This window comes from Macaca mulatta, chromosome 4, assembly GCF_049350105.2.
Source record: "Macaca mulatta isolate MMU2019108-1 chromosome 4, T2T-MMU8v2.0, whole genome shotgun sequence".
NCBI classification, from domain to species: domain Eukaryota; kingdom Metazoa; phylum Chordata; class Mammalia; order Primates; family Cercopithecidae; genus Macaca; species Macaca mulatta.
In genome coordinates, this window is record NC_133409.1 from 108,812,656 (window position 1) to 108,884,744 (window position 72,089).

Sequence of the window (72,089 nt, forward strand, 5' to 3'; positions counted from 1 at the left end):
AATTTCTTCCAACAGATACTCTAAATCATCTCTTTGAAGTTCAAAGTTCCACAAATCTCTAGGGCAGGGGAAAAATGCCATGAGTCCCTTTGCTAAAACATAACGAGAATCATCTCTCCTCCTGTTCCCAACAAGTTCCTTATCTCCATCTGAGACCACCTGAGCCTGCACATGATTGTTAAAACATCACTACCAGCATTTTTGTCAAAGCCATTCAACAAGTCTCTAGTAAGTTCCAAACTTTCCTACGTTTTCTTGTCTTCTTCTGAGACCTCCAAATTTTTCCAACCTTTTCCTGTTACCCAGTTCCAAAGTCACTTCCACATTTTCAGGTATCTTTTCAGCAACACCCTATTCTACTGGCACCAATTTGCTGCATTAGTCTGTTTTCATACTGCTGGTAAAAACATACCTGAGACTGGGCAATTTACAAAAGAAAGAGGTTTAATAGGACTCACATTTCCACGTGGCTGGGAGGACTCACAATCATGGAGGAAGGCAAGGAGGAGTAAGTCACATCTTACGAGGATGGCAGCAGGCAAAGAGAGAGCTTGTGCAGGGAAATTCACCTATTTTAAAACCACTAGATTTCATGAGACTTATTCACTATTATGAGAACAGCACAAGAAAGACCTCTTCCCATGACTCAATTACTTCCCACCGGGTCCCTCCCCCAACACATGGGAATTCAGGATGAATGGCATTTGGGTGGGGATACAGCCAAACCATATTAGTATAATTTTTTTAAAAAAATTTTGGTTTGAGAATAGCTTTATGGGTGAGTGTGTGGTTGACCTTAGAGTATGTGCCTTGTGAAGATGGGAATAAAGCATATTCTGTAGTTGTTGGGCAAAGTATTCTGTAGATATGTGTTAAGTCCATTTGACCAAGTGTTAATTTACATCTTGAATCTGTTTGCTAGTCCTCTGCCTCAATGTTCTAACACTGTCAGTGTAATATTGAAGTCCAGTACTTTTATTGAGTGTGATTTACCTAAGTTTATTCATAGGTTTCTAAGAACTTGTTTTATGAATCTAGATGCTCCAGTGTTGGATGTAAATATATTTAGGATAGTTAAGTATTCTTGAATTAAACTCTTTATCATCATGTGATGCCCTTCTTTGTCCTTTTGGATCCTTGTTGGTTTAAAATCTGTTTTCTCTTACACAAGCATAGCAACCTCTGCTCTTTTTTGTTTTCTGTTTGCTTAGTATGTCTTTCTCCATTTCTTTACTTTAAGGTCATGGTTTCTATTATATGTAAGATGGATTTCTTGAAGTCAGCATTCAGTTGAGTGCTGCTTCTTTATCCAACTTACCATTCTGTGTCTATAAGTGGGGCATTTAGGCCATTTACATTCAAGGTTAATATTGAAATGTGAGAATTTCATCTTGTCATTGGGTTTTTAGCTGATTACTATGTAGACATGATCATATATTTGCATTATAGTGTCAGTGTGCTATGTACTTACCTGTTAGGTTTTATGGTGACAAGTATTGGTCTTTTGCTTTTATGTTGAACACTCCCTTAATGACATCTTTACCTACCTTACAGTCAGGTCTGGTGATAACAAATTCCCTTAGCAGTTCCTTGCCTGAAAAGTATTTTATTTATCTTTCTTTTATGAAGCTTAATTTGGCTGGATGTGAAATTCTTACTTGTGTTTTTTTGTTTGTTTTTGTTTGTTTGTTTGTTTTGTTTTGTTTTTTGGATGCTAAATAAAAACCACCAATCTCTTGTGCCTTAAATGGTTTCTGCTGAAAGGTCTGCTCTTGGTCTGGATGGGTTCCCTTTGTATGTGACCCCACCTTCCTGCCTTTAAGATTTTTTTCTTTCACATTGACTTTGGAGAATCTGATAACCATATTGCTTTCTACAGTGGTTGAACTAATTTACATTACCACCAACAGTGTATAAGTGTTCCCTTTTCTCAACAAGTTTGCCAGCATCTGCTATTTTTGACATTTTATTAATAGCAATTCTGACTGATGTGAGATGGTATCTCATTCTGGTTTTGATTTACGTCCTTCTAATGGTAAGTGAAATTGAGCTTTTCTTCATATGCTTGTTGGCTGCATGTTTGCCTTCTTTTGAAAAGTGTCTATTCAAGTTCTTTGTCAACTTTTTAATGAGGTTGTTTGTGTTGGTATTGTAAATTTGTTTAAGTTCCTTATAAATGCTGGCTATTAGACCTTTGTCAGATGGATAGATTGCAAATATTTTCTCCCATTCTGTAGGTTGTCTGTTCACTCTGATGATAGTTTCTTTTGCTGTGCAAATGGTCTTAAGTTTAATTAGATCCCACTTGCAATTTTCGTTTTTGTTGCAATCGCCTTTGGTGTCTTCATTATGAAATCTTTGCCCGTTCCTATATCCAAAATGGTTTTTTCAGGATTTTTACAGTTTTAACATTTAAGTTTTTAACACTTCCTGAGTTAATTTTTGTATATAGTGTAAGGAAGGGGTCCAGCTTCAGTCTTCTGCATATGGCTAGCCAGTTATCCCAGCACCATTGATTAAATAGAAAGTCTTTTCCTATAGCTTGTTTTTGTCAGCTTTGTCGAGATCAGGTAGTCTTAGGTCTGTGGCCTTATCTCTGGGCTCTCTATTCTGTTCCATTGTTCTATGTGCCTGTTTTTGTACCAGTACCATGATGTTTTGGTTACTGTAGCCATGTAATATAGTTTGAAATAGGGTAACGTGATGCCTCCAACTTCGTTCTTTTAGCTTAGGGATTGCCTTGGCTATTTGGGCTCCTTTTTGGTTCCATATGAATTTTAAAATAGTTTCTTTCTAGTTCTGTGAAGAATGCTGTTGGTAGTTTGATAGGAATAGCACTGAATCTGTAAATGGCTTTGGGCAGCATGGTCATTTTAATTATACTGAGTTTTCCTATTCATGAGCATGGGATATTTGTCATTTTTTTGTATCTTCTCTGATTTCTTTGAGCAGTGTTTTATAATTGTCATTGCAGAGATCTTTTGAATCACCAGTTATCTGTATTCCTAGGTAATTTAAACATTTTTTTGTGTCAATTATCTGCTTAATCCTAGTAAACTCCATGTACTATAGCCAAATTCATAATCCTTTTAGTCATACGCCTACCTTTGTAGACTTAATTGTGTGTATCCTGAACCTCTCAGGTTTCCAGAAGTTAGCTAAAGCACTAGCTGATTCTCTCTGGGCATCACTTAACACAATCTTAATACACAGAGAATGTAACTACATTAATGCAACATCCCTGATTTGATCAATTCTATAGAGATCATGTTTTAATCCATGTTGAGAAGTTTCCTTTCCAGACCACCTAATACTACATTTCTGGACCCTCTCTATCCTTTTAATTTCTGCTTGAAAAATGGCTACTATTTTTCTGAACACACTTTTTTCAAATGTAGCTAATAGTACTTAACCTATGCTACTAACATTCTGTTTTACAACCTCTTCACCTAAAGTCACAGACTCATTGGAGACACCATTTTCCTTTTACGTTATTTAAGGTAAGTATTTTATTATGTTTTGACACTTCATAATCTCAATGATGATCCTTCTATTCTCCAATAATACTGAAACAGGTATTTAGAGTCAGTCAATATAAAAAATAGACTTAGTCAATACAGAGTAGAGAACAGTGATATATTTATATTGAAATTGACCATCCACAGAATAAAGTAATTTGTAGTTATTTAGTAAGTTCTTACTAAAGGATAAAACAGTTTTATGTCTGAGAAAAAATAGTTGAACCATATGTGATAATCATGATAAACTCTTATTTGGCATTTACAGTATGAAAGGCACTTTAAAAATTACTTACAGGTTGAGCATCCTTAATCCAAAAATCTGAAATGCTCCAAAATCTGAAATTTTTTGAGTGCCAATGTAATGCCACAAGTGGAAAATTCTACACCCTATCTCATTTGACAGGTTTCAGTCAAAATTCAGTGACACAACACACATTTTATTCAGTATCCTCAAAAGGAAAAAAAAAAAAAAAAAAAAAAAAAAGACCTTCCAGCCCTCTCAGTTGCAATGTATCTTTTCTACACATGCCCAGAATTTTCTACATAAGCACCCCCATCCATGAAGGGCTATAAAATGGTATGTACCCAGGATGGACACATCAAAGGCAGATTTTCAACAATGCTCCAAATGAAGCCAAGATCTACAAGCTTTACTCACTGTGAAGTCTTTTGCTTATTACCTGCTTTGTGGTGTAAAGATATTGCTGAAAATGTCAAAAAAGGTCTGCAGACACCACATGGGGAGCAGTCATTAGAAACAGGGTAAGGATTTATGTCTATTTATAGCTAACAAGTCAAGCTGTTAGGGAACCTGGACAGTGATATGAGTCTCAAAAGCAGAGTAGGGTAGTAGAATGATCACCATATGTGACCTGAAGAAACAGAAGAATAAACTCTTGAAGTTGTATGCTGAAAGTAATGAACACAAGCTTATAAAACATTTCATAAACTTAAAGTTAAAAATGAAGATCCCTATCGTGTATTGCTAGAATGGACCTGTTAACATCACAGTGAACACATGCCACTCAACGGTATGCTGATCATAAAACAAAAAAAGATCTGTCGCAATGAACTGAAAATTAATGGAAATCGTGAAAATTCAACAGGCTGGTTGCAGAAACTTCTGAAAAGACACAACATTAAATTTTTAAATATTTGCGGTATAAATCATCTGCTGATCATGAAGCAGTGGGGAAATTCATTGACAAGTTTGCCAAGGTTATCGCTGATGAAAATCTGATGCCAGAACAAATCTGAAATGCTGATTAAACATCTCTGTTCTGGCATTATTGTCCCAGAAAGTCATTAACTATAGCTAATTAGACAGCCCCTATAGTAATTAAGAATGCCAAGCACAGGATAACTGTGCTGGGATGTGCTAATGCAGTAGGCACGCATAAATGTAAATTTGCTCTGATAGGCAAAAGCTTGTATTCTTCCTATCTTCAAGGGGTGAACTTTTTGCCAGTCCATTATTATGGTAACAAAGAGGCATAGTCCACCAGCAACATATTTTCTGATTGGTTTCAAAAACATTTTGTACCATTGTCTCATGCTCATTGCGGGGAAGGTGAACTAGGTGACAATTGTAAGACTGTTATTCCTTTAAAACAGTCTGCTCATTCTACAGCTAAAATTCTCACTTAAAAACCATTTATTCCATACTTTCCCCAAAACGTGATTTTATTAATTCATCCATGTAACCAGGGTATCCTTATAGCAACAAAGAGAAATATAAAAAAAAAAATTTGAACATGCTAGCATGCTAGCAGCAGTGAACAGATGATGGGTAGGGAAGGTTTTCAAAAGGAGTTTATCATGAAGTTTAGCATATTTATGCCAAATATGCTGTTGCCAACACTTAGAACACAGTGACTAGAGACAGTTGGGCATACCTGGCACAACCTCCAGCCTGTGACTATGTTCAGTGATGATGATGAACAAAGTGGTGATTTTGAAGGATTCTGTATATCAAGTGAAAAGAAATGATATCGACCTCTTTACATATCTAAAACATATACCTTCAAAATCCACCAGTAAGCTGAAAGAAATAGATATCAAAGAATATTTTAACATCGATAATGAGGCTCTAGTTATTCATTCATTGACCAATGGTAATATAGCTGAAATGGTTCTGAATCAAGCTGATTATGATAATACTGATGATGAAGATGATGCTACTACTGCAGAAAAAGTGTCTATAGATGACCCAGTGAAAATGTGTGATTGAACAGCATACATTTGTAACAACAAGAAATTATGTCAGTTTATAAAATCAAAGAGAGATCACTGAGATGAAAGCCATTGTTAATGAGGCGGATGACTCTGCACGAAACATTTAATAAATCCATGCAGAAAAATACCTTCTTATTCCTAAAGGACCCACTTCCTCTATGCTTTGGATGTTTCTTCTAACCAAAAAAAAAAAAAAAAAATTAAAATATAGCATATAGTTAACCCTACGTCAAAACACAGCATTGTAAGTGGAGACTGAAAGACTACCATTGTTTGTTGCTGCTGTTGCTTAACAGCTGATACAGGTATTCTGGTGATGCTACTGGGCTGCTTCATTGCCCTGAAAATATTGTTTTCCACTATATTAATGGTATGTCATATTTTTACCACCAATTATTAAAAAATTGATTGATTATTGGTAGCACATCAATTCAGAGTCAGGAATGACGGTGATGCCAGACAGCCACAGATTATCCACATGGGTTGATGGGGTAGTGACACCTTTGCTTCCTAATGGTTCAGTGTACCCATACTTTGTTTCATCCACAAATTATTATAAATATTGTATAACAGCAGCTTCAGACTATGCATACAATGTGTATATAAGATACAACGAGTTTCCTGTGTACAGTTGGATACCATCCTCAAGATATCTTATTATATATATGCAAGTATTTCAAAATCTGAAAAAAAAGTCCAAAATTCAAAACACTTCTGGTCCTAAGCATTTTGAATAAGGGATACTCAATCTGTAATATGCACTAAATAATGTAACCATCACAATGACCCCTGGAAGTATATCCAATATATACCTCATTTGCAATATGAAGAAACTGAGGCAGAGTTTAAGAATTTGCCCAAAGTTATCCATTTAACAAGTGTCAAAGCTAGTATTTAAAAACACACATGAAAAAAACTGACTCCATTGTTAATGTTCTAAACAAGTGCATCTCAATCTTTAAGATATATGAATCAGCTGGGGAGCTGTTAAAATGGAGATCCATATTCAGGAAACTGATGAGGCTTGAGAGTTCGTATTTCTAACAACCTCCTTGGTAGATTGCTTTGTGGACTCCCACTGTTGAAATGGTACAGCTACCAAATACTGTGACTTTAGATATTTTTCTTATCCCTTAGTCATCAAAAGTTTTCAGATGGATTTCTTGATGGATTTTTCCACATTAACACTTTCTGATTTAATTCAATGTGATAACAGAATCCAGTTAAGGAAATTGATTACATGAATTATGTAGTATTACTAGGACATTGATGGCCCTCCAGCATCTAACTTGTATAACTTGTATGTGTGATATCCTTCTTATTCTGCAAATTAGAACACATCTCTCATCTGCTATCAACTTCAGCAAATAATGATGCTTAACATCAGGGTAGAGAATAGATGTTGCCTATCTGCCTTGGCAGCAGTGGTCATAAACTGAGATGGAATGTTTAAGTTTTCCTTCACCAGCCTCTTATCTATTCTTTCTTTCTTCATTTTAATCCCATCCCACATCCTCTTTTACACATTCCATTGTCAGATTTTTTTTCTTCCTGACAGATGTCGCCATGTTTGGACACCACTTAAACTTCTGTCATGTTATCACTTTTGGATTTGTAACAAACTTGATAAAAGGCCCAGCGACATAAATAACATAGAAGGGTTTGATAGCTATTCACTCTGAAAGTGGACATATGATAATAAATCATATGTATCATCTTTACTGGGCCAAAGGGATGCCCAGCAACCTGGTAAAACAGTATTTCTGGATATGTCTGTGAAGATATTTTCAGAAGAGATAAGCATTTAAATTGGTGGACTGAGGAAAGACGAATGCCCTCCCAAGTGTGAGTGGACATCATCCAACCCCTTCAGAGCTCAGATAGAACAAAAACGCAGAGGAGGGTTGAATTCCCTCTCTGCGTGACTGTCTGGACTGAGATGTCAGTCTGCTCTTGCCCTTTGACTGGTACTTATACCAACGGTTCCCCAGGTTGTCAGGCCTTTGGACATGGACTAGAATTTGCGCTACCAGCTTTCCTGGGTCTCCTACTTTAGATGGAAGATTGTGAGACTTCTCAGCCTTCATAATCACATGAGTCAATTTCTTATATAGTTGATCCTTGAGCATGGCTTTGAACTGGCCACATCCACTTATACACATATTTTTTTTTGAACCAAAAAGATCGGAAATACAGTATTCAAGTGATGCGAAAACTGTGTATTCAAAGGGACAATTTTTTTTTATATACATGAGTTCTGCAGGATCATTGTGGGACTTGAGTATGTGCAGAATTTTGTATACTCAGGAAGTCCTGGAATCAATCTCCCATGTGTACACTGACAGATGACAGTAATACATAACACTCTAAATATATATCCATCATTTCTGTTTCTCTGGATAACCCTGACTAATATAGAATGCCTGCATATGTATACAGGTTCTATTCACACCTCACCTAACCCTCATTTTAATAGCTGTGGACATTTTGGAGCTGTGGACATTTTTGGTATAACTTCAAGGAATTGAAACTGTTACTGACTGGAAGAATCTTGAGAGATTTTATGAGGGACACATGCACTCAAATGATTCACCCAGATTTATAAGCAATAATATTAGAATTTTTCAACTTCTGCAAAAACCTTTCCCTTTTCTACACCAAGGCAATGAGAATAATGAAAGGGTCCGTAATGGCACAGCTTGATGCTGACTTGTCCAAGAGACTTGGTTTACTGTGTGATTTTTCAAAGTTTTTACCACCATCAGCAAATTAGTCTTTATGCTTTAAAGAAGCAAATGTCCTTAAATTTATTTATCATTAGTATTGTTTCCCCTGAGGGAGTTTGGGAGAGACTGTTTTAAATAACAGTGCATTCTGAAGCAATCAATCACTTAATTAAATCCAAAGGAAAATCACGAGGCAATTTTCTATGGAAATCTATATCCATCCAGTGTCATTCCAAAGTGAGGAAGGTTCTAAATTTAAAAGTGCTTATTTATTATAAGTATCTGTCTTTCGTATGCTTCTTAGTATTAGTCCTCAATAGATAGATGTCAGTCAGTCCAAAATTAGAAAAGCTGGCACAAAATTAAGATCTAACAGCAAGATACCTTGTAATTAGAACTGAGCAGATTATGAATACACTTTAGGCTAGGACATAAATAAAGATATAAAACTTCAGATAGGCTGAAGTAGAAGAAGAAAGGTTATAGAAGCATAAAAGTTTAGACCACAAATATACATTGAGTTGTACCAAGAATTAACTGGCACGGCAGCAAGTGTGGTGTTAGATTCAATTCAGGGAGTCAGAAATTAGACTAGATCATATGAAGTTACAGACCGATGAGAGAGAGAGAGAGAGAGAAACAAAATTCTGCTAGGCCCAAGGAGAATTCTTTTGGACTTCTGTAGCTGTTAAATATTTGTCCTGTTTCACTTTAGACAGCACTGATACTCTCCCTATCTCCTCTCATTGTTGTAATAATACAAAGACAAGTATATACTGATATAAAATATGCACAAACCTTACCTAAAGACACGAAGTAGTTCTTGATACCAACCTGTGCCCTTTCTGCATTTCCTTTGTAATAGAATTCAAGCTTTTTGAAGGTAACGATTTTGTCCGATTACCTCACTACTGAATCCTCAGTGCCTAGTGTAATCAACGTATTGCATAAAGCTGAGTGAATTAATTTATACAAAAGCAACTCTATTTTCTTTCTTTACAATGTCATGTCATTACTCAAAACAGTCGTCAAGAAACCACCATCTAATAAACTGCCAAAACTTTGGAGTAGCTGAGTTGATAGTACAAAATACACCTGCCATTTATTCTCCATCATACTTTCATCATGGCTTTTGACCTCAGCTATCCTGAGAAGCTTCACTTCCCTGGTCATCATCATTACACAGATTTATAAAACTCTGCTTCCTTTGCCTCATAATTCTATACGTCTGCAACATGCTATGAAACTTGAGTTATATTTTCCAGTAAAATAAAAATATCCTTGTTTTCATTAACTTTTCCTTAAAAACACCACTTTCTTTGCAGGCCTCTCAAATTCAAGTTCTTTTATTCTATCAGACACTGTAATTCTCAAAGGCCAGAAAGTGGCATTAGTGACATTCTTGCTACCAGTTTCCACTTCGAGATTATCACTGCCATCTCTTGACAAACTTTCCTTAAAGGCCTGCTGGTCTCGTGGAGGGCCTGACCAGACACCTTGGTTCTGGGAAATCACTTGAGGTTTTTGTAAGTATTTTTTCACTGAGAACAGATCTCCTGGTTTGGAATCAATTTTCAGACTTATATCCTATTGGGCCATCCCTTAAATGTTTAATCAAAAGCCTTGTTTCAACTTGACATCAGTTCTCATCTAACACTGTTTTTTCTTGAACTCTTGTGCTTTTGTGACCTTTTCCCCAGCAACAGAGCCTGGGTTCTGACAATTAATTACTGTGGCTGGTAGTCTTGGTTAATTTTTCAGTTGCTTTTTCCACAGTGACAACCCAATCACTGCCATGGTCAGCATGTATAGAGATTGTTTAACCTAAAAGAAGTCTCCCAGTTTGGATTAAGGACTTGACAACAGCATATACTAAAATAAAATTCGAACGTGCTAGCAAAGCCAATTAAACTGCTGAAATGTGTTAAGAGTTTATTTACTATAACAATGTTTATGTATTCAAGACGGTCTAGAAATGGCAATCATTGACTAAAAGAGAGATAATTCAATTTAAATGTGTTCAAGTAATTATCATATAAAAACAATATACTCATTATTCTAATCTTATCATACCTTATTTTATTCTCTATTTGTTGATCAGATTCTGGTGGAGTACAGGGTCACTGAACTGAAGGCCGATTTTTGTTGTAAAATATTATGTCTTGTAAATTTAGAAAGTGTTCAGATGAGGCTAAATAAAATTTGATGGTTCGAGCAACTCAGGAATTTATGTGCTGTTTATTTATTATTTTTGTGAGTACATAGTAGGTGTATATATTTATGGTGTACATGAGATGCTTGGATATAGGCATGCAATGGAGAAAGGTGTAATCATCCCCTCTAGCATTTATCCTTTGAGTTACAACAAACAATCCGATTAGACTCTTTAAATTATTTAAAAATGTACAACTAAGCTATTATTGACAATAATCACCCAATTGTGTTATCAAATAGCATGCTTTATATATTATTTCTAATTTTCTTTTTTTTTTTTTTAACCCATTAGCTAACCTACCCTGTTAGCCCTCCAACTACCCTTCCCAGCCTCTAGAAGATATCGTTTTACTCTTTGAAAAACATGAGTGTAATTGTTTCGATTTTTAGGCCTCACAAATAAGTGGTAACATGTGATATTTGTTTTTCTGTGCTTGGCATATTTCACTTAATATGAGTATCTCTAGTTCCATCCATGTTGTTGCAAATGACTGGATCTTACTCATTTTTGTAGCCGAATAGTACTTAATTGTGCATATCTCCCACAGTTTCTTTAACCATTCATCTATTGATGAACACTTAGGTTGCTTCTAAATCTTAGCTATTGTAAACAATGCTGTAACAAACATAAGAGAACAGATAACTCTTCAATATACTGATTTCTTTTCTTTGGGGTATATGCCCAGAAGTGGGATTGCTGTATCACTGAGTGTAAGAATTGGTACCTCAATTCTTAGTTTTTTGAGGATCCTCCAAACTGTTTTCCAAGTAGTTATGCTAATTTACATTCTTACGAATAGCGTAGAAGTGTTTCCTTTTCTCCACATCCTCACCATCATTTCTAATTGCCTGTTTTTTGAATAAAAACCATTTTAACTAGAATGATATGATATTTCATTATAGTTTTGATTTACATTTTTCTAATGATCAGTGACATTGAGTATCTTTTCATATGCCTGTTTGCCATTAGTATGTCTTCTTTTGAGATGTCTATTCAGATTTTTTGCCCATTTTCTGATTGGTTTATTAGATTTTTTCTTATAGAGTTGTTTGAGCTTCTTATGTATTCTAGTTATTAATCCCTTGTCAAATGGGTACTTTGTAAATATTTCCTCCCATTTTGTGGATTGTCTCTTCACTTTGTTTATTGTATCTTTTGCTATGCAGATGCATTTTAAGTTGATGGGATCCCTCTCATTTGTCCATTTTTGCTTTGATTTGCCTGTGCTTGTGGGGTCTTGCTCAAGAAATTTTTGCCCAGACCAATGTCCTGGAAATTTTCTCCAAAGTTTTTTTGTAGTAATTTTATAGTTTGAGGTCCTAGGTTTAGGTCTTTAATCCATTTTGATTTGATTTTTGTATAGGGTAAGAGATAGGGCTCAAGTTTAATTCTACTGCATGTGGATATCCAGTTTTCTCAGAAACCATTTATGAAGAGACCATCTTTTCCCCAGTGTATGTTCTCGGCACCTTGTCAAAAATGAGTTCACTGTAGGTGTGTGAATTTGTTTCTGGGTTCTCTATTCTGTTCTATTGGTCTACGTGCCTGTTTTTGACAGTATCATGTTATTTTGGTTACTATAACTCTGCTACATAATTTGAAGTCAGGTAATGTAATTACTCCAATTTTATTCTTTTTGCTTGGAAAAGGTTTGGCTATTCTGAGTCTTTTGGGGTTTCATAAAAATTTTAGTATTTTTTCCTATTTCTGTGAAGATTGTCATTGGTATTTTGACAAGGATTGCATTGAATCTGTAAATTGCATTGGATAGTATGGACATTTTAACAGTATTGATTCTTCCAATTCTTAAATATAAAATACCTTTCCATTTTTTGTGTCCTCTTCAGTTTCTTTCATCAGTGTTTTATAATTTCCATTATAGAGGTCTTTCACTTCTTTTATTAAGTTAATTCCTAAGGATTTAATTTTATGTGTGACTATTGTAAATAGCATTACTTTTTTATTTATTTTCACATGGTACACTATTGTCATATAGAAATGCTACTAAGTTTTGTATGTTGATTTTTTACCTTGTAACTTTATTGAATTTATTGGTTCTAATAGTTTTCTTGTGCAGTCTAGGTTTTTCCAAATATAAGATCATCTGCAAACAAGGATAATTGTAATTCTTCTTTTTCAATTTGGATGCTTTTTATATCCTTCTCTTGTCTGATTGCTCTAGCTAGGATTTCCAGTACTATGTTAAATAATAGTGGTGACAGTGGGTATTCTTTTTGTGTTCCTGATCTTAGAGGAAAGCTTTTCAGTTTGTCCCCATTCAGTACGATACTAGCTGTGGGTCTGGTGTATACGACTTTTGTTATATTGAGGTATGTTCCTTCTACCACCAGGTATTTTGAGGGTTTTTTATCATGAAGAAATGTAGAATTTCATCAAATGCTTTTTTAGCATCAATTTAGATGATGATATGGTTTCTAACCTTCATTCTGTTGATAAGATGTATCACATTGATTGATTTATGTTGAACCATCCTTGCATCTCAGGCATAAATCCTACTTGGTCATAATAAATAATTTTTCTAATATAATGTTGAATTTGTTTGGCTCATATCTCATTGAGGCTTTCTGCGTAAATGTTCATCAGAGATATTGGCTTGTTGAACTGTCCTTGTATCCCAGACATAAATACCATTTGGTCATAAAGGATGTAATGCTGAATTTGTTTTGCTCATATCTTGTTGAGGATTTTTGCGTCAATATCATCAGAGATAATTGGTCTGTAGTTTTCTTTTTTGAATGTATCTTTGCCTGGTTTTGGTATCAAGGTAATACTGGTCTCATAGAATACGTTTTGAAGTATTCCCTCATGCTCTATTTTTCAGAATAGTTTGAGTAGGGCTGGTGTTAGTTTTTTGAATGTCTGGTAGAATTCAGCAGTGAACATTGGGTTCTAGGCTTTCCTTTATTAGGAGACTTTTTATTACAGCTTTGATCTCATTACTTGTTATTGGTCTGTTCAGGTCTTGGATTTCTTTCTTGTTCAATCTTGGTAGTTTGTATGAGTCTAGGAATTCATCCATTTATTCTAGATTTTCCAATTTATTGGCATATAGTTGCCCATAGTAGCCATTAATGATCCTTTGAATTTCTGCAGTGCCAGTTGTAACGTCTCTTTTTTCATTTCTGATTTTATTTATTTGTATGTCCTCTCTTTTTTTTCTTTTAATTATACTCTAAGTTCTAGGGTACATGTGCACAACGTGCAGGTTTGTTACATAGGTATACATGTACCATGTTGGTTTGCTGCACCCATCAACTTGTCATTTACATTAGTTATTTCTCCTAATGCTATCCCTCCCCCCCACCCCCTACCTTCTGACAGGCCCCGGTATGTGATGTTCCCCTCCCTGTGTCCATGTATTCTCATTGTTCAGCTCCCACCTATGAGTAAGAACATGTGGTATTTGGTTTTCTGTCCTTGTGACAGTTTGCTTAGAATGCTGGTTTCCAGCTTCATCCATGTCCCTGCTGTCCTCTCTTTTTTCCTTATGGCTAAAGTTTTGTCAATTTTATTTAACTTTACAAGAAACCAACATTTTGTTTCATTGAGCTTTCATTTGTTTTTAAATTTTATTTATTTCTGCTCTGATCTTTATTATTTATCTTTTCTACTAATTTGGGGTTTGGTTTGTTGTTGCTTTTCTCGTTCTTTAAGATGCCTCATTAGATTGTTCATTTGAAGTGTTTCCTCTTTTTTGATGTAGGCACTTACAGCTATAAATTTCCCTCTTAGTACTGCTTTTGCTGTATCTCATAGGTTTTGGTATCTTGTATTTTCATTATCATTTATTTCAATAAATGTTTCAATTTTTCTCTTAGTTTTTTCACTGACTCACTCATCATTTAATTTCTATGTATTGTATAGTTTCCAAAATTCCTCTTATTATTAACTTCTAGTTTTATTCCATTGTGGTGAAAGAAGTTGCTTGATATTGTTTCATTTTTTTCAATATTTTAAGACTCGTTTTGTGGCCTAACATATGGTCTGTCTTTGAAAATGATACACGTGCTGAGGAAAAGAATATGTATCCTGTAGCTTCTGTATGAAACATTCTGTAAATGTCTACTGGATACATTTGGTCTATAGCGCAGATTAAGTCTGGCATTTTTGTTGATTTTCTGCTTCGAAGATTTGTCCAATGCTGAAAGTGGGTTGTTGAATTCTCTAGTTATTATGTTATTGGGGTATAGCTCTCTCTTTAACTCTAATTATATTCACTTTATATATCTGAATGTTCCATTGTTGGTGCATATATATTAAAAATTGTTATATCCTCTTCCTGAATTGTCCCTTTTATCATTATATAGTGACTTTCTATGTGTCTTCTTGTAGTTTTTGTTTGGAAATAATTTTGTTTGATATAAGCATGATAGCTTCTGCTCTTTTTAGGTTTCCATTATCATGGAATATCTTTTCCCATCCCTTTATTTTCAGTATATGTGTGTCTTTATAGGTGAAGTGTGTTTCTTGTTGACAACAGATTGGGGTCTTGTTTTAGCATCCATTCAGCCAGTCTGTGTCTTTTGGAGAGTTTAGTTCATTTACATTCAGTGTTATTATTGATAAGTTAGAACTTACTCCTGACATTTTGTGATTTGTTTTCTGGATGTTTTATGTCTTCTTTCTTCCATTTTTCCTTCCTGTCTTCTTGTAGTGAAGGTGATTTTCTCTGGTAATATGATTTAGTTTATTGCTTATTTTTATGTATGCATAGTATGTTTTTTGCTTTGAGGTTACCATGAGGCTTCTAAATACTATCTCATAATCCATCATTTTAACCTGATAACACTATTTGCATAAACAAGAAAGCAACAATAACAACAAAAAAGATTTAAAACTTTATTTCTTGACTTCATCCTCCCACTTTTTAACTTTTTGTTGTTTCTATTTGTGTCTTATTGTACTATGTCTTGAAAAGTTATTGTAGTTATTTCTGATTGATTCATCATTTAGTCTTTCTACTTAGGACAAGAGTAGTTTACACACCACAGTTACAGTAGTATTTTGTGGTTTTCTGTGTACTTAATAGAACCAGTGAGTTTTTTACCTTCAAGTGGTCACTTATTGTTCATTAATGTCCTTTTCTTTTTGATTGAAGTACTCCCTTTAGTATTTTTTTGTAGGACAACTCTGGTATGGATGAAATCCCTCTGATTTTCTTTGGGAAAATCTTTATTTCTCCTTCATGCTTGAAAGATATTTTCACCAGATATGCTCTTCTAGAGTAAAAGTGCTTTTCCTCCAGCACTTTAAATATTGCATACCATTCTCTCCTTGCCTGTAAGGTTGCCACTGAAAAGTCTGCTCCAGACTTATTGAAGCTCCATTGTACATTATTTGTTTCTTTTCGCTTGCTGTTTTTGGTATCCGCTTTTATCCTTGATCTTTGGGAGTTTGATTATTAAAGGCCTTGAGGTAGTCTTTTTTGGGAAAAATCTGCTTGGTGTCTACAATCTTCTTATACATAGATATTGGTATCATTCTCTGGGTTTGGGAAATTATCTGTTACTATACCTTTGAATGAACTTTCTATCCCTATCTCTTTCTCTACCTCCCCATTAAGGCCAATAACTCTTAGATTTGCCCTTTTGAGGCTGTTTCCAGATCCTGTAAGCATGCTTCATTTTTATTATTTTTTCTTCTGTCTCTTCTGTGTATTTTCAAATAGCCTGTCTTCAAGTTCACTACATCTTTCTTCTGCTCCATTAATTCTGCTATTAAAGGACTCTGATGCATTCTTCAGTATGCCTCTTGCATTTTTCAGCTCTAGAATTTCTGCTTGACTCACTTTCATTATTTTAATCTCTTCAGTAAATGTATCTGATAGAATCCTGAATTTCTTCTAGGTATTATCTTGAATTTCTTTGAGTTTCCCTAACATTGCTATTTTGAATTCTCTCTCTGAAAGATCATGTATCTCTTTCTCCAGGATTGGTTCCTGGTGCCTTATTTAGTTCATTTGGTGAAGTCATGATTTCCTCGATGGTCTTGGTGATTGTGGATGTTCGTCAGTGTCTGGACACTTAAAGAGTTAGGTATTTATTGTAGTCATCAATGTCTGGGCTTATTTGTCCCCAACCTTCTTGGGATGGCTTTCCAGATACTTGAAAGGACTTGGGTGTTGTGATCTAAGCTGTACATGCTTTAGGGGACACCTTAAGTCCAGCAACTCTGTTTATTGCTGACTCACAGAGGGACTGCCTTGGAGTCTTGGACAAGATCTGAGAGAATTATCTGGATTACCAAGCAGAAACTTTTATTCTATTTCCTTACTTTTCTCAAACAGAGTGTCTTTCTCTGTTCTGAGCCACGTAAAGCTAGGAGTGGAGTGACACAAGCACCCCTGTGGCCACCACCACTATGACTGCACTGAGTCAGACCTGAGGTCAGCACAGCACTGGGTCTCACCCAAGGCCTGTTGTAACCATTCCCTGGCTAGAGCTTATGTTTGTTCAGAGTACTGGGGCTCTACAATCAGCCTCAGCTGGTGGCAAAGTCAACCAGGCCTATGTCCTTCCCTTTATGGCAGCAAGGTCCACCAGGTCCTGGGTGGGTCCAGAGATACCTTTTGAGAGCCAGAAACGATAGTCAAGAACCTTAGAAGTCTCCCTGCTGTTCTATTGTACTGCAGCTGAGTGGTACTCAAACCACAAAACATAGTCCTTCCCATTCTTCCCACCCCTTTCCAAAGGCAGAGGAGCCTTACCCCATAACCACTGCCACCCCAGGCCACTGTGAGTTCAATGACTCACAATTAGTGCGTTCTCCCTCCTCTAGTGCCCAGAGAGGCTCTCTGCATTACTGTCAGACTGGCTAGCCAATGTTCCCATAAGGGCCAAAGTCTCTTAACTCAGCATGTGGTAAATACTGTGGCCTGGGACACACCCTTCAGGACAGTGGGCTCCCCTTTGGCCCAGGGCAGGTCCATAAATGCTAAGACTCAAGTCCGGGAATTAGTGACCCCCAAAAGCCTGCTTGTTGCTCTACACCCCTGTAGCTGTGCTGGTACCTAATGTGCAAGACAAAGTCCTCTTTACTCTTCCCTCTGCTTTTCTCAAGGAGAAGAAATTTTGTCCCATAGGCACCATATCTGGTAATGTCCTTAGTCTCACCTGAAGCCAGTATGTCTCAGATACTCACCCAAGGCCATTAACGTAGTACCTGGGTATCACTGCTGGTTATTTAGGACCCAAGGGCTCTTCAGTTAGCAGATGATGAATGCTGTCAGGACTGGGGTCCTTCCTTCAAGACAGTGGGTTCCCTTCTGGCCCAGAGTGTGCCTAGAAATGTTGTCTGGAAGCTAGGGTTTGGAATGGCGGCCTCATGAGTCTGACAGGTACCCTATCCTGCTGTAGCTGAGCTGGTATCCAAGATGCAAGAAAAGGTCCTCCCTACTCTTACCTCTTCTTTCCTCAAGCAGAAGGAAAGGGTCTCTTTTGGAGCCACAGGCTGGTCAGCCTTGCCTTAGGGGAGAGGTGATGCCAGCACTCCCTTAGCAGCCTTAGCTTGTGTCACAGTAGATCACATGCCCCTCCCTTCCACCCAAGTTCACTGTCTCAGTGCCTAGTTCAGCACTAGGACTTGCCTAAGATTTGCAGATCCTAAGGCCTAGACTGCCTTTCAAGTTTACTTGGAGACACAGAGTACTGTAGACCTTGATGGCAAGGATTGACAGAACTCAAGTATCAAGTACTAGGATCAGTGATTCCCCTCTGGCTAAGGCCGATTTAAATGCTCCCTCTCTGGGAAGGCATCAGCTGAATTTGATCTGGTTTTCCTTTCTGCTCTAACAGAACAGCAATGAGCTCAATGCCTCAGAAAGCCTGTGTTCTCCCTCCCGCAGCACCCAGAGAGGTTCTCTGCACCACAGGGCCACTGCCAGGGGTGGGGGAGGGGCAGCATCAGTGATTCTGGACTGTTCTATGTCTTCAGTGCCTCTTTCAGTGATATGAAGTTAAAACTGGGTACTAAAAGCGCTCATCTGATTTTTTGTTCTTATGAAGGTTTTTTTTCTGCATAGCTGGTTGTTAATTTAGTGTCATTGTAGTGGAAACAATCAGTAGAGCCTTCTATTGTGTCATCTTGCTCCACCTCTTATGCTGTTTTTTTAAATATAACTAACTATAAAGCAAAGTACTCCTAAAGTAAGAGTCAGCGTCGTAAAAATAAGTACGTAATAATTATTGTATTTTAAATGTTTTACAGACTATCTAACTGAAAATAGTAGAAAACAGCAGAAATATCCCTTTCTCCATTTCTTTCCTACAATCAAATTCCTCCTGTTCTGTCTTGCAGTGCTTTAGTTCTGTGAACTTTTATTTCCTTTCCTTTTTAATAAGCAGGATATTTTTCAATTAAACTTATTATGTTTAATAATTACAGATTATCGTGCTGTTGTCACAGATAGCACAAAAATATCTCATGCACACTTTGCCCAGTTTCCACAATGGCAAAACTTTCAAAACAATAGTAAAGTATCACAATCAGCATATTTACTTTGATCAAGAGACAATCAAGAGACAGAACATTACCATCAACATATGGATTACTCATTTTTTTTCTTCTTTTTAAAGCCATGTTAATTTTCCTTTTTCTTCTCCCTCATTCTACTTACTTAAAGCCTGAAAACCAATAATCTGTTCTCCTTTCACTATTTTTTTTTTTTTAATTTCAAGCATATCATTTAAATGCACTCATGTAGTATATAATATTTGGAGACTGGCTTTTTTTCACTCAGCATTTTATTTGGGGATTTGTCCAAATTTCTGTGCATTTCAACATTTTGGTCTTTCTCTATTGTTGATTAGTATTGAATCATATGACTGTTTCAAAGTTTGTCTAATTATTCACCCACTGGAAGACATTTGGATTGTTTCCAGTTTGGGGCTATTATGAATAAAGGTGCTATCAACATGTATGTATAAGTTTTCCTGTCAAGATAAAATTTTATTTCTCCATTGTATATTTAATTTTTTTAAGAAACTGACAAACAGTTTTTCAGAGTAGCTGTACCATTTCACATGTGCCAGTTTCACCACTTCCTTACCAGCATTTTGTGTTGTCACTACTTTTTACTATAATTTTTCTGATAGGTGTGTAGTGATAAACAACTGTGATTTTTATTTGTATTTCTGTAATGGTTAATGATGTTGAACACCTTTTCGTGTGCTTGTCATCTGTATATCCTTTTCGTTGAAATAACTGTTCATTATTTTGCCATTTTCTAAAGGGATTTTTAAAATGTGTTGTTTGTTTTTGTTTTTCAGTGTTGACTTTTGATAGTTTCTTATGTATTACAAACACTAGGCCTTTGTCAGATATAATTGCAACTATTTTCTTTCAGTCTGTAGTTTGGCTTTTCATTTTTGTAACAGGGTCTTTCATGGAGCAAAAGTACTTTGGTGAAGTCCAATTTATAAACAATTTGCTTATGTGAATTGTACTTTTGATGTTAATAACTCTTTGCCTAGCAATAGGTTCTGAGGATTTTGTTTCTTTCTAAAAGCTTTATAGTTTTATATACTACATTACGTCTGTGATCCATGTTGAGTGAGTTTTTTCTATAAAGTGTGAGATTTTAAGTCTTAAGCCAAAGTTTTGTTGTATTTTTCTTTTGCCTAGCAATGACCCATGGCTGAAATGGCTTTCAATATTCTAATAAATTGTTTTTGCACGTTTAACAAAAACCAGATACTTACATGGAGTTATTTCTGAGTTTGCTATTTCTTTTGATCTACCTGTCTATTTATCTGCCAATACCACTAGAATCTTGATAGCTATAGATATATAATAAATCTTGATATTAGCTAAACTATTTATCTCACTTTATTTTTTCAAAATTGTTTTAGCTATTTGAATCATTTGATTTTCCATATAAATTTTAAACAATCTTGTCTATATCTACAAAAAATCTTGCTGAGATGTTTATAGGTATTGTGGTAAACCTGCTTACGAATTTGAAGATATTTGACATCTTTATTATTTTGAGCCTTCCGATCCATGAACACTGTACATCTTTCCATTTGTTTCCATCTTCTTTGACTTCTTTCATTAGTGTATTCTAATTTTCAGTATGCGAGGCCTGTACATATTTTGTTATAATTGCACCTAGATATTTCATTTTGTTTTTAGCTATTTTAAATGTCATTGCATCCTTAATTTCAGTGACCATGTTTTCTAATACACAGAATTTAAACTGATTTTTTTATGCCTATTTTATGTTCTGTATGTCTTCTAACGTTAGTGGATGCCTCTATTTATTCTCAAATGATGTTTGTTGATTCCTTGCAATCTAAAACATCTGGTTTGACTGCAAACAGGAAGTTTTCTATTCAATTTTTGTAGAAAATTATTATTATTTACTTGATTATATTATACCAGAACTTTAGTGAAATGTTGAACGAGAGTGGAGAGAATATGTATTTTTGCCTTGTGTTTTATCTTAAAGAAGGCTAATTATCTACTTTTGTTGTTGTTGCTTGTGTTTCTGCTGTCTTAATTTAAAAACAATTACCTAGAGTTAAAAATATTTATTTCTGCATTTTCTTCTAAAAATTGTATGGTTTTATTATTTACATTTGGGTCTCTGTTACATTTTGAGTTAAGTTGTGTATAATGCATTTGATAGAGATTCAATTGTGTTGTTTTCCATGTGAATATCCATTTCATTTGTCCCAGCATCATTTTGGAAGAGGCTGTGTTTCCCCAATAGTGTTGTCTTGGCATCTTTTTCAAAACTCAATTGACTGTTAATGTAAGGTTTTATTTCTGAATTATCAGTCACATTTCATAGACTTTTTATGTCTATCCTTATACCAGGACACATTATTTTCATTATTGTAGCTTTGTAGTAGGTTTTGAAATCAGAAAATGTAAGACTTTCAACTTTTGTTTATCAAGGTTGTTTTGGTTATTCTGGATCCTTTGCATTTCCATATGAATTCTAGGATTCGCCTATACATTTCTGGGGGTAAAAAGCAGCTAGAATTTTGATTGGCTTTGTGTTGAATCCGTAGATCAATTTGAAGAGTATTTTAATCTCAACAACATTAAGTTTTTCAATTCATGGAATAGGATGTCTCTCCAGTTATTTAGATATTTCTTAATTACTTTCAGTAATATTTTGTGGTTTTTAATGCTAAAATTTTATACTATGTCAAATTTATTCTTAAATATATCATCATTTTGATACTTTTGTGAATAGGTTGCTTTCTTAATTTTAGTTTTCAATTGTTAATTGCTGATGTGTGTCTGCAAAATTGACTTTTTATAGTGATCTTGGACCTGCAAACTTGATTAGCTGTTTTTTAATTCTAACTTTTTAAATGTGTGAATTACTTAGGGTTTTTTTAACATAAAAAATCATTTCATCTGTGGAGAAAAAAATTTACTTTTTCCTTTTTTGTCAGAATGCCAATTATAATTTTTTATCTTAACTAATTGCCCTGGCTAGAACTCCTAGTGCAGTGTTGAACAGAAATAAAAAAAGTAGATGTATTTGTTTTGTTCCTGATATAAGGAGAAAAGCATTGTTTTTATTAAATATGTTAGCTGTGAGTTTTTCATAGATATACTTAAGATGATGGGATAATTTCTTTCTACTTCTAGTATGTTGAGTGTTTTTATCATAAGTACATAATGGATTTTATTAAATAATTGCTTTCTACATCTATTCAGATGATCATGTGCTTTTGTCCTTTATTCTGTTAACATGCTATTTTGCAATAATTGATTTTCATATATTAATCCAACCCTGGATTCTTTTGATAAATCAAACCAGGTCATGATGTATAATCTGACTTTCTATTTATATTTTTGTCTTTCATTTGTTTCTCAGACTAAATAATCTCCACTGATCTATCTTGTAGAGCACTGTGCCTATCTTCTAGTGCACTGACCTATCTTCTAGTGCACTGTGCCTATCTTTTTTCACAGTTTAAGTCTGGTTGTGATTCCCTCTAGAGATTTTTTTTTCATTTCAGTAATTATACTTTTCAACTTCTGAATTTTAACTAGGTTCTTTTTTAATAATTTCTATCTCATTGATATTTGGTGGCACATTATTCTCATACTTGTGTTTAATTACATGTGTTTTTCTTTAGTGTTTTCAGGATATTTATTATGGCTCATTTAAAGTCTATTTCAGATAAGTCTAACATCTGGATTTCCTCAGACACACCATCTATTGCTTCTTTTTTATCTGTGTATGAGCCATACTAATTTTCTCTTTTTTTACATGCCTCATAATTTTGTGTTAAAAACTAGACATTCAAATATGAGTATCTAGTGGCAAATCTGTAATTCAGAATACTTTTCCACCAAACCAAGATGTGCTGTTTCTATTTGTTGTTGTTACTGTTGTTGCTGTTTGTTTGTATAATGACTATTAATTTTGTAAAGTGTGTTGTATTCTTTTTCATGTGTGAATACTTGTCTTTCTTGGCTACTTTATTCATCACCTAGTGATTGGACAAAGATTTCCTTAAGTGCCTTGAACAAATAAATCTCCCAGCCTTTGTCAAAGGACCCCTGTGTATATTGGGAGACCCTTTCAACACTTCACGGGACAGTTTACCTCTCTACTTTTGCCTTCACTCCCTGGTTACATCAAGCCTTATCCTCAGCCAGCTGTGAGAGATTAGGGCCCTCTCACGTCTTTCCTAAGTGTATTCACAACCCTAATCATATGCATAATTTTCTAGGTTTCCATGAATATATTAGTTTTTATTTTTAAGGGTATTTTATTTTTCTAAAACAGCTTCTTGTTAGTCCCAATTGGAATCTCCACTGAAGGCAGCTGCAATATTAAGCAATTGCCTCTGATGGGTTGTGCTATTTGCACAAAGCAAGCTCTGAATCAGCTCAAATAAAGACAAATGTCGATAGTAGAGCTTTTTATGCAACTTTCAGATGGGCTATATAGTGGCAATTTTCTGGGAATGGGGCTTTCTCCAAACACATTCTGCACTTACAATGACTTCTAGGATGCTGGTTTTCACAACTCCTGTATTTGCAAAGTTACTGGTTTTCAAGTCTACATAGAACTGGAAAGAAGGGAATAAGAACAGGGTAAGGTAAAACACCACAAAACTCACTGTTCTTACTAAGATACACAAATTTTTCTTGAATAATTATTCCCCAAATTGTTTCAACCCTTGGCTTATTCCTAGAATTCTTTATTTTGGAATTGAATTATTAAAAAAAATTGATTTTGACAATTTTTGCAAGTGCCCTCATTTTTCTATTTTGGAGGAGTAGATATTGGAGGTTTTCATCTGTTTTATTTCAGATGTGCTTTTGTATTTAGATTATTTTTAATAACAGCCTTAAATATTTGTCAATATTTTCTTAATTAAATCTTGCTTTACGTTTCTCAACTGCTGCCTATAGAGTAGAACAAAATATCTTAGATAAGTATTCAAAATTTTCAATATTCTGACCCCAACCAATCTTAAAAACTTATTTCTAAATATTTCTTTCGTATATTATAATCCTCTCAGTCTATTAAAAAATAATTTATTTACTTCAAACTTTTTTAAAAAAGTTATCTTTGGAAAAGCAAAGATATATATATCTGGGATGGACTTTGTATCTGCCATCTCTGTATGACCAAGAAAAGAGGCTATCTATTCTATGGTCATTTTGTTTAATAACTCAGAAAGAAATATCTTTTTTAAATTCTTAAAGCAATTATTTTTTAACAAATACAATATTTTCAGTTATATTATATTCTTTGTCTTTATATGAATTAGTATTTTGTTATATTTCTTCTATTATAAGAAAAACTCTTAGGAAGTATGATAATAATAATATATGTACCCGTGGAAATATGTCAAGCATTCAATAAATACTTCCTGAATAATTAAACTGATAATGAATGAATGAATACAGTGTAAATAAATACTATTCTCTTATCACCATTAACTAAATAATTATTTCTAATTTTTATTTTTCACCAGTATTTCCTAATGGCATCCTTTGAGTGTAATAACAGAGTATTAAATTACTAATCATAAAAGAAACCATTTTATAATGTGTGAGTTGAAAGTTACATTTGTTGGTAATTTCCAAATCTTTGAAAACATTTTTAATGTTTCGAGGGGTGACTGGACAAGGGCACTGACACTGAAGTAGTTTGAAACAATTACCTTCTAATATCAAATACTTATATTTGGGATACAGTAGCTAGTATATTAAAAACCTCAAATTGTAATTTGTGTACCTAATTTATACTGACTATATCAGTGTTATGGATTCCTAACAATAAACATTCATAATCTATAGGCTGAAATAGATTAGCTACTTTATTTGTTGATTGCAAATATGCATTAAAAAGTCAAAAACAACTATTTTGACAGAATTTTTATGTAAGAAGTATCAGAAAAATAATATGAATAATACAAATGCATCATCTATCAAATACATAGCCAGATATCACCTAAAAGCACTTGTATTCTGCTAAAAATACACCATTGTCCCTCTGCTACCAGAATGAAATCCCGCTGGGGAAAATGCTCTTCTCTTTCTCAAGAACCATTTAGTAATTTACTTTTAAGTAATGGAAAGGCTATGCTCTAAAGTTTCACTCACATTTTTATTGCAAAATATAGATAAACAAATAATATCTCGACTGGATTAGTAATAAAAATTAATAAAATTAGCTGAATTATTGCTTTGGTATGACTGATATTAACTTGGGATTTATTGATATACTCTTGTAACATAATTTAAATTAAAGCAATATAGCTTATTTTGTCAGTTATACTTTCTTCTTTCCTTGAAAGTTTCCTTTGAGCAAAAATTTGTTAAGAAGGTTACAGCACAGCTTTTCTATATTTTTCCTCATGATAGGCATTTTCTGAAATGCCTAACATTTTATGAAAAGCAGTCTCATACCAGTACTTGTTTTCATAGCCAGTCTTTACAACTGGATGAAAATACATCAAATCCTTCTGTTCCCCTCATTTGAAGATGTCTAGACATGAACACATGCTCCCAAGAGGATGAAATGAGGATTTCTTTATAATCAGTCTTGATTCCATGCTTCCTATTTCTTCATAAAAGTAGAGAGAGACATTTAAGAGAGACACAGAATTGTAAATATTATCCAAGAAGAAGAATCAATTCCAAAGTCATCCAGAAGACAGTGGAAGCTTCCCAGTCAAAATTGATGAGCCACAACACAGAGATAATAAAACATCTTCTATCCTTAGAATAACATTATAGATGTATCATATACAAAAGTAAATCCTACCCTAATTCTCTCCATAAAAGGTGTATTGAAAATATGTTTAATTTGTTATGTATTTAAAAATAAATATTATATAGTAACAATGATTTATGGCTTAGTTAGTTATAACAGCATTTGTTAAATTATATATCAGAATTAAGTGGAATCATGTACCTAGAGATGTTAAGATATATTTCCAAATGTATATTTGGATCACAGTCAAAATGGAGTTAAATCAAATTAGTAGGCTTCTTGTCTATGGATTTTAAAATAACACATTTTATTTTTTGTATGTGTTATGAATTCCTAAAAAAAATTTCCCACACCATACTTATTTTGCTAGAGTTATACTCCTATTGTACGTTCTTTTTCCCTTTCTTTTTTTTTGGTTAGAATGCAGTGACACAATCATAGTCCACAGGAGTATCGTACTCCCAGGCTCAAACAATCCTCTTGTTTCAGTCTCTTAAGTAGCTAGGACTACAGGCATGCATTACCACAGTCAGCTAATTTTTCAAATCTTTGTAAAGATATGGTCTCACTGTGTTGCTCAGGCTGTTGTTGAACTCCTGGCCTCAAGTGCTCCTCTAACCTTAGTCTCTCAAAGCACTGGGATTACAGGTGTGTGCCACGACAACCAGCCTCCTATTGTATTCTTATTGTTATCTCATGTATGCTCTTTGGCAAGTAATTTAGAATACATATTTTCAGAATTTTATGCCATTTTGCACTGTCCAAAATCTGATAAAGTTAATTATCCTTGTTTTGTTACATAACCCAATGCAGATGACCATCTCTAAACTCTCTAGAATAGTCCTAAGGACAGCTGATAAAATAAGAAGAAGACCAATGCAAAGACAGGTGCCACAGTTACAAAAATAGGTACAACATGGCATCCTTTATGATTCTAAAAAAAATAAATTTTATAGTCAAAAACATTTAAATTGATTTATCTTTTAATTTCTTTTGTTTTCTTTTACATTTTTATTATAATGAGAAAGTTACATAGAAAGGTGGAAAATAAGGAACCCTTTCAATGCATGTACCTATTATCATATGCCACTTTTAAAGCTTATGGGGAAGTCAGCTTTACCCAAACCACATAGACTGAGAGTAAGACAGTGGTGGCCCATTGAGGACAAGAGGATGCTGTTATACCCACAAAGAAGAAATTATGATTAGGAAAAATAAGATATTTTCATGGCAATTATGTTGCACAGAGTTATAACAATAGAAGTATAAAAAATGCATCTCTTCCAAATTGACTGAATTAAAACACACACACTCATATATGCATACACATCCAAAAACATAGGAAAGAATTGCCAAATTATTTTTATAGTATAAAAACTCTCAGAAAATAAAAACATAATAAATAACAACATTAGAGTAAATAGTCCCTTTAAAAAGTGGGTAAAGGATATGTATAGACATTTTTTAAAGAAAACACACAAATAACCAAAGAGCATATGAAAAAATGTTCAACATCACTAATAATCAGAGAAATGCAAATTAAAAACAAAATGAGATATCATATTATACAAGTCAAAATGGTTATTATAAAAATAAAATAACAGATGATGCTTATACACTGTTGGTAGAAATGTACATTAGTACAACCTAATGAAAAATACGGAGATTTCTACCATTCGAATTAGCAATCTCACCATTGAGTATTTACTCAAATGAAAATAAATCATTATATCAAAAAGACCTGTTCTTGTATATTTATTGCAGCGCTATTCACAATAGCAATAATATAGAAACAACCTTATTGTCTGTCAACAGATTGGATAAAGAAAAGGTGGTACACATATACAATGGAATACTACTTAGCCATAAAAAAGAATAAAAGCATGTCTTTTGCTGCAACATTTAATGGAACTCTAAGCCATTATCTTAAGTGAAACAACTCAGAAACAGAAAAACAAAACCACATGTTCTCACCTAAAGGTGGGAGCTTAATACTTAATGGGTACATTATTCAGTGATGAACACTCTAAAAACTCAGGCTTAAACACCACTACGCAATATATTCATGTAACAAAATTGCACTTTTGCCCCTTAAATTTATACAATTAAATCAAAGCACACAATTAAATCAAAATAATACAGCATAACAACAAATGTAAATGGTTACAACTCATCTACTTAAATTAAAAAAAAAAAAAGAAAGAGCTAAGGTGTATTAATCGAATGCTGTGGTTGTGATACTGGAACCAGATAAAGATCATTTATTATATAAATATGCTGAAAGGTTCACTCCATTAAAGGTATCAAATCAAAAGAAAATTCCACAATGTGGTCTACTGCAGCTAATTAATAAATTAGTAAATATTAATAACAAAATTTGCGAAATATAAATTTTGTGAACTGAGAGGAGATATCAACAGATAATAATAGTAGGTAATTTTTATTCATATAATCATAACAAGTCATATAGACAAACCATATAAAAATGTTGGGAATCTGAAATATGTAACCAATAAATCTGAATAAATATAACTTAATTTTAATAACTTTATAGATAGCAAAAATACAAAGCGATTATGTATTAGAACACAAAAAATACATTTTAAATTTTAAATACAGATAATATTTTGACAAAATTAGTTGGTATTATAAATTAGTGAAAATGTAGAAATAAAAATACTTTAAGCAACTGGATTTTGAAAACACTTTCTTTAAAATTCTTAGGTGAGGAAAGGAAATCAGATTCAGTCAGAGATAGCCAAAAATAATATTAATGGAAAAGGAACATATCCAAATATAGAATGCTGCTAGAGATTGCTATAGAAAATTTGTTATTAAACTTATTTAAGCATGTATTAGTAAATATAAAGAAATGAAATTAAATTACTCAGAATTCAATTCACGAAGTTAGACTAGACAACATAAAACAAAGGATCATGGGGATAAAAAAATAAAGATAATATCAACAAAAACAAAAATAAAATTTGTAAATTAATCCAAAAAAATCCACCAGAAGTGAAATATGATACTTTTTTTTTTGCCAACCTATGCAAGAAAGAAGTAAATTGCAAAAAAAAAAAGTTTAGAAATACAATTCACAGGAGAATAATCATAGCTATAGAAGGAATTCTGAAAAGTTAAATTTTAAGCAACTTTTAACAATTCTAAAAATGTGTTTGCAAACAAAGGTCTATTAAAGTACACCCAAAAATGTGAATTAATTAAACAATTTTAGAGAATGTAAATACCACCAATGTTCTTGTCATACCAGGGTTCTCTTTAATTTGTTTTACATTTGTTTTAAGAAGGCTAAAAATGCTTTTAAAGAATTTCTTCTCTCTGAAAACACAGATACAGATACACAAACACACACACACACAAACACACACACACACAAATCCCTGTTGATTAATAGCTAAATAATGAGTTTTAAAACTTTTTTCCAATCTTCAAAATTATAGAAATCAAATACTAACGTAATGTCTGCCAAAAAAATAAGCAAAAACTCTTCTCAATTTATTATACATTTAGATGGTACATGTGAATATATTTCACATATTTATATTTTATATATTTCATTATAAAATATATTTTATATATTTCATATTATATTTTATATTTTAGATATTTCATATATTTCACATGTATAGGATGTATAAAGTTTTTGAGGTGTGCATCACCTTCTGTATTTATCATTTCCATGTTCTGGTAACATTTCAAGTCCTCTCTTCTAGTTGCCTTGAAATATACAATATATTGTTGCTAACTATAATCAACCTAGTCTGCAATCTAACATTAGAACTTATTTCTTCTCTCTATTGGTAAGTTTGTACTCATTAACTAACCTCTGTTTATTTCCCCTCTTACCTTCATACAGTTTCCAGTGTCATTCCACTGTATCTCCATGAGATGAAATGTTTTAATTGTAAGATGGGAGTTTTTAAATGTTTGAAAAGCTAAAGAAGCCAGCATCAAGGGAAGCTGCCACTGACCATCACTGTTTAGCTAGTTAACACATGGCAGAAACTACAGAAAAACACCAGGGATGAGCACACCTGCTGGGATCTTTGAAACAAGTGATTTTTGGGGAATTTTCTGGAGACAGCTATAAAGATCAATGGTCCAAATCGCTTAACAGTTTATATTTTTCCAAAAATGGTTGCAGTAATATCCCCTTTTCTCCATACTCTTCTGCCATGCTGCTTTCCCCTGCTACAATAAGACATGGAGTTCTCTATTACCATTGTTACGGACTGAATGTTTGTTTCCCTGCAAAATTTAAATGCTGAAGCTCTAAACCCCATTGCAATGGTATTTGGAAGCAATGATCTTTGAATTAGGTTTGGATGTGGTTTCTCTGATGGATGTGTTGATATTGACATCTCTATGATTAAGATTAAATATATTAATGTAGAGAGAATTCAGGATAAAGCTAATTACATTTCAAGAAATAAAAAGAAACAAAACACATCCCATTTGTTACTCATTATTAGGCTTATATTATTCAAATGATTTTCACAAATGTTCTGAAAATAAATGGACCAGAAAGAAAAGCTTTATCATCCACAGTGATCTCCTACACTATCTTGTCTCCCGTGTTCTCTATCTGAACTACTTCTTTCTGTAGGTCAAACTGGAAAAGTTAGTGCCATCATTATGACTGGCCTTCCTTTTTTAAATATTCATCCCACTCAGTGTGATAAGGTTGCAATATTTCTAGAACTTATTTTAAGAGAAAGAAACATTATTTAATAATTTAGAAATGTATCCGTAATTTGCTAACCTAAAGATAGACTTTGTAAATGTGAGGTACTAAGCTTTCTGTTTGTGACGCAAATGTCTCTTAGTTGATATATATACTATATATATATTATATATACACCATATATTGTATTATGTATAATATATCCTATATATTGTATTATATATAGTATATATAATATACATGCTCTCTCTCTCTCTCTCTCTCTCTCTCTCTCTCTCTATATATATATATATATATATATATATATATTTCTTTTTTCATTTTTCCAAGACGGAGTCTTGCTGTCACCCAGGCTGGAGGACTGGGGTGCAGTGGCATGATCTCGGCTCACTGCAACCTCTGCCTCCCGTGTTCAAGCCATTCTCCTGCCTCAACCTTCCGAGTAGCTGGGATTACAGGTGTGTGCCACCACGCTCAGCTAAGTTTTTTGTATTTTTAGTAGAGATGGGTTTCACCATGTTGGCCAGGTTGGTCTCAAACTCCTGACCTTGTGATCCACCCGCCTCAGTCTCCCAAAGTGCTGGGATTACAGACGTGAGCTGCCACATCCTGCCAGTTGATAAATATGTTAAAACTTATATTAATGTTTAAGTTGAGATCAGTCCTGACATGTTTTCTGAGAGGATGTTTATTCTTATCTAGAACGTATTTTTTTATCCTTCTCTTAGACTATGAATCTCCTCCACTTGATTTATTCTCAATGTTACTTTGAAGTTTTAAAAAACAAAACTAACAAAGTTTGTTTGCCAGTGGGTGCATTTAGATAGTCAATTGTTTTACTATTTGGAATCCCTAGCTTACCTGCCTTTAGGTCTCTGGTCCTATAAAGAATTAAAACCAAGGCTCTTGATTAATTTGAAAGGCAAATGCTTTTCATTGATATATGGCTACAGACACTGTTTTAGCTCCTGAAGATACCTCTTACTTTCTTTTGAGTTTGGCTATGTATGTAAACAACATTTGCTATATTACCTCCTGTATTTTGAGGTTTTGAGTTGATAGGATTTTCAGGACATTTGATCTGTCATACAGCTAGAAATAGAGTCTTCAATTAATGTTTTATTAATTTGCTCAAACACATCAAATTGAGTTACTATTGTGTTAGAAATACCTTTAGCACTATGATTCAGCTGTGATGAAAACAGACAAAAATCTCTGCCCTCTTAAAATTTGCAATCCAGTGGGGGTGATAAATATGAAAAAAAAATGTACATATAAGGAGAATTAGTCATTCTGGTGGGACTTCTGGGTGGAGGGATCAGAATGTGCAAAGGCCCTGTGAACAGAGTGTATCTAGCATGTTTAAGGCCCATCTAGTATTCTAGAGCAAGCAAGAGATGAGTTCAGAGAGGACCGGGGATGAATAAGGTTATGACCACGCATAACCTTAGACATTATTTTAATGACTTGGACTTTTACTCTATGATGCAGAGCTATTCAGGGGATTTATGCAGAGAAATGACATGATCTAACTTCAGTTTTAGCAAGATCACTTTTATGAATAACTATCATATGGCAGTGCCTTATGTATTAGTGAACTTAAGACCAGTTGACATGAATACCAAAAGTATAGGTTTGGAGATCACATGAATTGACTACTGTTGACAATTAAATTGGATAATTTTAGTTCCAATATAGAAATTTTGGCTTCAGTTTTTCTAAATTAGATGTACATTTTTATTAATTTAATTTTGTTTCTCCAAGCTTCTAATGTACATTTTGTGATTGCTATCTGAGTCCTTGGTCTCTGCAGTTCTCCAAAATAGAGTGTAGGTCAAGTAAGAAGCAATACAAATGCAGATCTCTATGTAAAAGCAAATCTGTACTAGATTTCAAAGATGGATTCTATAAGCAAAACCAATTAAAATTGTGTTTTATAAATTAGGATTCAAAATGTTTTAGTAACTCTATCTTTCATAAAATCTTTATTGCTAAATTCTGTCAAAGTACAATTCAAAATACAGTAATTCAGCGTTAGGAATAAAAGCTAAATGAGGGAAAAAGGCTACAAAGGAACTAGAAAATGCTGCATCATTTTAATTTGCTTTTACAACCTTCCACAGTGACCTCTCCTTGTATATGGCGGCATATTCTATCAAACAACTAAATTTTACTAAAATCAGTAAAATGGGGGGCGGAGCAAGATGGCCGAATAGGAGCAGCTCCAGTCTCCAACTCCCAGCGCCAGCGAAACAGAAGACCGGTGATTTCTGCATTTTCAACTGAGGTACTGGGTTCATCTCACTGGGGAGTGCCGGACGATTGGAGCTGGTCAGCTGCTGCAGCCCGACCAGCGAGAGCTGAAGCAGGGCGAGGCATTGCCTCACCTGGGAAGCGCAAGGGGGAAGGGAGTCCCTTTTCCTAGCCAGGGGAACTGAGACACACAACACCTGGAAAATCGGGTAACTCCCACCCCAATACTGCGCTTTAGGAAACAGGCACACCAGGAGATCATATCCCACACCTGGCCGGGAGGGTCCCACACCCACGGAGCCTCCCTCGTTGCTAGCGCAGCAGTCTGTGATCTACCGGCAAGGCAGCAGCGAGGCTGGGGGAGGGGCGCCCGCCATTGCTGAGGCTTAAGTAGGTAAACAAAGCTGCTGGGAAGCTCGAACTGGGTGGAGCTCACAGCAGCTCAAGGAAACCTGCCTGTCTCTGTAGACTCCACCTCTGGGGACAGGGCACAGTAAACTAAGACACACAGACACCTCTGCACAGACGCAAACGACTCTGTCTGACAGCTTTGAAGAGAGCAGTGGATCTCCCAACACGGAGGTTGAGATCTGAGAAGGGACAGACTCCCTGCTCAAGCGGGTCCCTGACCCCTGAGTAGCCTAACTGGGAGACATCCCCCACTAGGGGCAGTCTGACACCCCACACCTCACAGGGAGGAGTACACCCCTGAGAGGAAGCTTCCAAAGCAAGAATCAGACAGGTACACTCGCTGTTCAGAAATATTCTATCTTCTGCAGCCTCTGCTGCTGATACCCAGGCAAACAGGGTCTGGAGTGGACCTCAAGCAATCTCCAACAGACCTACAGCTGAGGGTCCTGACTGTTAGAAGGAAAACTATCAAACAGGAAGGACACCTACACCAAAACCCCATCAGTACATCACCATCATCAAAGACCAGAGGCAGATAAAACCACAAAGATGGGGAAAAAGCAGGGCAGAAAAGCTGGAAATTCAAAAAATAAGAGCGCATCTCCCCCGGCAAAGGAGCGCAGCTCATCGCCAGCAACGGATCAAAGCTGGACGGAGAATGACTTTGACGAGATGAGAGAAGAAGGCTTCAGTCCATCAAATTTCTCAGAGCTAAAGGAGGAGTTACGTACCCAGCGCAAAGAAACTAAAAATCTTGAAAAAAAAGTGGAAGAATTGATGGCTAGAGTAATTAATGCAGAGAAGGTCCTAAACGAAATGAAAGAGATGAAAACCATGACACGAGAAATACGTGACAAATGCACAAGCTTCAGTAACCGACTCGATCAACTGGAAGAAAGAGTATCAGCGATTGAGGATCAAATGAATGAAATGAAGCGAGAAGAGAAACCAAAAGAAAAAAGAAGAAAAAGAAACGAACAAAGCCTGCAAGAAGTATGGGATTATGTAAAAAGACCAAATCTACGTCTGATTGGGGTGCCTGAAAGTGAGGGGGAAAATGGAACCAAGTTGGAAAACACTCTTCAGGATATCATCCAGGAGAACTTCCCCAACCTAGTAGGGCAGGCCAACATTCAAATCCAGGAAATACAGAGAACGCCACAAAGATACTCCTCGAGAAGAGCAACTCCAAGACACATAATTGCCAGATTCACCAAAGTTGAAATGAAGGAAAAAATCTTAAGGGCAGCCAGAGAGAAAGGTCGGGTTACCCACAAAGGGAAGCCCATCAGACTAACAGCAGATCTCTCAGCAGAAACTCTACAAGCCAGAAGAGAGTGGGGGCCAATATTCAACATTCTTAAAGAAAAGAATTTTAAACCCAGAATTTCATATCCAGCCAAACTAAGTTTCATAAGTGAAGGAGAAATAAAATCCTTTACAGATAAGCAAATGCTTAGAGATTTTGTCACCACTAGGCCTGCCTTACAAGAGATCCTGAAGGAAGCACTAAACATGGAAAGGAACAACCGGTACCAGCCATTGCAAAAACATGCCAAAATGTAAAGACCATTGAGGCTAGGAAGAAACTGCATCAACTAATGAGCAAAATAACCAGTTAATATCATAATGGCAGGATCAAGTTCACACATAACAATATTAACCTTAAATGTAAATGGACTAAATGCTCCAATTAAAAGACACAGACTGGCAAACTGGATAAAGAGTCAAGACCCATCAGTCTGCTGTATTCAGGAGACCCATCTCACACGCAGAGACATACATAGGCTCAAAATAAAGGGATGGAGGAAGATTTACCAAGCAAATGGAGAACAAAAAAAAGCAGGGGTTGCAATACTAGTCTCTGATAAAACAGACTTTAAACCATCAAAGATCAAAAGAGACAAAGAAGGCCATTACATAATGGTAAAGGGATCAATTCAACAGGAAGAGCTAACTATCCTAAATATATATGCACCCAATACAGGAGCACCCAGATTCATAAAGCAAGTCCTTAGAGACTTACAAAGAGACTTAGACTCCCATACAATAATAATGGGAGACTTCAACACTCCACTGTCAACATTAGACAGATCAACGAGACAGAAAGTTAACAAGGATATCCAGGAATTGAACTCATCTCTGCAGCAAGCAGACCTAATAGACATCTATAGAACTCTCCACCCCAAATCAACAGAATATACATTCTTCTCAGCACCACATCATACTTACTCCAAAATTGACCACGTAATTGGAAGTAAAGCACTCCTCAGCAAATGTACAAGAACAGAAATTATAACAAACTGTCTCTCAGACCACAGTGCAATCAAACTAGAACTCAGGACTAAGAAACTCAATCAAAACCGCTCAACTACATGGAAACTGAACAACCTGCTCCTGAATGACTACTGGGTACATAACGAAATGAAGGCAGAAATAAAGATGTTCTTTGAAACCAATGAGAACATAGATACAACATACCAGAATCTCTGGGACACATTTAAAGCAGTGTGTAGAGGGAAATTTATAGCACTAAATGCCCACAAGAGAAAGCAGGAAAGATGTAAAATTGACACTCTAACATCGCAATTAAAAGAACTAGAGAAGCAAGAGCAAACACATTCGAAAGCTAGCAGAAGGCAAGAAATAACTAAGATCAGAGCAGAACTGAAGGAGATAGAAACACAAAAAACCCTCCAAAAAATCAATGAATCCAGGAGTTGGTTTTTTGAAAAGATCAACAAAATTGACAGACCACTAGCCAGACTAATAAAGAAGAAAAGAGAGAAGAATCAAATCGACGCAATTAAAAATGATCAAGGGGATATCACCACCGACCCCACAGAAATACAAACTACCATCAGAGAATACTATAAACACCTCTACGCAAATAAACTGGAAAATCTAGAAGAAATGGATAATTTCCTGGACACTTACACTCTTCCAAGACTAAACCAGGAAGAAGTTGAATCCCTGAATAGACCAATAGCAGGCTCTGAAATTGAGGCAACAATTAATAGCCTACCAACCAAAAAAAGTCCAGGACCAGATGGATTCACAGCTGAATTCTACCAGAGGTACAAAGAGGAGTTGGTACCATTCCTTCTGAAACTATTCCAATCAATAGAAAAAGAGGGAATCCTCCCTAACTCATTTTATGAGGCCAACATCATCCTGATACCAAAGCCTGGCAGAGACACAACAAAAAAAGAGAATTTTAGACCAATATCCCTGATGAACATCGATGCAAAAATCCTCAATAAAATACTGGCAAACCGGATTCAGCAACACATCAAAAAGCTTATCCACCATGATCAAGTGGGCTTCATCCCTGGGATGCAAGGCTGGTTCAACATTCGCAAATCAATAAACATAATCCAGCATATAAACAGAACCAAAGACAAGAACCACATGATTATCTCAATTGATGCAGAAAAGGCTTTTGACAAAATTCAACAGCCCTTCATGCTAAAAACGCTCAATAAATTCGGTATTGATGGAACGTACCTCAAAATAATAAGAGCTATTTATGACAAACCCACAGCCAATATCATACTGAACGGGCAAAAACTGGAAAAATTCCCTTTGAAAACTGGCACAAGACAGGGATGCCCTCTCTCACCACTCCTATTCAACATAGTGTTGGAAGTTCTGGCTAGGGCAATCAGGCAAGAGAAAGAAATCAAGGGTATTCAGTTAGGAAAAGAAGAAGTCAAATTGTCCCTGTTTGCAGATGACATGATTGTATATTTAGAAAACCCCATTGTCTCAGCCCAAAATCTCCTTAAGCTGATAAGCAACTTCAGCAAAGTCTCAGGATACAAAATTAATGTGCAAAAATCACAAGCATTCTTATACACCAGTAACAGACAAACAGAGAGCCAAATCAGGAATGAACTTCCATTCACAATTGCTTCAAAGAGAATCAAATACCTAGGAATCCAACTTACAAGGGATGTAAAGGACCTCTTCAAGGAGAACTACAAACCACTGCTCAGTGAAATCAAAGAGGACACAAACAAATGGAAGAACATACCATGCTCATGGATAGGAAGAATCAATATCGTGAAAATGGCCATACTGCCCAAGGTAATTTATAGATTCAATGCCATCCCCATCAAGCTACCAATGAGTTTCTTCACAGAATTGGAAAAAACTGCTTTAAAGTTCATATGGAACCAAAAAAGAGCCCGCATCTCCAAGACAATCCTAAGCCAAAAGAACAAAGCTGGAGGCATCACGCTACCTGACTTCAAACTATACTACAAGGCTACAGTAACCAAAACAGCATGGTACTGGTACCAAAACAGAGATATAGACCAATGGAACAGAACAGAGTCCTCAGAAATAACACCACACATCTACAGCCATTTGATCTTTGACAAACCTGAGAGAAACAAGAAATGGGGAAAGGATTCCCTATTTAATAAATGGTGCTGGGAAAATTGGCTAGCCATAAGTAGAAAGCTGAAACTGGATCCTTTCCTTACTCCTTATACGAAAATTAATTCAAGATGGATTAGAGACTTAAATGTTAGACCTAATACCATAAAAATCCTAGAGGAAAACCTAGGTAGTACCATTCAGGACATAGGCATGGGCAAAGATTTCATGTCTAAAACACCAAAAGCAACAGCAGCAAAAGCCAAAATTGACAAATGGGATCTCATTAAACTAAAGAGCTTCTGCACAGCAAAAGACACTACCATCAGAGTGAACAGGCAACCTACAGAATGGGAGAAAATTTTTGCAATCTACTCATCTGACAAAGGCCTAATATCCAGAACCTACAAAGAACTCAAACAAATTTACAAGAAAAAAACAAACAACCCCATCAAAAAGTGGGCAAAGGACATGAACAGACATTTCTCAAAAGAAGACATTCATACAGCCAACAGACACATGAAAAAATGCTCATCATCACTGGCCATCAGAGAAATGCAAATCAAAACCACCATGAGATACCATCTCACACCAGTTAGAATGGCAATCATTAAAAAGTCAGGAAACAACAGGTGCTGGAGAGGATGTGGAGAAATAGGAACACTTTTACACTGTTGGTGGGATTGTAAACTAGTTCAACCATTATGGAAAACAGTATGGCGATTCCTCAAGGATCTAGAACTAGATGTACCATATGACCCAGCCATCCCATTACTGGGTATATACCCAAAGGATTACAAATTATGCTGCTATAAAGACACATGCACACGTATGTTTATTGCAGCACTATTCACAATAGCAAAGACTTGGAATCAACCCAAATGTCCATCAGTGACAGATTGGATTAAGAAAATGTGGCACATATACACCATGGAATACTATGCAGCCATCAAAAGGATCAGTTTGAGTCCTTTGTAGGGACTTGGATGCAGCTGGAATCCATCATTCTTAGCAAACTATCACAAGAACAGAAAACCAAACACCGCATGTTCTCACTCATAGGTGGGAACTGAACAATGAGATCACTCGGACTCAGGAAGGGGAACATCACACACCGGGGCCTATCATGGGGAGGGGGGAGGGGGGAGGGATTGCATTGGGAGTTATACCTGATGTAAATGACGAGTTGATGGGTGCAGCACAGCAACATGGCACAAGTATACATATGTAACAAACCTGCACGTTATGCACATGTACCCTACAACTTAAAGTATAATAATAATTAATAAAAAAAAAAAAAAAAAATCAGTAAAATGACCTACCTCTAACTTTTAAAGCAGCAAGACAAATGTCATATTTTATATTTATATTCAATTACCTGTACCTAAAAATATAACATGTAGAGTTTAAATTTGACCAATATGACCTCAATAATGCAATTTGCACAACCCCATCTTAAGATATTATCTCAGATTTCTTGCTGGAAACCAAAGGATTATCAGAAAGACGCTTAAATAATTATAGGAATGGGAAGAAAAAAATTAATAAAAAACTATAAGTAAATATAGCAGTTGAAAGCATAAAATTCAGAGCCTGAAAGAAAATAGGTGCTCAAAAATTATATGAACATATTTCTAACTAATTTTGCTAAGAATCAGATAAACATCTACAGGGTAATCTATTAATATATCAACTTTGTGTATTTACATATATCACCCATGTTCTAAGACATTTTATAACTCATTGTCTTAGAGAATTTTGCTCTTCGAAAAGCAGAATTTATTTCAAAATATTTTCATTTCTGAGTTTCGTTTTTCTAGAGCTTGAGTCCTTGCATGGATTGTGTTAGGAGTACCACAAAGGAAGACAAAGGGCACAGTACCTCTAAGAAGCAGAGAGGTAAAGGTAAGATTCATTCAGTCTCAAGAGGTCTGTCTGTCCCCTCTTGGGACCAGCACCTGAAAAGGTAGGACACCAAGAAGCCTAGACATTCGCTTAGGGGTTTCCAGCATCACTAAAGATGGGTGTTCCATGTAGTGGTCCAGAGAAAGCAAACACATTGTATTGAATATTCTTGGCAATTAAGCCCCCACTAACAGAGTCTCCTTCATGCTTTAGTGATTTTATACAACTGTAGGGTAGCAGAAATCCCAATGATAACTAAAGTTTAATGCCCATTGATTTATATAAGATGTTAACTTCAGATTTCTGTCAAGTAGATGAACTAACTTGAGCTGATTTTTTCAAAATTAATTTTTTCAGAATTAATTTTCAAAATTTGGGAAGGAGAGCAAAGTATGGAACCCAGTAACTACCACAGTCAACTGGATAAAACAGAAAGAATCTTGTCAGTGACTGAAGGTGCCTTACAACTATGGTGGAAGAAGAAGCAAACTCATCCTTCCTTACATGGTGACAGGAGAGAGAAGTGCAGAGTGAAGGAGGGGAAAAGCCCCTTACAAAGTGATCAGATCTTGTGAGAACTCACTCGCTGTCATGAGAACAGCATGAAGGTAATCACCCCCATGATTCAATTACCTTCCACTAGGTCCCTCCCTTGACACGTGGGGATTATAGGAACTACAGTTCAATGTGAGATTTGGGTGAGAACACAGCAAACCATATAACACTCATAATGTCTAGGCTAATAGTCAAATCAAGAACACAATCCCCTTTACAATAGCCACAAATAAAATTAAATACCTAGAAATACAGCTAACCAAGAAAGTAAAAGGTCTTAAGAAAAGATCAGTATCATTAAAATGGTCATACTATCCAAAGCAATCTACAAATTTAACGGTATGCCTATCAAACTACCAACATCATACTTCACAGAATTAGAAAAAAAATTCTAAAATTCACATTGAACCAAAAACAAAAAGACCCCAAATATTCGAAGCAATCTGTATTAGTCCATTTACTCATTGCTATAAATAAATACTTAAGACTGGGTAATTTATAATGAAAATATGTGTAATTAATTCATGGTTCCACAGGCTATACAAAAAGCATCATGCTGGCATCTGCTTGACTTCTAGGGAGGCCTCAGGAAACTTACAATTATGGTGGAAAGCAAAGTGGGGGCTGGTACTTCACGTAGCAGGAGCAAGAGAAACGGGAGGAGGTGCTACACACTTTTAAACAACCAGATCTCATGAAAACTCACTATCACAATCATGACACAGTACCACAGAGATGGTGCTAAAGCACTCATTAGCAATCTGCCCCCATGATCTAATTACCCTCCACCAGGCCCCACCTCCAACTTTGGGGATTACAATTTGATCTGAGGTTTGGTGGGAACACAAATCCAAACCAGATTTTTCCACCCCTGGTCCCCCAAATCTTATGTTCCACTCACATTGCAAAATACAATCATGCCGTCTCAATAGTCCTCTAATCTTAATACATCTCAACATTAACTCAAAAGTCCAAATTTAAGTCTCATCTTAGATAAGGGTATTTTCTTCCACCTATGAGCCTGTAAAAATCCAAAAAACAAGTTTGTTATTTTCAAGATACAATGGGAGTACAAGTGCTGGGTATACATTCTCATTCCAAAGGAAGAAATTGACCAAGAAAGGAGCTACAGGCCCCATGCAAATCCAGAACCAGCAGGGAAGTTATTAAATCTTAAAGCTATAAAATAATCTCCTTTGACCCTGTGTCCTACATCTAAGCCACACTGATGCAAAGGTTTTGCTCCCAAAAACTTGGGAAGCTCCACCTCTGGGCTTTGCAGAATTCTGTCCCCTCAGCTACTGTCAAGGGCTAGTGTTGAGTGCCTGCAGGTTTTCCAGGCTCAGCGTGCAAGCTGCCAGTGGATCTACCATTCTGTGGTCTGGAGGAAAGTAGCCTTCTTCCTACAGCTCCACTAGGCAGTGCCCCAGAGGGGACTCTAAAAGAGCTCTAACTTCACATTTCCCCTCCACACTGCCATAGTAGAGGTTCTCCAGCAGGGTTTTGCCCTTGTAACAGGCTTCTGCCTGGACATACGGGCTTTCCCATATATCCTCTGAAATCTGGGCAAAGGCTCTCAAGCCTCAACTCTAGCACTCTGTACAAATACAGGCTTAACACCATGTGGAAGCAGCCAAGGCTTACAGCTTTCATCTGAACCAGCAACGTGAAGTGTACCTGGTGCACCTTTTAGCCACAGCTGATGCTAGAGCAGCTGGGATGCCATGAGCAGTGTTCTTGGGCTTTGTAGGGCAGCAGGGCTCTGGGCTTGGCTCAGGAAACCATTCTTTCCTAGTCCTCGGGGCCTGTGATGGGAGATGCTGCCTCAAAGGTCTCTGAAATGCCCTTGAGGCCTTTTCTTTATTATCTTGGCTATTAGTACTTGGGTCCTTTTTATTTATGGAAATTTCTGCAGCCTGCTTGAATTTCTCGCCAGAAATTGGGCTTTCTTTTGCACCACATAGCCAGGCTGAAAATTTTCCAAACTTTTACACTCTGCTTCCCCTTGAATTATAAGCTCCAACTTTAGGTCATTTCTCTTCTCATGCATATGAACATACGTTGTTAGAAGGATCCAGGTCAATCTTGAGCACTTTGCTGCTTAGAAATTTCTTCTGCCAGATTCTTTTAGTCATCACTCTCAAGTTCAAGGTTCCACAGGTCCCTAGGGTAGTGGCACAATACAGCTAAGCCCTTTCCTAAAACATAACAAAAATGACGACCTTTGTTGCCATTCTCAATAATTGCCTCATTTCACTCTGAGACCTCCTCTGCCTGGACTTCACTCTCCACATCACTATCATCATTTTGGTCATAATCATTTAACTAGTCTCTAGGATGTTCCAAATTTTCCCTTATCTTCCCCTGTCTTCAAAACTCTTCAAACTCTTCCAATCCTCCCTGTTACCCAGTTCCATAGTTGCTTCCACATTTTCAGGTATTTTTATAGCGATACCCATTCCTGGTACCAATTTTCTGTATTAGTCTGCTCTCTCATTGCTATCAAAAAATACTTGAGATTGGGCAATTTATAGTGATCCTCTCTTTGGATCCTCAAAAACCTTTGAAAGTTTGATATTTATGTATATTTTTGTAGTCTTATTTGGTTTGAATCCATCTCTGATATCCATTTACCTTGGTATTTTTATATTTCTTAAGTTTGGAGAAGGTTCCTATTATTATATCTGTGAATAAGCTTTGTACCCCTTGTTCCTGCTCAAGTCCATCTTGAAAACTAAGAATTCTTAGATCTGGTCTTTTGAGGTAGTTTTCTGTATCTTTTAGATGATTCCTGTTCCTTTTTCTTTTTTCTCCTCTGTATAATTTCAAATAGCCGTTTTTCAAGCTCACTGAGTCTTCTTTCTGCTTGATTTGTTCTGCTATTGAGAGTAGTAAATTTTTCAATTCGGTAAATGTACTTTTCAGTTCTGGGATTTTTGTTTAATATTTAAAATTATTTTAATCTATTGTTTAAATTTCATGGATAAATTTATGAATTGGTTTTCTGTGTTACTTGGAGATATTGTGTTTCCTTAAGACTTCTATTTTGAATTCTTGGTGAGAGAGTTTACATACCTCTGTCTTGTTTGAGTCTATCACTAGTTTCTTGCTTTGTCCATTTGAGGAGGTCATGGTTCCCTGTTCCCTACTGCTTCATATGAATGTATCTGTATGACTTTGCATTGAATGATTATTTATTCCATTCTTCTCTGTCTTGTTTTGGTTTTTATTGGGTATGTTTGCTTAGATATTGTTTGTAATTTACCTGTTGATTTTCTTTCTTTCTTTTTTTTTTTTTTAATTCCATTGGTTCACTGCCTCCTTTTTGGCACTAGATGGCTACTGAAGCCTTGCCTCTAGCAAATGATTAGAGTACTGCTCATACTGACTGGGGGTATTCCCAAGGTGCATATTCCTAGCAGTGTGGGAAGGCTGGCTATAGATTTGTGCTGAAAGGACCTGTGGATCATACCTCCTATAGCAAGTAGCTGCTGAACGGTCAATGAAATTTGGCATCTCCTTTGGCAGAGTGGCAGAGCACAGTTGCTAGGACTATGGTTGGTAGTGCCACTTGCCTCCTTTATCTTAGGCTGTTCTCAGGAACATTACTCCATTCAGGCACTGGCAATTCTTCCCATAGGGTCAGGCAGGAACAGGGCTCCTGCCAGGGAACCCATGATGGTGGGGAAGCTAGTTTCCCACTTCAATCATGCTTTTTCCAGTGCAGAAACCATGAGTTGGGAGAAATTTTCCATGTACTTTGTGACGGGCTGGTTGAGAAAAGGGTTGTTGTGGATAGGAAAATCTTGTTTTCTAATGAGCTATTTGAAGGTTGTTTACTTCTCTGTAGTTCTGGGAAATTGTGCACTTTCCTATTTGAATTCTGGGATATTGACGGTGATAATCCCCTCACTGTACATTTGGTTTTGGATTTCTGTGTGAGGGAGTACAGCCAGCTTTCTTCTAAGCTGTGGTTGTGGAACTAGACTCCCCACCTTTTTTGGCTACTCTGAATAATGCTGCTATGAACAGGAGTGTACAGATACTTCTTTGAATTCCTGCTTTCAATTCCTTAAAGCATATGCCCAAAAGTTGAATTCCTAGATTATATGCTAATTGTATTTTTAATTTTACAAGGAATTGCCACACTGTTTTCCACAGTGGCTGCGATATTTTACATTCCCACCAGCCATGTACATGGTTCCAATTTCTCCATATCCTTGCCAAAAATTGTATTCTGTTTTGTTTTGTTTAATACTAGTCATTCTAATAGGTATGAGGTGGCAGCATTACTTTTAAAAAGTAAATTTTTATCTCTCTCGTTTGGTATACTTATCTATCATATATTGAACTTCTGTAGGATTTGAGTCCATTTCTGAACTTTCTTTGGTTTTCTATTGATCTGTGTATTCATTGGCCAGTTACCATTTTATTTATTGAGGCTGGAAGTATGGGTCAGTGTTTGATAGGGCTAGTCTTTTCTCACTAATGTTCTTTTCCCAAGTTTTCCTATTTAACTTTTAATATAAACTTCAGAATCAGCTTTTATAATTTAAAAAAATTGGCATTTTTACTGAATTTCAGAAAGAAATTATCTTGGGAAAAACATGCACTTTGCAGAAGCTGGTTGTTCTTAAGGTAATGATATAGCTTTCTATTGATTTATATCTACCATTATGTCCAACATAAATATTATAAAGATTTTTTCAAAGAAGTCTTATATATTTCTTGTAAATTCACTCGTACGTGTTTTGACTTCTTGGATTGCCATTGTAAGTATTAGAATGCCTTCTGTTGTATCTTCTGACTGGTTTTTGAGTGTAAACAAATATATATATACACATATATATTATGTATATTATATAAACACACACATATACATTCATATATATACCTATATAAAATTATGTTAACAAATGCATATGTAATTTATGTACACATTTTAAGGAAATATTTATTAATATTTTAAATGCTTTTTTCTCTAGAGTGGGTATTGAAACTTTATTAAGTGCATTTTTATTCAATATGAGGCAAATTATAAAATTTTCTATTTCACTGCATTAAATATAAAAACATTATTAAGCATTTCAATTATGAAACATCTTCACATTTCTAAAAAATCCACATACCATGGTATTTTATTATACAATGTGATGTTGAATTATATTAATATATGCAAATATCTAACTTAGAATTTTTGCATAAATTGATCTATAGTTTATTTATTTTAGAAATTTTGATATCAAAATTGTATTATAAAAGCAATCTCGGAGTTGGAATTTTAATTTTTTTTTTACTTTTTTACACTCTGAGAAAACTTAGCATACATCAAAATCTTCTCTTTATAAGTTTAGTAGAGGTAGCTGTGGAAGCATGAGAACCCAGTTCTTAGGAAGAAAGGGATTTAGCTCCTTTGCAACTTTCTCTCTCTATTGCAGAAATTATAACTTTTAATCTGTTTTATAAAATAAAGTCTGTTTTAATGAATTCCATTTTTTCTCAAAAATTATCCATTTCATTCAAGATATTTTTTACAGATTTGTGCAAAGTGGTATTTTATTATTTTAAATTTTTATCTCAGTTTCTGTGATTGTTTTCCCCATTGGTCACTTCTATTGTGCTGTGAGTTCCTTTATTTACTCCTTAGTTAAATTAGCTAATGACTTAACTATTTTACTGACTTCCAAAGAATAAAGTTTTAAAAATGTGTTCTATAATTTTTCTAATAATTTTATTTTTATAAAATATTTTGTTTCATTTATTTTATTTTTAACATTTCAAAATCAGATGCTTAGTTTATATATGTATGGATAACATCAAGTTTAATTCATAACAATACATAACAAAATTTAATATTATGAATGTTCCCATTAGTATTATTTTATCTGTACTTTCATTTGTACTTACATGCAAATCTTATGATATTAATTGAACCTCCCCTGAATCAAGAATTTCTTAAGATAACGTTTTAAAATCTTTAGCCAGGGAAACTATATTTTCTAACTTCTAAAACTGTAATTTCTATTTTAATTAAACTGTGATCCAAGAATCTTGTATTTATTATTTTTATTTATTTGGAATCTGTTAAAGTTGGCTTTGTGTTTTTTTCATAGTTGGTCCATTTTGTGTATATTCTATGGGCAGATAAAAAGAAAGTATAGGTTCCATTAAGGTAAAATATTAAATATATATTCCTCAGATTTATCATATTGATTTGAATATATAAGTCTTTGATAATCTTACTTTTTTGTTCACTTGGTCTGTCTTGGAATGTGACAGACTCAGACCGTCTAATATCAGTGTTGTGTAATTTTTTTATCTCTTGTAATTTCTGCTTAATAAAAATTATTGTTATATTGCTTGGCAAAAAGATAATTACAAATGTTACATTTATATTATGAATCTTACCTTTTGGCATAATAATTTGTGTTTTTCTTATGTAATGAGTTTTAGCCAAAATTTTACCATGTCTGGTAGAGAAAGACTTCTGCTTTGTTTTACTCTATTTTATTGAAATACAGCTGTCCAAAATTTTATTTCAGCATTTTGAAATAACTTTGTTTACTGTGCCATTTATATAAACAACACAGTTGTCACTTGCTTTGTGATACAATATGAAATTTTTTATTTTAATAGGTTAATTAAACCTAATTACAGGTATTGAATCACATTTCACTGGCTTTCTCTCTCACACATTATATAATTTATAATTTTTTTACAGTGTTAAGATTTTCATTGCCTTGTCTGCTTACATTGCTCTGTGTGTGTGCATATGCTTGACTTCTTTCTTAGTGGTAACCATTATATTATTATTGAATGTAACCTAAGCATCTTTTTAATTTAGACAATTAATTTAGATAATTAGGTATTTAGTTTAGATAATTCTTATTTATTTCCCACTCAAGCAAAAATAAAATTTTTATCTCCTCTTTCTTTATTGCCCAATTTTATTCAATAATGTTATTCATTTTATTGCACTCTAAACTTCTACTGCTACTTTTATTAGGTTTAATTGATGCTGTTTGACTGTTATTAAAGATTTAGAAATTAACTATACAATTTGACTTAACCAGTCTTCCTCTGTTTTTATTTCTTCTTTGTGGAAATATATAACATTAGGGTGGGGCAAAAGTAATTGCAGTTTTTGCAATTACTTTTATTTTATTTTGTCACTCTTAATCAAGCTTTACTTGTTCTTGTATTTCAGCTTAAATACTCAATGCTCTGCAGCATTTTTAAATTTTTTGCTGAGGTTTCCTCAGAACATCTGTTCAGCTGAATTTTGTTTGAAACCTTTTCCAGAAGAACTTATATGGACAATATTTCCTTAGTCCTCCCTCTTCTCCTCCCTTTGGTCTTTATAACTGAAGTACATTAAATAAGTTGAGGAAGAAAGAAGAGTAATGGAAGTGAGAATGTGAATAAGAATACTTATAATAATAATGTGATATAAGCTGTAGTTAGAAAAGTATTAAATGCTATACTTGATAAACACCTGAAGTTTGGACATGAAATTCATATACACTAAATATCATCATTCTAGACAATCTTTTAGTATCCAAGGATGAAGTAAAACTGTCTATGTTAATCTATTTTAAATGATGCTACTCTATGAGTTGTAATTACAGGCTGTTTATTCATTCAACTATTTACTCTGCAGCAACATATGCCAAGCACAGTTCTTTGTGCTAAGAAAATAGACAACAATTTTCGTCCATCTGGAGCTTACGGTTTCACTAGTTAGAAGTATTCATGCTTCAGAATATATCTTAACCTGATCTTTGGATATTCTGTTTTTCTGAGTCTGTGATAGGCACAGAATTTTAACAAAATTTGTTTATATTTCTGTAATGTCTTTTAGTTATAGAGAACTACACATGTCATTATTTGGCTCATTAAATACTGTGTTTAAGAGAACAATATCAATTGTGTTTATCTGGAAATATATCAGGAAATAACTAAAATATAATTTACAAATAATGATTAAGATTCTTACCTGAATTAACCAAGAAGTTGATTAACTCGAATTCCTTACAGCTCTTAGGTGTTTTATGTAGTAACATGTTCCTTTGCCTTCAAAAGGAAAAGGAACATTGGTTTTTTGTTTTTTTTTTTGAGACGGAGTCTCGCTCTGTCGCCCAGACTGGAGTGCAGTGGCGCGATCTCGGCTCACTGCAAGCTCCGCCTCCCGGGTTCACGCCATTCTCCTGCCTCAGCCTCCGGAGTAGCTGGGACTACAGGCGCCCGCCACCACGCCCGGCTAATTTCTTTTTGTATTTTTAGTAGAGACGGGGTTTCACCGTGTTAGCCAGGATGGTCTCGATCTCCTGACCTCGTGATCCGCCCGCCTCGGCCTCCCAAAGTGCTGGGATTACAGGCTTGAGCCACCGCGCCCGGCCGGAACATTGGTTTTAAATTGAATTGGAGGTTAAGCAGACTTGCTTTACATGAGAATGTTCAAATTCGATTTATATATTCTACAACAGCACTTTATGTACATCTGTATCTTAATTCTTGCTATATGATACTGAAATTGTCTCTTTCTGAGCCCGATTCCCCATCTGGAATATAAACTCTTTCATGGAGACAGATGCAGTATCCCTTCATCTTTATATATACTGCACTCATTAAAGGATCTGGCACATCGTAAGACCCTTAGTATATGTTTTCTGCCTTGAATTACACCTTACGCTGCAGGATAGGAGCTGTGATCATACTCGATTTGCCATTCAAATGCTTATATAAATAATAGAATACTTCCTGCCTGTGTCTGCCTCAGTTTTTTTTTTTTTTTTTTTTCCTCCAAGAAAATCGGAGTGCTTTGCTTGTATTTCCAGCTGTGGATGGCCAGATTTACATGGTACCTAGACAGAGGGAACTAGGTCACAGAAACCACTTAGGTTATCTACAGGGAGACCTGCATCTCAGCACCAATAAATGTTGCCTCTTGGTGAGATGCTTTCTAGCACCCTACTCAGTGTGTTGCACATAAGGAGTGGATTCAGTGGCTACTCTCTCCTGATTCTCAGTCCTCTAGTTTTTCTGTGTGTCAGCCTCATACAGAATGCTTTCCTTAAATTCTCTCCCCTGAGCTTCACACAATTTAGTCATGTCCTAAATAACTAAGAAGTGGAAAATGGATGCACAGGAATTGGCATTTTCTGCCAAGAGACTGGAAACAGTGTGCCATCAAGTTGTGAAACCAAATTGAAAGTCGGTGTGGATAACATAAAGTCACAGGAAGCTAGAGGTCAACGAGAGAACAAGCCCAAATGTGCTCACTCCTGAAGGCCAGAAGCCTACAAACCTACAGAATTCTAGGATCCGACAGGTAGAAAGGACTTCAAAAGTCAGCTAGTAACTTCTAGTTTCCATAGAACAATCCCTTCTGCACTGCCAGTGCAAAAGGCCATCCAGGCCTTTCTGGAGCATGTTCATTGAAGGAAGAAAATGCAGGCTGTAGTATCTCTTATCTTTAGAATATAACTAACCAAATCTATGTGTAATAACTGAAGCCAAACAGATCATATGTGTATTAACATTACATATTGAGGGGTAGACAAAAATCCATTTTAATATACAGAGGCAAAACTTAATTATTGAGGCAATTACCAAAATAGATGAATTAAAATATATGGCTTTACCTGAAATACATGTACTATTTAATACTTAATACTGGGAGAATTAATCACACTTTCTGTTTGCTTTCTAAAACAACATTAGCAATAAAAACAATTCTTCCTTACTTCTAAAACTCCATCTTGCGCTATACTTTTCTTAAAACTGACACACAGTAAGAAATACATTTTTCATCACATCCTGATACAATACACACATACAGCTGACATGAAAACAGAAGCATCCCAGAACAATATTTGCCCCATATATTGACATCAACTGATGTTTTCCATTATTTTCTATTCTATTCTACTTTTTGATTGTTCTTTCATATCTTCAAAACCTTAATTCTTGTTCACATTAAGTGTACATTCTAAGTCAGCTGTGACTCTGCTACATATTGTCTTCAATAAGAACCTAGCTAATGGAATAAATTCTATGTTAAACATCATTCTTTCTTGTGGCACCAAAAATTGAGAGGTCATGGAAAGACTATATGCTGATAACTTAAGTCTTTTGTCTAGAAATGAAACACATCATTCTACTTCCATACCATTAGCCAAAGCAAACCACATATCTAAGTGTGATGTTATTGAGTTGGGGAAGCATAATTCATCTTCAGTGATGAATCACAAATATTTGTGGAAAATGCTGCAGCCTAACTCAGTGCTTTAACATACAAACATAATTTAATATGAGTATCAAAGCCATGCTGATGTTAAGTATTATTCTCCCTATTTAAATGATAAAAAATGAGACTCATTGACCATAGAACTATTAAATGACAAAGCCTATATTCAGAGCAGGTCTAAGATATATATAGCCCATTTTCATAACCTGTATCCTGCATATTTGTTAATCAGATCCCAATAGACTAAGTTTTTTTTTTTCAAAGATCTCTTAAAAACGAACAATTGTGGTACTAAAAACACAAGCATGATTTTCTTATCCTGTCATTTAAAAACAATTATTGTACCAATCACTTGTAAAGGACTCAGGTCTACAATTTGGAAAATACCATTCTATGGAAGTTTGAAGAGATTGAGAATATAGAGAAACATCTTTGTTTTTCATAATGACTGATGCTAAGAAAAATAATATTAAATAGGGAAACCAATATTACAGAGCCATGAGATATTAGGAGTGCTGGAACTGACATTGCAATCAATTCTACAGACAAATGGTAGCTAAATCTTATCTCAGAAAAAGACTTGTCTAAATTAAAGTCAATTTTTGTGTAAGATACCTGTCTGTAAATATTCACAATGGAAAAGTAGAATTTTAAAACCCCTGCTACAATAAATTAAATTGTTAGCAATTTTCTGTTTTCCTGCATTTTTATTAGAAAGATACCTTTGAATAATAATAATTTTTAGCCCTTTATGAGCACTTACAATGGGTGAAGCCCTATTCTAAGTGCTTTCCATATTTTATCACAATTAATCTATACAACAACTTATAAGGCAAAGACTGTTATCTCCATTTGACAAATAGAAGAACAGAAGGGGAAAGATTAATGTGCTTATGATCACTCGACCACTGAATAGCAGAGGCAGGGTCACACCCACACACTCAGGCTCTAGAGATTATGTTCTTTTTTAAAATATTGTGATAATATACCACATAACATAAAATTTACTGTTTTAACCATTTTGAAGTGTACAGTCAGTGGCATTAAGTATACTCACATTATTGTGCAACCATAACCATCTATCTCCAGAACTCTTTTCACCTTACAAAACTGAAATTCTCTATCTGTTAAATAACTCCTTATCTCGCCTACCTCCAATCCCTTTCTGCTGAAATACCATTCTACTTTCTATCTCTATGAACTGGATTATTCTAGGTACCTCATGTAAGAGGAATTATACAATATTTGTTCTTTTGTGACTAGCTAATTTCACACAGCATAATGTCTTCGAGGTTCATCCATGTTGTAGTATATTTCAGAACTGTCTTCCTTTACAAGGTTGCACAATATTCATTGTATATATATACCACATTTTGTTTATCTATTTATCCATCAATAATACTTGAGTTGCTTCCAATTTTGGCTCTTGTAAATAATGTTTCTATGAACATGGGTGTACAAATATCTAAGATTGCTGCTTTCGGTTCTTTTGGGTATGTATTAGAAGTGGAATTGCTGGATCATATGGTCATTCTGTTTTTAATTTTTGAGGAACTGCCATACTGTTTTAGCAGTATGCAGCTTTAGCAGCATAGCAGATGCACAATTTGACATCTCTACAATAGTGTCCAAGGTTGTCAAATTATCCTAATCCTCACCAAAACTGCTTATATATTGTTTGCTTTTTAAACTGACAGTCATTCTAATGAATATAAATTGGTATCTCATTATGGTTTTGATTGCACTTCCCTAATGATTATTGATGTTGAGTATCTTTTTAAAGTATCTGATGTGTTCATGCATTTGCTTTGCATCTGTGTTTAATGGCCATTTGTATATCTTTATTAGAGAAACTCCTATTTAAGTTCTATGCCCATTTTAAATAGGATGATTTGCTTTTTGTTGTTGAGTTTCATGAATTCTTTTTGTACTGTGGATATTAATTCTTATCAGATATGTGATTTGTAAATATTTTCTCCCATTCTATGGGTTGTCTTTTTACTCTGTTGATAATGTATTTTGTCAAACAAAAGCTCTAAATTTTCGTGTCCAATTTGTCTATTTTTCCATTTGTTGCAAACCGTGTTTTAGGTGTTATATAGAGAAACATTGCCAGATCCAGTGTCATGAAACTTTTTATTATTTTGCCTTAAGCCTTTCTTCTATGAGTTGTTATAAATTTGGCCCTTACATTTAGGTTTTTGTTCAACTTTGAGTTAATTTTTGTATGTGGTGTTAGGTAACGGACCAACTTTATTCTTTTGCATGTTGATGCCCAGATATCCCAAAACCATTTGTTGAAAAGATTGTCTGCTCTCCATTGTGTGGACTTGGTACCTTCATCAAAAATAATTTGATCACACATACAAGGATTTATTTCTGGATTTTCCATTCTATTCCATTGGTCTATATGTCTGTCTTTATGCCAGTACTACATTATTTTGTTTACCGTAGCCTTGTAGTAAGTTTTGAAACAAGAAGTCTGAGACCTGAACTTTATGCTTCTTTTACAAGATTGTTTTGACTATTTTGGTTTTCCTGAGATTCCACATGAACTTTAAGATTGATTTGTTTATTTCTTAAAAACAAAAACAAAAACATTCTGTCTTAGTCCATTTTGTGTTGCTAAAACAGAATATTTGAGACTAGGTAGTTTATAAAGAAAAGAGGTTTACTTAGCTCACGTTCTGAAGACTGAAAGACTGGGAAGCTTATCTGGTGAGGGCCTCGTGTTGCTTAAATTCATGGTGGAAAGCAGAAGGGGAAGACTTATGCAAAAAGAAAAATCACTAGGGGGGACTTTGCTTTATAGCAATTGGCTCCCAGGGTAACTCATCAAGTACCTTGAGAAGGAGAACTCAATTCCACAAGAGGGCATTAATCCATTCATTAGAAATCTGCCGTCATGACGAAAATGTCTCCCATTAGGCCCCAGCTCCCAACACCTTATTGAAAATTGAGACCAGGCCTGGCACAGTGGTTTATGCTTGTAATCCCAGCAATTTGGGAGGACAAGATGGGCAGAACACACTTGAGCTCAGGAGTTTGAGATTAGCCTGGACAATATAGCAAAACCCTGTCTCTACCAATAAATACGAAAATAAGCCAGGGAGGCTGGTGCATGCCTGGAGTCCCTGCTACTGGGAGGAGCTGAGGCATAAGGATCACTTGAGCCTGGGAGGCAAAGGTTGCTGTGACCCATGATTGAGGCACGACCCTGTCTACCATTAAAAAAAAAAAAAGAAAAAGAAAACAGAAAAGAAAATTGAGTTTCAACATAAGTTTCAGAGAAGACAAACCATATTTAAATCATAGCAACAGCACTGGGATTTGATAGGACTTCCAATAAATTTGTAGAACATTGAGGGGATTAATATCATAACAATATTAAGTCTTTCTATTCATAAATAGGAGATATATTTTTCCATTTCTTTGTGTCTTGTTTAATTTCTTTCAGAAATGTTTTGTAGTTTCCTATGTATAAGGCTCTCACCTCCCTGGTAAATTCTTAGGTATTTCTATTCTTTTGGATGTTATTGTAAGGGGAACAGTTTTCTAATTTTCTTTTCAGATTGTTCTTTGTTAGTGTATAGAAACATATTAGCTGATTTTTCTGTGTTTATTTTGCATCTTGATACTTTGCTAAATTTATTATTTGTAACAATTATTTTTCTGGAATTTCTCAGGGTTTCTTTGTATAATATATTATCTGTGAACATAGATAATTTTATTCCATTTGCAATTTAAATGAATTTAATTTCTTTCTATTTTCTAATTTATCTGGCTAATATTTTCAATACTGTGTTGAATAGAAGTGGCAAAAGCAGGCATCCTTGTGTTTTTTCTTATCTTAAAGGAAAAACTTTCATACTTATACTGACATTGAGAATGATGTTATCTGTGTGTTTGTTTGTTTTCATAATGGCTTCTATTATGTTGAGATCGTTTCATTTTATTATTAGCTTGTTGAGTGTTCATATAATGAAAAAGTGTTGAATTTTGTCACTTTTTTTCTGTTATCAATTGAGATAATCACGTCATTGTTATGTTTTAGTTTTTTCATTCTGGTAATGTGGTGTATTAAATTGATTGAATTTGGAAATTGAACCATTCTTGTATTCCAGGAACTAACTCCAGTTGGTCGTGTTGTATAATCCTTTAAATATGCTGTTGATTTTGGTTTGCTAGTATTTTTTTTAGAATTTTTGCATCAATATTCATCAGTAATATTCATCTGTAGCATCCTTTTCTTGCAGTGTCTTTATCTGGCTTTGGTATCAGCATAATGCTGTCCTCATCTAATGAGTCTGAAAATGCCCCCTCCTCTTCAGGTTTTTGGGAATACTTTTAGAAAAACTAGTATGTTGGTTCTTCCTTAAACGTTTGCTAGAATTTACCAGCAAATTCAACAGGTCCAGGGGTTTTTGTTTGTCAGATATTTAAACTATTGATTCTGTTGCCTTACTAATTTTAGATCAATTCAGCTTTTCTATTTTTTTATGATTCATATTTTTATGTTTAACATTGCTAAGAATTTGTTCATTTTATCTAGGTTATGCAATTTTTTGGCATACAATTATTCATGGTGCTCTCTTATAAACCTTTTTACCTCTGTAGAATAAGTGTAATGTTTCAACACTTATTCCTGATTTTGACAATTTACATATTCTCTCTTTCTCTTAGTCAGTCTAGGTAAAGAATTTCCATTTTTCTAATCATTTTTAAAGAATCGAATTTGGGTTTCTAGAATTTTCTCTATTGTTTTCTGTTCCTTATAGATCTCAACTCTAATCATTATTTTCTTCGTTCTGCTAGCTGTGGATTTTATATTATTCATTATTATTAATATTATTAATAATATAATTATTCCTTTTGTATTTCCCTAAGTTGTAAAGTCAGGTTGTTAATTTGGAATATTTTTTTCTTTTTAAATATGCTTATTACTATAAATTTTCTCCTTGGTATCACTGTTGTTTCATCCCACAAGTTTTGTTACATTGTGTTTTTATTTCACTGTGATTTATTACTTGGCCCTATTATAATTTAAGCATGCTTTGTTTAATTTCCACAAATTTATACTTTTTTTCAGTTTTTCTTAGTTATTGATTTATAATTTCATTTAATTGTGGTTGGAAAACATACTTTACTTAGTATACATCTTTTTATACCCATTGAGGCTTAATTTGTGGCCTAACATGTCTATTCTGAAAAAATCTCGTGTACACTTGAGAAGAATGTGTTCTGTTGTTGTTCAGTACAGTATTCTCTGTATATCTGTCACATACAGTTAATTTTATTGTGCTATTCAAGCTTCCCCCTACCTTTTTTTTACTTACCTCTGTGTAGCTGTCCTATACATTAATGAGAATGAGGTATTGAATTGTAATACTATTATGGTATAACTGCCTATCTCTCCCTTCAATTATATCATTTTTTTGCTTCCGAAAATTTTTGACTAGTCAGTGCTTCAAATATTTTGATGGCCTATTATTATGTGCATAAATGTTTATAATTGTTATAAACATTTCTTGTTGCATTGAGACTTTTGTTAAAATGTAATGCCCATTTTTATTGTAAACATTTTTGATTTAAAGTCTATTTTGTCTGATATTAATACTGTCATACCAGCTGTCTTTTGGTTACCATTTGCATGAATGTCTTTTTATATCTTTCACTTTCAACCCTTTTGTGTCTTTGGATCTAAAATGAGTAGAGAGCATATAATTGAAGCATTTTTTTAAAAATGTATTCTTCCAATATCTCTTGATTGGAGAACTGAATCTATTTACATGTAAAATAATTACTAATGAGAAGGGCCTTACTTCTATCATTTTGTTATTTGTTTTCTATATGCCCTACTGGGATTCCTCCCACCCAACTTTCTTCTGCATACTACTTTCTTTTGCATTTAGCTGACTTTTTGTACTAAAACTTTTACATTCTCATTTCCTTTATATATATTCTATAGCTACTTTCTTTGTTGTTACTATGGGGATATTTAAGTTTTTTTTTTTTTTTTTTTGAGACGGAGTCTCGCTCTGTCGCCCAGGCTGGAGTGCAGTGGCGCAATCTCGGCTCACTGCAAGCTCCGCCTCCCGGGTTCACGCCATTCTCCTGCCTCAGCCTCCCGAGTAGCTGGGACTACAGGCGCCCGCCCCTGCGCCCGGCTAATTTTTTCTATTTTTAGTAGAGACGGGGTTTCACCATGGTCTCGATCTCCTGACCTTGTGATCCGCCCACCTCGGCCTCCCAAAGTGCTGGGATTACAGGCGTGAGCCACCACGCCCGGCCGATATTTAAGTTTTAACAATTTAATTTGAACTCATACCATCTTAGTTTCAATAAAATACTAATGCTCTGTTTCAATATAGCTTCTTTATGACATTTTTCAGTTACTGATGTCATAAAATTACTTAGAATAGTTCTTATGCATTAGTACCTTAAATAATGTAAAAAAGATGAAAGTATAAACCTAAGTTGAAGCAATACTTACCTTTATAATTATCCATGAATTTATTTTTACCAGAAATCTTCATCTTTCACACAGCTTTGAGTTACTGTCTCAGTCCTTTTATTTCAACCTGAAAGAATTCCTTATTATTTTTTAAAAGGCATGCCTAGTTTTAATGAATTCCCTCAACTTTTGTTTGTTTGGAAAAGTATTAATTTCTCCCTCACTTTTAAAAGACAGTTTTTTGAGATAGAGTTCTCGTTCTTTGGGTGTTTTTTGTTTGTTTGTTTGTTTGTTTTGCACTTTGAATATATCAACCCACTGTGTTCCGGCTTCCAGGGCTTCTCACTAAAAACGTGCTAATAATATTATTGTGGATCCCTTCTATGTAATGAGTCACTCCTTTCTTGCCGTTTTCAAGGTTCTCCCTTTGTCATTGGCTATGACTGATTATAATGTGTCTTGGTGTGGAGTTCTTTGAGTTTATCCTACTTGGAGTTTGTTGAACTTATTGGATATTTATATTTTGTCTTTTACTATATTTGGGAACTTTTCAATCATTATTTCTTCAAATAATCTCTTTGCCCCTTTCTCTTTTCTTCTAGTATTCTCACAATGTGTATGTTGCTTCTCTTGACAGTGTCCCACAGACCCCTAGGCTTTGTTCACTTTTCATTTGTTAAAAAAGTATTTGTTCCTAAAACTTGGTAATTTTAAATGTTCTGTCTTCAAATTCACTGATTCTTTTTCCTGCCTGCTGTGTTTCTGAGACTCCTAAGTTAATTATTAATAACAATTGTTATAATTTTCAACTGGAGAATTTGGAATGGTAGGTCCTTTTTACGTTTTCTTTTTATTTATATTTTTATTTTGTCAATCTATTATTTTCTTGACCTTGTTAAAAATCTTCTTTTAACTCTTGAGTGTTTATAGATATTTTTCTAGTAAGGCTGCCATCTGGTATTTCTCAGGGATGATTTTTGTAGACTTTTAAAATCTTTTTTGAATTGGTCTACTTTAATGTTTCCTTGTAAGACTGATAATTTTTTGTTGAAAATTGGATATATTAATCTTTTAATGTAGTAACTTCAGATATGAGAGTATCCCCCTTTCCCAGGGCTTACTGGTAGTTGTCATTTGATTTGTTGTAGGGGCTCTCGGTGCCAAGCCTGAGTGTAAACTTATGGTCTTCTCAGTTTTCTGATTGTATGTCTCTCCCTAGACATGTGATGTGACTTCCTAAATTATCCTTTATATATGGTTGCTTTTGAATAGTCTAGTCCTTAATTGTCTGTCTCCCACAAGGAGAAAAAAAGAAAATGAAGGAGGAAAAATATGCTGGACCATTAAATCTCCCAGATATCACTTCAACCATAAAGAGAAAGAGAGTGACTTCCAACATTTGTGGTAGGGGATGCAATGATGGCTGCCCACTTTTGTGTCTGCATCTCCACAATCGGAACCATCAATAAATTATCAGAAAGCAAGTCCCTAATATTTAAAGGGTAGGGTCTTTATTGCCCATCCTGACTCCCACAAGTAACTTGTAAGTTCTTCCATAAACATATGCACAGTCAGCTCCCATAAAGCTGTAAAATGGAGGATAGGTAGCTGCTACTGCACTAAGAGTTATACCTGGCTGACATTAACTGCAATTTAACATCCAAGCCTTTCTCTAGAAGTCAAAAACTTTTAATATACTCCACAGTACCAATACTGTTATATTGGAGAGATGTTGCCATTATAATTGCTGACTAAATGGGAAGTTGGATTCCTGGTGCTTCCTACATTGCCATCTTCCCTAAAATTACTCTCTAGAGGATATATTCTTGACCACTACACCATAATTTCCTATCAATGTATTTTTTCCTCTCCTGAACAAAAGTTTCCAGTTGGCTTTCTTATAATTGGATATATGAGATACACAGGATAAAAATATTGTCTGGACTTTTCAAAATAAATCAGATCAGCAAGGACTCTGTGGCCCACACTCAAGACTCAAGCTGCTCTGTTAGCCTAGGAAGGATTTCAATTTCCCAGTTCTCTGTTCATGCTACTCTACTGCCTTGCCATGATCATTCTTTTCTCTTAGAATTAAAATAGGTCTAACTATGTAAATAATTAATAAAGTTTACTAGGTATTCTCATTTTTCCTGAAATTCTATTAACAATATTCATTTCCCTTTCAACATCACAAAGGGATCTGGATGATATGGGAAAGGGAATGTTCTTTAACAAACGCCAATAACCTTAAGTATAATTCTATTGATTCTATCTCTTGCATGTCCATCTGTCCTGCTCTTTACTATGACAACCACTAGTGGTATCCCAAACCAACCTTTCCTCATTTCTCTTTTAAATTTTGTTATTTATCTTCTAATTGCCTTTCTGTCTCCACTTTCTCCTCCTCTAATTGGTCTTCTATACTAGCACAAAGTAATCTTTCAAAAATGCATATCTGATCACATCACTAGTCTGTTCAAACATTATGTTCTTGGCATACGAGCACAAATGTTCACACAATGTTGTCATTGGTCACCATTAGTTTGATGCAGTGTGCGCCTCTATCTCTGGAGCTATGAATAGGTGATATGTGGAAAGCTACAGCCCACTGAAGATTATTGTCCTGTGGTTAGAAATAGGGAAACTAAGGTATAGAGAGTGGTGATGGTAGATTTAATAAATATTATGTTGAAAGAGATGAGTGAGAAACAGAACTATATATAATATGTATGTATGTATGTATATATGTATATTACATATAAAACAATATTAACTATATAATATTCTTGTTTAACTTTAATCATGAGGAAACAATTAAAAAATTAAGGATGTGAACTTTCAAGAAGGCAGCTGGCCTATGTTCTTCAAAGATTTTATTTTCTAAAAAACAAAACTAAAGCGTGAAGATAGTTCTGGATTTCAAGAGTAGAATATGAGGATGCATTGCATGAACTTTAAAGGGCCACTGAATCAGAAAACACACACACAAATTCACATAGCTATACAAGATTTTATAGTATAACTGGAGAAATTAAAATATGGCTACATTCTAGTTAATAATACTACATTACTATTGATATCTTTAGGTGGGATCTTGCTCTGGGAGAAAGTTAGAAGTGTTGCCTGAAGACGAAGGCATCTTGATTTGAGAAGAATAATTATCCCAACATCCTGTACCTCAAATTCAGCTAGAAAGCATACAAACAGATAGAAAAAAATCTCCTGTTACTACTGAGATAAACTCTAATTCCCTTAGTATTGTCCATGAGTCTACTTGTCTACCACTTCTGACAAACTGCTTCACTATCTTCCGTCTATCACAGGCACCAGGCAAAAGTACAGTGATTCTTGTAAACTGCTATCCTCTTTCATATTTCTACTTTTTTGTTCATGCTGATTTCCCTGCAAAAAGAAAAAGTATTTTTCTTTTCTATATCTAGCAAAAACCTACTTATTTTTTCAGATGCATGAATTTATTAAAAACTTCTCTACTCCACTCGTCCTGAACTCTAACCCTCCCACTTTCTCACTGTCTCTCTCTTCTTCTTTCTCTCTCTCTCTTCCTCCTTCTCTCTCTCTGTCTCTTTCTCTCCATTTTCACTTCTATTTTCCACTACATATTGAACTCTTCTTAAGGAGGAATTCATGTTTTATTCATGTTCGCTTTTCCATAACTGAGCATGATTATTGATATGTGGATTGTCTTTATCTGTTTTGCATTGCTATAATAGAATGTCACAAACTGGGTAATTTATAAAGAGAAAAATTTTATTTCTCACAGTTCTAGAGGCTGGGAAGTCTAATATCAAGGTACCAACATCTAGTGAAGGCCTTCTTGCTGCATCATCCCATAGCAAGAGACTTCTACCTCTGATCCAACTGAGTGACTGAAACTCTTTTATTACTGACATTCATTTATTCATGAAGGTGAAGCCCCCATGGCCTAATCACCTGTCAAAGGTCCTACCTCTTGATGTTGTTGCGTTAGAGATTAAGTTTCCAACACATGCTTTTGGGGGACACATTGAAATCAAACATAGAAGTTCAACAAATATCTGGTATATCAATTTAGGAAAGAACACCATGGTCTTTGATATGGTTTGGCAGTATTCCCCACCCCCCTTCCCCACGATTTCCACTTGAATTGTATCTCCCAGAATTCCCACATGTTGTGGGAGGGACCCAGGGGGAGCCAATTGAATCATGGGGTTTGGTCTTTCCCATGCTATTCTTGTGATAGTGAATAAATCTTATGAGATCTGCTGGGTTTATCAGGGGTTTCTGTTTTTGCTTCTTCCTGATTTTTCTCTACCGCCACCATGTAAGCGGTATCTTTCACCTCTCACCATGATTCTGAGGCCTCCCCAGCCATGTGGAACTGCAAGTCCAATTAAACCTTTTTGTCCCAGTTTTGGGTGTGTCTTTAACAGCGGTGTGCAAACAGACTAATACAGTCTTCTTATATTCTCAGGTTGCTGACCAGAAGGTGAATTGTTTGGCAAGGTCAACAAGTGAACAAATGAATCAGCAATAGCTAAATCTTAGAACAGAGCTCCCTGATATAGCACCTTATGCAATCATGCTGTCTTCAATCATTTGCAAACATTTATTGACTACCCACTATCTTTTGGAAATCATTTATGGATCTGGGGAAATAGATGAGTAAGACATTATTTTTCTGTTCAAATATCTTATAATCTAGTGGAAACAATAAAACATATCATATATTTCTAATATTGTAAGCGATATCTTAAAATCAAAAATAAAATGAGAGGTTTATAAGAGATTAGTCTAAATTTAGTGTAGAAAATGAAAAATTTTGAGAAAAAATGGTTGCACTGATCTTAAAAGATGCATAAAATTCAGACAGGTAGGGGGAAAGTGGAAGGAAAATAGAAAAAGTAAAGGGGATACCACAGAGATAAGAAAAACGGTGGTATGAGATAGGTGGGGAATAAGAGGGAGTGAATGCCTCAATCCTTCTCTCCTACTCATGAAACTTACATTCTATGAAACACCTTGAATTATCTTTGCTAAAAAAAAAAAACCAGATACGTAAGTCACTGACTCAATATCTATTCCTCTGCCTCACCTCACTAACGGAAAACTGTTTTGAGTGTGCCAATTTACCCACCTAAAAACAATTTTTTCATTTATCTTGAAGATTTGGGTGACCAATGTTATGTAAAGATATTAAAAGAAGCTTCCAAGAAAGCTCCTGAAATGGACTAATTTTGTTAACCCATATTGCCGTTTATCTTCTCCCATTTCCCCTTCTTTCTTCTTGGAAATCAAATATAATGTCTAGAGCTATAGCCACCATCTTGCTGCGAGGAGGATAAAAATCATGCTCTAAGGTTAGTGGTGCAGGAGGAGCAAAGGAGATTGGATCAGTGACAACATCATGGAACCACTGCTCTCCCTGTAAACTGCCTACCTCCAGACTTATGAGACAAGGAAATACCTTTTTATCTTGTTTAAGACATTGTTCTTTAGGTTGTAGCAGCTAAATTTAATTACTAACAAGTAAGTAGAAAATAGAGAGCCATGAAAATATCTGAGAAGCAATGACAGAGGGATCAGATGGGAGACTAGAATGATACATTGAGTAAAAGATAGCCTGATTTTGTTAAGGTGCTATGGTAGAAAGTAGAGAATAAAGCACATAGAAAGTACATTTTTCATCTGAGGAAGAGGTCAAGGGATAAATCAAAGGGAAAATCAAGGATGGAGCTAAAGAGGTTGAAAGAAGTTGAAAACATTGTCAGACATGGGAAAGTTAAGGACAATTTAATTAGGTACAGCAGAGAAAAAGTCATTTTATGTAAACTGGTGGTGGTAAGCTAATGAGATACCTGTGTGGTGATGTCTACGAGGCTCTCAGACATTTAGGAATGAAGTTCACAGACAGGCCTGGATTTGAACTTAACATTTAACACTCATACACACAGACTTACCACAGCGACACTCAAACATTACCAAGGGAGAATGAAAGACAGGAAAAAGAGAGTACCAGTCTTTGAGAAGCTACACCATGAAGAGGCAGCAAGGATGTCCTTTTTCATAGTAAAACCAGAAGAGGTCAGTGTCATGTAACTAAATTAAAAAAGAAAAACAAGTGGTGTTATGTGTGTCAGTGTACGCTTCAGTAAACTTTGATTGTATTTAGATTGCAGGCTCTTTGAAAGTAAAGGCTATAGCTTAAAGAATATTTTTAATTATCAAATTTCTTAGCAAAATCCAGTACATAGTTGGCTCTGAAAAAATATTTGCAGTTTTGGTTTTTCTTGATCCATTTAGGTCAGCAGAAGTCTCCATGCTGTGCAGACAATGAGGCTCTTTTCGGTATTTTCAGACTGCTGATGCTGAACTTTGCATGTAACTTGCTCTGTTCTTTGGGATACTTTAGAAGTGAAGTATAAATATTTAAAAAGGAAAGGGTTATCACTGGGTTCACTTTGATTGATATAAGTGAGGAAGGAAACTTGAAAATTTAAAGATATTCTATATGTTCTCTCTTTCAATCAACTAAAATAACGCCAACTCTAATCACCTCCAGGTTTCTCTGGTAATGTCTTCTCTAAGATAAAATATAAAGTAACATGGATACTACATTATTATTTTAATATACGACAAGATTTCAAGAAAAAATAGCTTATCCCTGCATGCATGTAAGAAATCAGTAAATGTTAAAATAAGCAAATTGCTATAAAAATGAACCTGACTTTTAGCCATAGCAAGTTGCTCAATTTGTAAATAGCAGAAATCTTTTTGTAAAATGATATGAATTGAAAGTGAGAATTCTCCAGCTTTTTATGAGGAAGACTAACAATGGCACAACCTAAAGTACATATATTTTTATCAGTCTTAGCAAAATTGCACTTAACAGAAGTTTGCATGATTTCTACATCACAACCTAGTCCTCTTTACAACACTAATCTGTTTTTGCACAAGGCTGCTATGCTGAACCCCTTGATGCTTCCTGACATTATTATTAACTACCACATTATTTCTATCATTTTTATGTCTATCTTCTCCAGTGTGCCTGACAGTTTGTGTTAGGCCATTGTTGCATTACTATAAAAAATACCTGAGTCTGGGTAAATTATAAAGAAAAGAGCTTTAATTGGCTCATGGTTCTGCAGTCTGTGTAGAAAGAATGGTGCTGGCATCTGTTTCTGGTGAAGCCTCAGGGAGTTTACAATCATGGCAGAGGTGAAGAGGAAGCTGCTGACATCTCACATGGAAGTAGCAGCAGTGAGACAGAGAGGGTAAGTGCCACACTTTTAAACAACCAGATCTCATGAGACCTCATTCACTAACTTGAGGACAGCACCAAGCCATGAGGGATCCACCGCCATGACCAACCAGGTCCCACCTCCAACATTGGGGATGACATTTCAACATTAGATATGGGAGAGGACAAATATTCAAACTATACAGCCTAATTTCTACTGTAATTTCTAGTATAAATAATTGATATGGTTTGGCTGTGTCCTCACTCAAATCTCATCCTGAATTGTGGTTCCCATAATTCCCATGTGTTGTGGGAGGGACCAGATGGAAATAATTGAATCATGGGGTGGTTCCCCCAACCTGTTCTTGTGTAAAACCCTTTTAAAGGTTTCCCCTTTTGCTGGGCACTCATTCTTCCCTCTTCTGCTGCCTTGTGAAGAAGGACACCTTTGCTTCCCCAACTGCCATGATTGTAAGTTTCTGGAGGCCTCCCCAGCTATGCTAATGGTGAGTTAATTAAACATCTTTCCTTTATAAATTACCCAGTCTCAGATATGTTCTTTATAGCAGCATGAGAATGGACTAATACAGTAAATTGGTACCACAGAGAGTGGGGTGTTGTTGTAAAGATGCCCACAAATGTGGAAGCAACTTTGGAACTGGGTAACAGGCAGAGGTTGGAACAGTTTGGGGGGCTCAGAAGAAGACAGAAAAATGTAGAAAAGTTTGAATCTTCCTAGAGACTTGGAGGGCTCAGAAGACAGAAGATGTGGAAAAGTTTGGAACTTCCGAGAGACTTCTTTAATGGCTTGACTAAAATGCTGATAGTGATATGAACAATAAAGTCCAGGCTGAGGTGGTCTCAGATGGAGATGAGGGACTTATTGGGAACAGGAGTAAAGGTCACCCTTGCTATGCAAAACACTGGTGGCATTTTGCCCCTGCCCTAGAGACCTGGGGAACCTTGAACTTGAGAGAGATTATTTAGAGTATGTGGCAGAAGAAATTTCTAAGCAGGAAAGTGTTCAAGGGGAAGAAGAGCATTAAAGTTTGGAAAATTTGCAGCCTGACAATGCCATAGAAAAGAAAAACCTATTTTCTGGGGAGAATTCCAGCCAGCTGCAGAAATTTGCAGAAGTAAAAAGAAACCAAATGTTAATCACCAAGACAATACAGAAAATGTCTCCAGGGTATGTTAGAGACTTTCAGAGTAGCTCTTCTCATCACAGGCCTGGAGGCCTAGGAAGGAAAAATGGTTTCCTGGGCTGGGTCCAGAGACGCCTGCTCTATGCAGACTCAGGACATGGTGCCCTGCATTCCAGCTGCTTCAGCTCCAGTCATGGCTAAAAGGGTCCAATGTATAGCTCAGGCCATTGCTTCAGTGGGTGCAAGCCCCAAGCCTTTGTGGCTTACATGTGGTGTTGGGCCTGTGGGCACACAGAAGTCAAGAATTGAGGCTTAGGAACCTCCACCTATATTTCAGAGGATGTATGGAAATGCCTGGATGACCAGGCAGAAATTTGCTACAGGAGTAGAGCCTTCATGCAGAAACTCTGCGAGGGCACTGCAGAAGAGAAATATGGGATTGGAGCCCCCATACAGAGGTGCTACTGGGGCACTGCCTGGTGGAGTCACGAGAAAAGGCCTGTTGTCCTTCCAACCCCAGAACGGTAAATTCACTGACCACTTATACGTGTGCCTGGAAAAGCCACAGACACTCAATGCCAGCCCATGTAAGCAGCCAGAAGGAGGGCTATGACCAGGAAAGTCATGGGGTGGAACTTCCCAAAGCTGTGGGTGCCCACCTCTTGCATCAGCATGACCTGGATGTGAGACATGGAGTCAAAGCAGATAATTTTGGAACTTTAATGACTACCCTATTGGATTTCATACTTGCATGGGCCCTGTAGCCCTTAGTTTTTTGCCAATTTCTCCTATTTGGAATGGTTGTATTTACCTGATGCCTGTAATACCATTGTATTAGGAAGTAACTAACTTGCTTTTGATTTTACAGGCTCATAGGCGGAAGGAACTTGCCTTGTCTCAGATGAGACTTTGAACTTCGTCTTTTGAGTTAATGCTGGAATGAGTTAAGATATTTGGGGGACTGTTGGAAGGGCATGACTGTGTTTTGAATTTTGAGCACATGACATTTGGGAGGGGACAGGGGAGGAATAGTGGTTAGGCTTAGTGTCCCCACCCAAATCTCATCTTGAATTGCAGTTTCTATAAGCTCCATGTGTTGTGGGAGGGAACAGGTGGAGATAATTAAATTATGGGGGTGGTTTCCCCATTTTCTTCATGTGATAGTGAGTGAGTTCTCATGAGATCTGATGGTTTTATAATGGTCTTCCCCCTTCACTGGGCACTCATTCTTCTCTGTCCTGCTGCCTTGTATAAAAGAACGTGTTTGCTTCCCCTTCCACCATGATTGTAAATTTCCTGAGGCCTCCCCATCCCTGTGGAACTGTAAGTCAATTAAACCTCTTTCTTTTATAAATTACCCAGTTATGTTCTTTATAGCAACTTGAGAACAAACCTCAGTTATGTTCTTTATAACAGTTTGAGAACAAACTAATACGATACATAAAAATATAAAGTTTTATCTATACTATGAAAAAAAACTGTTAAAAATATATATTACTTTGCTTAACCTCAGAGAAATATTTTGATCTTAAAATTTCCTGAAAGGAATTAGTAGTTATGTGAGGTTCACCCATTCCTGCAGAATAGAAATTAAGAACCCAGAGTTCTATTCAAAGTTCTCTTCTGATTACTGACTGTATGACCTTAGGCAAGCTGTTTTATCATCTTGTAGCTCAGTTTTCTTAGTCACACAATATAGACAAGGCAATACTTACACTAGAATTTTTGCAAGCATAATTATATGGAAAGTCCTTTGCTAAGACAGTTCCTGAATCACAGTAAGCCATCACAAAATATTAGCAATTGTTCTTAAAACATATCTTAAGAAATTTCTACTCATGAAAGTGTATGTATATTTTGCTGCGGGAAATGGAAAGAAAAGACCAAACTTTCTGCTGGTCAGTCCCCGGGCATCACTGACAAGCAGACAATGATGATGGTAGTAATGCCTCCTTCGAATTACTTCATTTCCAAAATTCCTAAGTATATACTACCAATTATTTGCAATGCAAAACAAATGCTGATGCAGAGAACAAATGCTGAAACTATCATGTTAATCTTCAAGTAGAAGAAATCTCAAGCCTGAAGATATATTTCACTTGCATTTTTATTAAAAGTGTTTTTGTTTATTTCTTTTGCCTTGCTTTTGATAGTTCCATAAGAAGATATTGCCAGTAAATGAGAACACACATTGAGAGTATGCAGAATGTCACTTTTATCAGCACGTAAGAGAGGAAAAACTCTATATGTTTTGTACAAGTATTTAAGTGTGAATCGCCAGTTCTTTCTCAATCTCTTCAGTGTTCTCTCTAGAGGGATTCTCAGTAGATCTCTTGATGGTTCCAATGCACTATTCTGAAGAAAAAATGGTTTCCACTGGAATTTTATTAAGTCAAACTGGGACAAGCTGAATATAAGTAGAAAATGCTAGAAAATGGGACAAGCTGAATATAAGTAGAAAACGCTAAAATAAAAATGGCATGAAGAATAAAGTCTTAACATGCTCAGTCAGTATTTTTTAAATTATATCTACTTTAAGTACACAATTTCCTGTACTCTTCAGGAAGGATATTTAAATGTATGATCTTTTTGATCTGAAAATTAGCCTACCATGCAGTAGGTGAAAAATAATTTCCTTTCTTCACATATAGCATATTCATACTGCTTTTGTTTGCAATTGAAATTAGGATGAATACTTACCTTTCTATATTTTAACTCAAATAATTTTCAATATATGATGATAAATTCAGTATCCATGGGCTGTGCCCACCAGATAACAGGGAATAGTTTTGCCTTCATATATCAAATGTATAGACATGATGTTTCAAAGTCAGGAAAACCTTGAAATTTAATGTTTTTTGTCCACAGTGGTTAGATATCCCTTTAGGAAATAAGTCTATTAATGAATATCAGGACTTCAGAAGTAAAAATAAATGGCCCTTTGAACTATTTGTAATACATAAACTTGTAAACCAAACAAACAAAAAATGATAATGCAAAGCATAAATGAAAAATGATACATTTATTCATTTTTATAAGGCCTATAATATGCCAGGAGGTTTTAGTTGTTGAAGACAAAGTGTTAAATATGAAAAGAACCTGTCCTCCTAGAAATTGGCACTGTAATAACAGTGATGCCTAAAACTGTATATGTACACAGACTTACATCACTTAAGATGTCTAAGTGTATCTTTATGCTTGAAGAAATAATTACTTTGGGATCCTTTCTGTTTTACTATTTTGGTGCTTCGAAAAAGCTGTGGGTGTATCTATGTAAAAAGAATCAACTAATAGCACTATCTTTAGAATTATGATGTCTGGCATTTAGAAAGTATACACAACAAAATGTTATAAAATTGTCAGATATTTTGCCTGTTTATGTAGAAATGACTTTAATCTGAGAAGAAAGGTAAGGTCTGGCATAATGACAGAAATAATGACATGAAATAAATGATATGAAATAAATGGCTGCTTAGAACTAAAAATAAAGAAATGAGGTGAGTTGTACAAAGATAGTGGGTAATTATATAAGGGTTAGTGATTAAAATGTAGATGTGATGTCCGAAACTGTAGCAGCCATTTAGGACTATGAAGCAACAATCCTGTGAAAGAAGAGCATGCATGGTCAAAATAGTGGAAATCAACAAACTCATTATTTGTTTAAGCTACTGTTACAGGTTTTTTTCTTATTTGCAGATGAAGGTATTTTTCATATGACAACTAGCATGAGTGAAAAGCAAAGTTTGGATCAAGAATTTTTCATACCATGACATGAAGGCTGTTAAACACGATGGTAACAAACCTACACTAGGGGCATGATTTGACTGAAAGAGTAGCCTGGCTACTAATCCTGTGGGACAGAACAAGAACAGAATGCAAAAATGTGCAGAAGGAACAGAAAATAACAAGCAAGTTTTGCATATACTAGTGAAAGTAGTAATTTGCTAAGGTAAAATAATTCAAGAGAAGGCTTTGTCTGTGCTAACATTGTAAGCATAAGGGGAAAGGGCAACTCTTAGTGCAGTGGTAACTCCTAAACCCTCATTGATCTCTGTGTTCCACATATCCATCTGCGTAATCAAGATTTTCTTTCCCTTATGTGTATTCATGTTTTCCTGATATTGCACTGATTTGTATCAAGCAATGAACCCTAAAGCAGTAGGCATTATTTTCTATCTTGGAAAGAGTAAAATTAATTAACACCTTTGACATTTGAAAAGTATAAAAGTTGCCTATGGTCACCAAAATAAGCACTCTTGGGTCTTTATTAGCAACATTTTGCATAGTCCACCGTGTAACTGTAGATCCATTTTTGTCAGAATTTTTAAATAAATAAATTATTTATGTCCTAATTATGAAGAGGTATTATTTCACCAGGTTATTAAAAGTTGCCAGAGGAAATATATCAACCTGGGAAGTAAAATCATATTCATTGACTATAGAAAGATAAAAAGCAGTTTTTGAAAGGAACAAAAGGGAGTGGTACAGTTTAGGGAAGTAACATACAGATATAGATAAAAGACATAATTAAAACTAAAACAGAAAAACTACGAAAGATCCTTAAAAAACAGTATGCTGCATTCTAGGGAGAATTTTAGAAAAAATATAGCAGCATAAAAAAGAAAGCATAACAAATATCTCTTCAGTTCATCCTTACAAAGCAAACATTGAATGATTTTAGATTTTGTAAATTGCTTCAAGCCTTTACATTGAATTATTTTACAAGAATTAAGAATATTGCAAATATTATATAATTTTAGTAGGATACATATTTTAATGTAAAGTCCCTCTGCTATAGTTTGTTTAACTCCCCCAAATCTCATGTTGTAATTGGATCCCTAGTGTTAGAGGTGGGGTCCAGTGGGAGGTGTTTTGGTCATGGGGGTGGATCCCTTATGAATGGGTTGGTGCCATCCTAATGGTAATGAATGAGTTCTCACTCTCTTAGTTCTTGCGAGAGCTATTTATTTAAAAGAGTGTGGCACCTCCCTTCTCTCCTTCTTGGCTTTCTTTCTTGCTATATGGTCTCTGCATGCACTGGCTTCCCTTCATGAGTGGAAGCAGCCTGAACCCTCACCAGAAACGGATGCTGGCCCATGCTTCTTGCACAGCCTTCAGAATCATAAGCCAAATAAACCTCTTTTCCTTATAAATTATCCAGCCTGAGGCATTCTTTTGCAGCAACGCAAAGCAGCTAAGACACTCTCTTTCAGGACTACTGCCAATGATTTTGCTTTTTCCTAGAAATGTAGCAAAGTAAAATCAATTCCAAGTCCCCAGCTTATTGATTTTTCCTTGTGCTACATATATACTTTCCTGTTACACATCCTCCAGACTGGCCAGGATTTAGTGAAGAGTCCAGAAATGTAACATATCTGTTCAAAAAAAGCTTTCCATTTTAGATTCAATGCCATTTGAGAATAATATCAAATTCCTAGACACTACATCGTCTCTTTTTAGTACATTTAGCTAAAAGGGATAGAGGTGTTATTAAATACAAGGTAAGATGGGGTTCTGAAAAATATATAACTCTTAGGCAATTAATCAGAAGGCAAAGAAAATAGTCTTCCCTTTTATAGCATCTGCCAATCTGAAATGGGTTGGTACTATTTGCCTTCAAGTGTATCCCTTAGTCATTAAAAAAGAAGAATTTCATTTTGCTCTAAAAGCACCAAATCATGAGATTATATTTTATGATTTGGGGAAAACAAATCAAACCACTTAAAACTTACAAAGAATGTGCAAGATTATTTTATTGTAGAAAATGATCCTATTATTATTTGTAAACTCCAGGAAAATGCAGATAGAAAACAAGTTTAAAAACAGCAAATAAATAGTTTGTTTCACCACATGGAATTCTATGCATTATTTAAATTATTTGATGTGGAGCTCATTTGTTCATCAAGAAAGATGTACATTACATTTTAAGTAAAAAATTAGCTTTAATGTCATAAAAATCCATTTTTATTGAAAAGAATTTTTATATGCGGAGTTTCTACATCAGTGAAATGCACAGGGGAAAAAGTGTAGAATGATACACAGCAATTGTAACAATACTGTTTTTAAGGCATGTGATTTTTTTAAGGACATTTTTATTTTGTTCTTTGTCTTTTGTTTTTGACTTTGATAATGGGAGATACAAATATTATTTTTAAAAAAAGACATTGTAGAACTTTAAATTTAGAAGTTTATCAGTCCCATCTTCTACCTAATAAATTAGAAGTTTATCCAGTTCCATCTTCTACCTAGTATTAGAATGCCTTCTGTAGTATTCCTATCATATGATAACTCAGATCCTAGTTCAATGCCTCTAGGCAAATGTGGTTTACTTAATTTCTTGGCGGGCTAAAAGGAAAGCTTCTATCATGGGAAATGTCTTATTTTTTATTTTTAAATTCAGGTTTCCCTATTTATAACTCCTCTTTGGCTCTCCTTGTCTTCTATAAGTGGGTCTAACAGGCTTATTCCTTCTTTTAGAAAGCAGGTTCCCCAATACTTAAAGGACAACTTTACACTCCAACTCCTTCTTTTTTCATGACTCTTTGATCTCTTGGCAGAGACAGATGGTAAAAGGGTGTAAATAGCAAGGAGATCAATCAGCTTTTTGCTGCTTGAATAGATCACCTGTTTTCCCTGAACAAGCTGCCAGTTGGCCCCTCTTCAAGGAATGCATTCTCTATAAGCAGGTCTCCCATGTGTGCCATCAGGAGGCTGGGGATGAGGGCGGGTGGCGAAGCACCTAACACAAGATCAGGTAAAGACACATGCACTTCTTCCTGGTCTAATAACACGAAATTCTGCCTCACCTTCTGCTTGTGTGATCTTGCTAATATCTGGAAGTGGCCAGATATTCAATGGACTCACGGTGAAAG